Source organism: Gastrolobium bilobum, unplaced genomic scaffold (genome assembly GCF_033153095.1).
Source record: "Gastrolobium bilobum isolate Gb01-03AN ecotype WA unplaced genomic scaffold, APGP_CSIRO_Gbil_v1 utg5503, whole genome shotgun sequence".
In the NCBI taxonomy this organism is placed as follows: domain Eukaryota; kingdom Viridiplantae; phylum Streptophyta; class Magnoliopsida; order Fabales; family Fabaceae; genus Gastrolobium; species Gastrolobium bilobum.
In genome coordinates, this window is record NW_026897634.1 from 1 (window position 1) to 57,673 (window position 57,673).

A 57,673-nucleotide genomic window follows, 5' to 3' on the forward strand; every position below is an offset into this window, starting at 1 on the left:
GGGTTGTTAAGGGATTAGGATTCCAATTGAGATTGAAGGGTTAAATTGCCAAGGGATTGAGATTTAACTAATTATTTTAGATAATAATTTATCTGAGTAATTTTATAAATGAATATTGTAAATCAATCCAAAGTAAGAAGTGGGGATCATAAGGTGAGTGCGCTCTAACTACAATGCTTTTCTCATATTTTCAAAACATCAATTCTTATCTTATTGTTCTTTTTCTCAATATAAAAATTACAAAAATAAGTCTTTAATTTCAGTTCTCAATTTCAAACCGATCAACAATATTTGTCACAACCTTTGAACTCTTCCATTCTTAAAAGGAATAATTAATTGATATTCGACCCAATCCCTGTGGAGACGATACTTTACTTATCATTATATTACTTGTGCGATCGGTACACTTGCCGGTGAGCATCAAGTTTTTGGCGCCGTTGCCGGGGATTGGCGTTTCTTATATCAATTAATTTTGATTTTTAAGATTGGATTTTTATTTTTATTTTTAAATTTTTTGTGATATTTTAACAAGTGCTACTAATCTCTTTTCTAAGTTGTATGCGAGGTAAAGAGCCCGAGTTTCCACTTGATTTGGGGATCACAAAAACAGAGAAGAAAAACAGAAAATTTTCTCGGAAGAAGCTTGTATTCAACGAGTTAGATATTCTGTCAGAAGAAGAATACACCATGGCAGGGAACAATGAAGAGGACAATCCGCTCATGGATACCATTCTGACTCCATTATTCAACAAACCCAATGCGAGCATTGTCCATCCTGAAGTGGGCAAAAATATTTGGGAGTTCAAGTCTGATAATATTCGACTAGTGGAGAGAGCTCAGTTTAGTGGAGAGGTTGATGAAGACCCTCATAGGTTCATAAACAGATTCCTGATGATCTGTGATTCGAGAAAGCATCCTCAAGTGTCCAATGATGCAATCCGGTTAAGGCTGTTCCATTTTGCTCTTAAAGGAAAAGCTTTGAATTGGTTGGAGAGGCAGCCTACGAGAAGTATTCCCTCATGGGAGAATTTATCAAACAAGTTCTTTGCGGAGTTCTTCTCGATGGAAAGATACAATCAAATGGTGAATGATATCACCAATTTCACTCAAGCTGAGGGTGAAACTATGTGTGCAGCCTGGAACCGGTTCAAAGATCTAATGAAGAGGTGTCCTCATTACCCCATGACCAATGGTGATCAGGTCCGGATCTTCTTCAACGATTGTAAACCGAAAATCCGTATGGTTTTGAATGGTGCAGCAGGTGGTAGCATTAAGTCAATGAGAGCAAATGCGACTCTTGAATTGATTGAGAGGATGACTGCTAATGAAAATGAAGTGCTGTCATCCAAGCCTAAAAGAGGAATCCTTCAACTGGAAGGTAATGATGCGGCGCTGGCTGAAAACAATTTGTTATCTCAGCAGATAGCAAATTTGACCTCAAGGCTTGACAAGATGCAGCTTGCTGGTATTCAGACTAAAGCTGCTGCTGTTATTTGTGAATATTGCAAGGAAGGTCATGAATCTAATGAATGTCCTACCTTGCTATCTGATGATCCTCCTCAACAAGTGCATGTTAATGGCGTTTGGTATGATCAGAGACCTCAGCCACAAAACATCCCTAAGAATCAGAATTATCCTTCTGGAGGCAATAATTTTCAGAGGAGAGTACAGGGAACTAGACTTGATTTCAAGTCTAATAATTATCTGCAGCCTCCACCAATTCCAGCTAACGAACCCTCTGATTTGGAGAGGTTAGTTGGGCAAATGGCTCAACACTCTAGTACTTTCATGGAGGAGACAAGGGCCAATACCAAGAACACACAGGCTTCTATCAGAAATTTGGAGACTCAAATTGGCCAACTGGCTAAGCAAATTGCTGCTAGAACTCTCGGCACCTTCCCTAGTAACACAGTCACCAATCCGAGGGAAGATTGTATGGCCATCACAATTAGAAGTGGAAAAATACTTCCATCTCCTGAGGTTAAAGAATAGCTAGACACTGCAGGTGAACCAGAAAAAGAAAAAGAAATTGAAAAACCTGTTGAAGTGGTGAAGCCAGTGGAAAGGAAGAAGCATGAATTGAGTCCCGAATATGTGAGGGCCATGGCACCCTATCCTGAAAGATTCAAGAAGGATGCTCGGAAGCAACATTATGACAGATTTCTTGATATATTCAAGAAATTGCATGTCAACATTCCCTTTGCTGAAGCTCTGGCTTGCATGCCCAATCATACTAAGTTCATGAAGGACTTGTTATCAAGAAAGCATAAGCTGCAAGAGTGCCAAACGGTGACACTCACTGAGGAGTGTAGTGCTATTATTACAAAGAAGTTCCCGCCTAAGCGTAATGATCCAGGGAGCTTCAAAATTCCTATTGAAATTGGGAGTACTAAAATTGGCAGGGCATTATGTGATCTAGGGGCTAGCATTAATTTGATGCCTCTTTCTGTTTGTAATTCCTTGGGAATCACCGAGTTGAAGCCTACTTTAGCATCTCTTCAACTTGCTGATAAGTTTGTGAGGAAGCCTAGTGGTATTATTGAAGATGTTCTTGTGAAGGTGGACAAGTTCATCTTTCCTACTGATTTTGTGGTGCTGGACATGGAAGGGGGAGCTGAGATGCCTCTTTTGCTGGGTAGACCTTTCTTAGCTACATCTCGTGCACTGATTGATGTTGAAAGCGGGAAGCTTGAGCTAAGAATGAATGATGAAATCGTTATTATTCATGTCTTTGATTCTTTAAAACAGTCTTCTCATAAAGACGATTGTTTTAGTCTCTAAGTCTTAAAGGAAGAAAAAAATGTAGCGGTTGAGGTTCCTAAAAAAGCAGATGATTATAAAGAAGATGGAACCTCAAAAGTGGAATTGAAGGATCTTCCTCAAACTCTAAAAGATGATGTCAAAGAGGTGAGGACACCTCAAAGGAGGCGTAATCCTACAAAGAAGAAGGCAATGAGAAAGGAAATGGTGAAACTCTTTGATACAAGTTGGAAGAGACACCAGGAGCTGAAGTTTGACAAGAGACATCGCGACTCTATTTCTCAGAAAAACCAAAGCTTCAAAGAGTTCTTAACATGGCTTCATGGTTTGGAACAAATATGAGAATGGTGGTCTCATACACCAAGGCATCCAATACCACCAGATATTCCATTTGTTGAGTCATCCCACGCTGCTGAGGGGGATGACATGGATGATTGATATCTCCTTGCTGACGGAGATTTTGTATATTAGTTTATTTTTTAGTTTCGTATTTTTAGTTGTTTTGTGTTGGTATATCTCTTTATGATATTTTAATGTGCGCATTATAGTTTATCCTATATGCCACTGTTTGTTCCATTGTGCAGGTTCTTCTTCTTTCTTGTGGTTTAATTATTGCTGAGGACAACAATTCTCTAAATCTGGGAATGGTAGGCTTGCACCTTAGAACTGCAATTCTTCTATCAGGGGAGATATTCTAACTCTTTTAAATTTCTTAGTTATTTTTTTTTAGTATTTTGTGTGTTCTTTATTTTTATTTAAAAAAAATAGTGGTTTGTATTTCAAGCAATTCTCAGGTTTAAATGTGCTTATCTAGTTAATATGCTTGACTGAATTCTTGGAAATATATTGTATGAACTTCTGGCATGATATTGTATGGGCATGAGTAGATTTCATGATTGCTCGTTTGTCTGAATTTTGTGTTTGAATGATTAATGATGCCTGATGTTTCTTTTGGAAGTCTAGGTTGACATCATAGCTGGTGAGGTTTTGTGCTTAAACACTTATTTTATTTTGAGAGACCTCACTGTAATAGCATTTTAGAACTTGATCTGTTTCTCTGTTATGCATGCATTGGTTGATGTGATAAAGGTATTTTGTTCTTGTTAGCTATTGGCCAAAATAACCCACCTGTATGAATTTTTTCATTGCTAGCCCCTTGAGCCTGAACTTAGTTTGTTGATAATGACTTGTGGCCTGATTGATGGCTTAGCCTATTTCCAAGTGACTTGCCTTAATTGAGATTGAATTATCGATGTGTTGAAAATAAAACAAAGAAATTGAGGTAAGCTCCACAGAGGTCAAGTAATTAGGGGAGGTAAAATTTCATCTATACCCTTATAAATTTTTTTTTTGAAAAAGCAAGAAAAAGAAAAAGGGTAAATGCATAAAAGGTGGCTGAAAGGAATTAATTCCCGAAATTCTTTGGGAATGTTAGTGGAGCAAAATCATTGAGTTGAATGTGTTAAAAGCGAAATAATATCGGTTTATCAATCTCATTGTTGTTTGAGCTACTACCCATATATTCCTACCCTTTAACCAGGCCAAGTTACAACCTAAGAAGTCCTTTTGATCAATTGTGCATGTGTTAATGTTCCTCATCTTTAGGAACTTGAGAATATGATCAAGCTTATGGTAATGTTATTGCTGCGATGGATTGAGTGATTATTACTCCCCCAAACACTTGAGTGCTAAGCGTTATATGTTTATCTTGGTGAGGGGTGTTCAAGCTAGATTCTGACATGTTCATGAGAATAGAAGGCATTGTTAGGAGTTCTTTGCATTGATTCAGTCATGCTTAGCATAGTGATCTCTTGATTGTCTGTGTGATGTTGTGTTGGAATAATTGATTGTTTCCTGGATTGAGTCTTGTACATTGCTGGGGACAGCAATGTTTAAATCTGGGAATGGTTTGATGTGCCTCTGGCAAGTGTGATCTTCTGTGTTAAAATTGATAAGAATTGAGTCATACTAGAGCAATTTAAATATATATTTGCTAATTATATTGATTCTTCCTTTTCAATAATATTTCTCACCTTTTGGTTGTGTTTTTACAGGTAAAAGGAGTGAAAATTACAAATTATAAAAAGCCTGTTGACGCGACTCCACACATAGGAAAGTTCCATGTTGCATCATGTCGCATAGGCCAAAGTCCAGAGAAATGGCGCAACTTGGCGCCACAGTGGCGCAACTTAGCGCCATGTTGCATAGTACAAATGCCAGAGAATTGGCGCTAGTTGGCGCGAACTAGCGCCACCATGCTAAGTGGTGCCAAACTCAAGCAAAATGGCGCCATGTTCCATGCCATCTAGCACCAAGGTCATGAAGAAAGCAATGTCACAGTAACTTGGCGCCTAGTGGCGCCAAAATGGCGCCGGTTTGCGGGAAAGAAACACCGCGTTGTCTGAAGGGTATTTTTGGAAGAATAAAAGAGACTTATAAATAGGATCCTCAAGACAGAATTATGACAGACCTATTCTTCTGAAGAGAGATGACGGCGGTGCTCAGAGAGGATTCCTGGGATCAAGTTCTTCTTCTTTCTTTCTCTTTAATTTTATGCTTTCATTGAATATTGGATTTTTAGCCATGATTATGTTTGGCTAATTTACTTTTTATTGTAGTTAAGGTCACAAACCCTATGTGAACCCTTGTTACGCGGATCGATTTATAATTGCTCGATTATATAATTATCTTTATCTTTATCCTGTTCGTATTTTATATTTTCTTTATTAGAATTGATCACTCTAATAGTTGATAATAGTCTGAGGGTTAGAACCCTAGATAGGAATATTTGGGTTTTCATCCTGAAAGGGGGTAGGATAACGGTTCGTATGTATGCTAGGAATAGATGTGTATTGAATTGCGGATGCCTAAATTATTGAGTTCATCGCTTAATATTCATGAGGGGTTGTTAAGGGATTAGGATTCCAATTGAGATTGAAGGGTTAAATTGCCAAGGGATTGAGATTTAACTAATTATTTTAGATAATAATTTATCTGAGTAATTTTATAAATGAATATTGTAAATCAATCCAAAGTAAGAAGTGAGGATCATAAAGTGAGTGCGCTCTAACTACAATGCTTTTCTCATATTTTCAAAACATCAATTCTTATCTTATTGTTCTTTTTCTCAATATAAAAATTACAAAAATAAGTCTTTAATTTCAGTTCTCAATTTCAAACCAATCGACAATATTTGTCACAACCTTTAAACTCTTCCATTCTTAAAAGGAATAATTAATTGATATTCGACCCAATCCCTGTGGAGACGATACTTTACTTATCATTATATTACTTGTGCGATCGGTACACTTGCCGGTGAGCATCAAATATGAGAAGGGACATCCAAGCTTTATATAGGGTACAACTGACTTATCTATTAGATACTTAAGAGAGAGAAGCAAAGAGGATTTACAGATTTTGAGAGAGAGAAACATTGTGTGTTCCTTTCTCTTTGCCATCTATTACAGCGTGGTAGCATTGTTGACGAGCTTCTATAATTTCGAGGAACCCTAATTCTGGGTGCGTGGCTTTTGGCATTGTTACCCTGATAAGAATTTCTGGGGTAGTGTCTGTTTGTTGAAAAGTTTCTTTAACTTTTTTCTTTTTATGTGGTTTCTGAGGATGGATTATGAATTGTTTTCTTCATAATCTGAGTTAGGTAGGGCCGGTCGTGAGATCTTTGCAATGGATTTTCGATTTTTAGCATCCAAGCTTCTTTGTTGACTGAACAGATATGCCTAAAGTAGACAAACAAAGAAGGACAAAGGGTTGTGTGTGCATGTGTGGAGGTTATTTTCGTAAAATTGCTACATATTCCCAGCAATATTTTACAATCAACTAAATAGGGATGTGCAAAAAAACCAAAAAACAGAATCGAACCATGAACTGAACCGAACTGCACTTAAAATAAGCAATTTTTAAAAATCTGTTTATGAACCGAACCAGTTTTTATAGAACCAACTCAAGAACCGAACCGAACCATTTTTGAATCGAATGGAACCATTTTCGAACCGAATCGAACCACTTTATAACTGAACCACTTTTTATTACTTTATTTCTTTATTTTTTAATTTTTTTTAGAAGAGGGTCGACCCGAACCGAACCTAACTAGTTTCCAATCGAACCGAACCGTTTCCAACCGAACCGAACCATTTTCGAACCGAACAAAACCAGTTTTGAACTAAATCTAACTGTGTAAACCATTTTGGTTCGATTTTTAAAAAAATTCAGTTCAATTCGACCCATGCACACCCCTATAACCAAATATAGCATCACGAAAACAAACCCAATATTTCTGAGAATATTTTCAAGAAATCTACTATCCCATCATATTCCTGGGAATTGTGATTTCTGGATAAAAAAAATTTCTCTTCTACCAAATGCTCCATAACTATAATGTTTGAACTTGTTGTGCAATTTCGCAATCAATTATATAAATCACACAAGTACGCAAGTGCACGTGTCACAAGTAATAGAGTGGATCTGTGAGTCCAGAAATCGTTCCACAGAGATTAAGTAAAGCTATAGCTCTAGTGAAGCAATCAAGGTAAAAAAGATGATTTTTTGAGAAACTAAAGACTAATTTAACAATTAAGAAATTAGATAAACTAAGACTAATGATAAACTAGGAAAATGCAGTAACCAAATAAGTTTTCCAAATGTTTCAAGACAGATTGGGATTAATTCCCCATTATTGCAATTTCACCAGAATGCAGTAACCATGCTACAGCAATCATCCATTCAGTAATCAGAACACTAATACATGCAAGGGTTCTCACCAACACTACATGTATACTAAGTCCCACATCTTTATGGCCAACAAAATTATGAATTCATTAAGTTCAAGTTCCATATGATTTTGTGGTGCAAGTGATCACTCTACCCACAATTAACTAATTTTACTTAGTTAAACCACAATGCTTAATAATATTCAGGAATTACCTATATCTCTATAGCATAAATCCTAATTACCTTGCAACTCTCTCTCGATGAATCAACAAGATTAAGGAAAATATAACACTTTATTAAGCAACTGAAAGGAAAATCATTCAACAAAGTTTAGGTAATACTGTTTACATCACAATAAGGGTACTCTATCACCCAATCATAACAAGTTAGCCCATAATTGGGTGGAAAGAAACAACAAAGTAAGAATAAGATTCCATAAAGCTAAAGTAAAGAAAATAGGAACGATGCTGTAGCACTGCTCTCGCAGCAACCATGAGCTCCACCACCATCAACCTAGCCTCAGCCACCGGAATAATGCAGCAAGTTACTGGGTTCAATGATCTCTCAATTGAACCTCAGCTCCCTCCTTTGATTCGCTGGATTTCTCTCAACGAACCCTCAAATTCCTTCCAAATGTTTCCCCTTACTTTCTCTCTCTAAAAATTGCCTCCAATTGGGTGTCTCAAAACATATCAGCCATCATTTTGTGTGTAGGATTAGTTCCTTTATAAGCTTTGATATTCTGGGCTTCAATCAGCTCTTCTTATCCATGCAAAACATCACTCAAATCTGCCTTATGATTGAATGAGATTAGGACTCTGTTTTGTTGTCATGCTGACAGAGTATGCTGTTGCATATCTCATCAGATTATTTCCAGATTTGCAATTCAGATTTGAATCTGATTTGTAATCGTTGATTTGATGAAGATTAACTTGTGATTTCTTGACGTTTCTGAGTGCGTATCCAGATCAGGTCTTTGATTACACGTTCAAAAGCTTCTTCCATCAAATTGGGCTTGGATCCATGGCTTGCTGGTGATGATGTCAACAATATGCACTGCTGACCTCATCTGCATTGCTACAGCACTGCTTCCCGATGCTACAACACTGCTTCCCGATGCTACAACATTGACCTGCAGTAAAATAACAAATGCATTGAAATGTTTCCAATATCTCAATTTATATCCAAATACTCATAATTAACATAATTCTCAATTAAATCATGAAATCATAGAATTCATGCATTAATCATATAAAATCAAGAGAATTATATGTAATCATAGTACCAAAATATCACAATTAAGCCCAAAATAACTCTCTTTTGGAGAGTTATCAGAACTCAAAACTCAATCTTACTAGTGTCAAATTGTTAATTACAAGGTAAAAATAAAATCAACGGTGGTCCATAGTTTTGTCTTCCTTTTTGACATAAATAACTGGCCAAAAGTATTCGTTCTAGTTCGCTAACGAATCTCCACTGAATTATAATTTAACAAAAATCTCGAGCTTTGAGTTGATAAGGTACATTTTAGAGTTGGAATTAAAGTTTTGCTTTTGATACATTAAAGTTCAGAAGAAGTGAGACCTTTTCTTTCTAAAGCCAAACCAAACAACTGTTGGAAATATTCTAGTGTAGTGGTAAAAGTCCCATATCGGTTAGAAATGAACGGAGTCAGGACCATTGGGTTAAAGAATAGAGAAGAGGAAAAGACAAAAACTGTATCAATCTCAAACTGTAAAACACAATTTAAACGAAAGATAGATCAACAAGGTCCCCAATCTCGCCATTTTAACCCCTAATCAAGCTGGGCTTCAGGCTCTACAAATCCAATCTAAAATAAAAGGAAATAAAACAAAAGTCATGGTTCTAGGCCTCATGTACATTGGGCTCATAATTACAAAATCAAGCCTAATTAATCACATAAATTACAGCAATTCGTGTCAGACTTTGGCTTCAATTTGACTATTTTCTTGTCTAAATTTGACTTTCAAGTCTCAACATTTGTAGCACTCTGAATTATATGCAAAATGGGATAAGAATGAGATTAATCAAACACCTAGAACAAAAGTTATGATCAAAATACTGGAATAATGTAAATCTAGAATTTTAGGATAAAAACGAATTAAAGTCAATTAAAAGCCCAATATACAATTCAGTCCAAAAGACTATTACTTACACACTAAACAATCATAAATTATTAATTAAGAGTAACAAATAAGTGTAATAAATTCATTTATCAAATCCCTCCACACTTATCTTTTCTCACTTCTGAGCAAAATTAAAATTGGAAACAAAGTCAAGGAAATGACAAAATAAAATTAAAGACTAAAAGATAAATCAATCCTTTCTAATAATTGCCAAGCTTCAAAAGATCAATCGATCAAGAAAGAAGTTCCTTCATCTCAAATTAAAAAACGTGTAGTTTCATTTGATAATGCTAATCACGCAAAATGGTCTCTCAAGGGATACTCTAAATCAATTTCTCAAGTTTATGGGGTAAGCAGGTGTATCACTCAAATTCCACTCAAGAAAATTGTCGTACCATAGGCTTGCTCAAGTTCTACTTCTTCACCACTTATAACACATGCATCCATAAATCAATAGGGCTTTTTATTCAAGTTTGTAATGGGGAGGGTGAGGGTATGGATGACTATGGGAATGAGAGGCTAAATACCCAAGAAATTTAAAAGAGCACTGATCAAGAACTAAACTAAAGGAACAAAATTAAAACAAAGATAATGACTAGTAAAGAATACAAAATAACTCAAATAGAAACATTTTTTATTTCTTTTCTATTTTTTTTTGTTTTCTTTTGTCAATTTAACAATAAAGAATGGCAGAATATAAAATGCATCCCCCCACACATAAAATGTTGCACGTCTTGGGCAACCCTGATACTTAAACAAACTTCTAAAGTGAAATCAGTACTCAATAAATTTCCAAGGTGTGGAAATATTCAAGTGTGAGTACTGGTGTGAAGTCCCACAATGGTTGGACAAAGACCAAGTGAGAACCATATAAGTGTAAAAGACCCTTAAATCTCCAACCTTAAGGTTTAGGATTGTGTCATGATATCAAATTCACTTGCTACGTTTGATGTAGCCTTAGTCTATTGGTGGTATTCCTTCGCCATGGGCTCCCCCTGTACCAGCCTGACAATAGTATCAGAGCTAACAGTTTGGCTGGGCTGAGCATTTGGACATGCAATTGAAGAGGCCTCCACAGAAGGCTAATGTGACTCTAATACTTAAAGAGAAAAGACTTCCGCAGTAATTGCCCTTAAGGGAGAGAGCATGATATTAAGCCTTATACTTGAGGGGGAGGATGTTGGAAATATTAAATTGTGAGTAGTGATGTGAAGTCCCACAATGACTGGACAAAGACCAAGTGAGGAGCATATAAATATAAAAGACTCATAAACCTACAACCTTAAATCATATCCGCCACGAGCTCGTCTAGGACCAACCTAACAGCAACAACCTCCAATTTCTGGCATAATTGTGGGTTTATAGTTCAATAAAATAGGAGTTATTCAAATTACAGTTTTGTTGTAACATTAAGCCCAGACAAATAAGTCTAGACTCAACTTGGTAGCAGAAGATGCTTATATGCTATTGGAATATCTTGTACACAAGGAAGAATAACCAATCCTATGTAGTCTCCGTCAAGTTTGATGATCTATGATAGAGAGCAGTACTACAGTACCAGAGTACTGTGTTAATGATTCGGTAGTTAAATGAAAAATAGATCATTTTAAGTTCAATTTGCTGCAGCTAAAAAAAAATACCCATAAAAAAGGGCAAGTAAAGTAATATACATCTTAAGTTATAAAATTTATTTAATTCATCGTTACTTCATTTGACTAAACTACTAGAGAATCCTAATTCGCCTTTTGCTATTGCCATCATTCCCAAGTGGCCCTCACTTCGTAAAAAGTTGATTGACTTCACATTTTGCTTTTGGTATAACATGACATAAATATCAGCGCACAAACAAATTAAAGCGCTCTTGGAAGATGCCGTTTACCCAGTCTTAAGTTGTCACTGGTTCAGCTTAGTCTTGGGGCACTGGTCTACGACGTTAGCTAGTATCCAAAACGAACAGAGACAGAAATTGACATAGCATCTATACATGACCCTTAACCAAATTATTCACTCACTCTCTCCTTGTCGTTGGTTCTTTCCTTCATCAAACGCATTCATATTTGGTGGCGTTTATAAACGAGAGCTCCTATGATTGTAGGAGAAGAAGAGAAAGGAGAAGAAGAAGAAAGACATGGCTAATTGTAGTTCGAAGCCACCGATGTCGTCAATGAAAAACCACGGAGAAACTTGGCTCCTTTCACGTGGCCCCACCACATGTTACCAGGTATTCAAGTATGGTCCAAGCGTGCGAATTGGAAGGCTCGGTTGCAGTTGTATTTCAAGGTTAGAGATGAGAAAAAAGACAGAGTTAGCGGGGATAGGGTGTTGGTGTGACCATAGTAGTGGTGTTGAGGAATCAGATGAGGAGTTTGTGAAGGTTCTCCGGGAAGTACAACCATATATGTTTGTGCATAGGAAAAGAGTATTTGTTGTTGTCTTGTCTGCAGAAATTGTTGATAGTCCTTATTTGGATGACACTCTCAAGGTACCACTTCTCTGCCTCTCTTCACACACACACACACAAATCTTTTCATTAGGCATGAGGGTTCAGTAGCTGAAATTGGTTGGTTTTGTATATTTGATTCAACATGTCGAGTTCAGAATCAAAGTCTTATTAAAGTTAAAGCTAGAATATTGGCATCGATTCTACTTGCATGCCGAAGGAACTTTTTGCTACTTGTATAGTGCTAACAAGAAACGTCTTTTGAGTGAGGGATATATTTGAGTGAGGGATATATTTGGAGCCTATTTGGATTCTCTTACTTTTAAGTTAGAAGCTACTTATAAGCTAAAGTTAAAAAAAAAAGAACTTAAAAAAAGAAGCTAAAAGCTGTTTGAAAATTACATAAAAATTTTAGCTTAAACATTACTTAAAAACACATATTTCAAGAAAATTATCTCTCTCTATCTTTATCACTCTTCATTTTTTAAAAAAGCACACAATTAAAAAAAAAAAACAGATAAGAGCTTAAAAAAAAGTTCTCCCATGAGCTTTTAGTTTTTAGCTTTTTTCTTTATTATAAAAAAAAGAGCTTTTCATTATAAGAGTTTTTGTCAAAACCTGTTTGACCTAGCTTATGCTTATAAGTAGCTTCTAGCTTAAAAAAGAGAGGATCCAAACAGGCACTTGGTGCCAGTATCATCTCTTTTTTAGCTTCTCTTCTGTTTAGAAGCAAATAAAAGAAAAATGGGGCTTTGTGACCATGTACAACAAAATGAATAAGTATTCATCGATTTAATTCTTTCCAGGTTTATCAATCTAATAATATTAAAAGAGGTATATTTTGTCCGGGCACGGCGTGTAAGTCGCTTCTATTTCATGTGTGATTTTTATAAAAATTAGTGCCTGCCTGTTATGTGTTGTGTTCAATGAGACGCACATCACTCCTCTCATGCTAGTTCAAGTAGCACACTTCATTTATACACATGCAAGATATGCAATGACATGCGTATGTTGGCTTTTTTGTGCAAGTTGCGCATGTGATGTTGCATATTTTTTTCGCATTACATAGGGAAATTGTTTTTCAAAAGAATTAAACCGGTGAATAGTGACACACTTTGTCTTAGATGGGTCAGAAGGTCGAAAAGGGGATATAATAAAAAAACTTTTTATAAACAATTATTTGTTCTACATTATTTCATTTAATTTTTTTAATTGATATGATTTTTACTAAATATCATATTTTGTATAAGATTACATTAATACAAAATTAATAAATTATATAAGATTTGTAATTTTTAATGAAATATTATTTAAAAAATAAATAAACCAGCTTAAAAATAAAATAATATTTTTTTAAAACCTAAATTGTAATTTACCTGATTAAATAAACTTTTATAAAAATTCAAACATAATTTGTTTATTAAATAAGGGGAAAATGTTTATCCTTTTAAATGACACAACTTATATCCTTTCACTCTCACAAAGAGGTGGGACCCACACCTTTATATTTTTTTGTTCACTCTCTCCTCCTTTATCTGTCTCTTTATTTCACTTAAAATGATACAACTTTACATCCTTTAAAATAATACACACTCTTTCCATTAAATAAATAAACCTACTTAATATTCAGTATCGCTTTTGTTAATGGGTCAGGCTGATATGGAAAAACCCCACCAACGTGATCCAACCCAAGAAACAATAGATCGGGTAGAAAAATTATAAATATTTTTTAAAAACAATTTAATCCAATCAACCCAATAAAATAATAATAAATACAAAAAGGAGCAAAATAGTATACAGAGGAAACTGTTGCAATAATCCTATGGCAACTTTCTCATCGAGCTCTGGCATATCCCTTCGAAATTTTCCTAAGTCTTCTTCTCACAAACAACAAGTAAAGCTAACATGTTGGCCCTCAGAGTCGAATAATCCATTAGCATTAAGGGGAATATCAATCTCAGCCTCAATCACAACCTCAACGTTTAAATGCTGCAAAGTGTTCAGCGAAGAGTTGAATGGGAGCGTGGTGGAAGACGAGAGCCACAGCTACATGGATGACAAGCAATTCGTGCGTTGGTTTCGTGAGACATGGCCTTACTTGTGGGCCCATCGTGGTGCCACCTTCGTTCTCATCATTTCCGGTGAAATTGTCGCTAGTCCTTTCTTGGATCCCATTCTCAAGGCACCTCCACAAATTTTCACTTTCTTTTTTAACCAATCATTCAGAAAATTAAACATAAAATTTGTCAAACATGTTTTTTTTTTTTTCGAAATAAAAATTGTTTTTTTCTTTTTTTTTTCTTCACTGCTCCGTAATAAGCTATGTAATGTGCGTTGCAGGATATAGCTTTCCTTCATCACCTGGGAATCCGGTTTGTTCTTGTTCCGGGGACCCATGTGCAAATTGACAATCTTTTGCGTGAGAGAGGTAAGTCACACTCAACATTCATGAAGAAATCATGGTTTGAATTGGTGCTAGTGGCGTAGTTTTCTTCCCTTAGTGAAAAGGAATGATTTTTCTTTTGTGACCTTATGCTATTGCCAACCCCATAAGAGAAAAATGAAGTATTAGCTAAGTGCATGACCGTTTTGTGACCTTGTTATTGTAGGGAGCCAGCCTAAGTATGTTGGTCCATATAGGATAACGGATGATGAATCTCTAGCAGCTGCAATGGAAGCAGCTGGGAGAATAAGATTGATGATTGAAGCAAAGCTTTCTCCTGGACCCTCCATTTGCAATATTCGTCGACATGGTGACAATAGTCGTTGGCATGATGTTGGTGTCAGTGTTGCCAGTGGTAACTTTCTTGCAGCCAAGGTTTGAATTTTGTTATTCAAACAGTGTGGAGAACTTGGTTTCTTTCAATTCCCTTTTTCTGTTGTTGCTGTAACAATTACATTCTTATATTCTCCCTCTGTCTTTCTGTTTTCTGTTTCTATCACTGTGTTAGAGTAAGTTTTTCAATTTTTGTTTGTTTGTTTGTTTGGCAGAGAAGAGGTGTTGTCAAAGGAATTGATTATGGGTCAACTGGGGAAGTTAAGAAAGTAGATGTTTCTCGCATGCGTGAGAGGCTTGATGGCGGTTGTATAGTTATTTTAAGCAACTTGGGCTATTCTAGCTCTGGAGAAGTATTAAATTGCAAGTATGCTTTAGAGTTTCTGATGACTACTTCTTACAACTTGAAGTTAATTGATTGCTTCCTAATGTATATTCTGTTATAACATTTTTGTAATTTCTGATTTTTCATATCTGGTATGTTTCAGTTTCATGCTCTATTATTTGTGTTTCTTATAGAAAGGCTCAATCTTTTATACCACACATACCTTCAATTAGGGGGTCAGCCATGGCCCACTTGTAAGGTTACCGGGTTAGACTTTATAGTCGCAGGTCAGCCTCTCCTCTCCCAAGAGTAAGGCCGAGTACATTTGACTGTCCCCAAACCCCACAATGGTAGAAGCCTTGTACACTGGGCCACACTTACTATATGGCTTCAATTAGATTTCCTATATCAATATCATGGAGAATATTAATATATATTTTTCAGGGCTAGTTTTTAAGGATTGGAGTCGGGAATAAATCGGTGACAAGAGCTTCATGGAGAATATGTTAGGATAAAAGAATAAAAAGAAGTTGGTTTCTTAGCAAAACAATAAAAAGAGATTATTATAAGGTTTAATGCAGTTCTATAGTACGTAGAATAAGCTGATTGCTAGAACTTGGCTTCTTGGGAAATGCAAAAGAGAAAATACTGAGAAATTAATTTACGAGTTTTTTAGTAATGGTAGAAGTCTTGGAGCAGTAGTAAGGTTGCTCCTATGTGACAAAAAGATCACGGATTCGAGTCTTGGAAACAATTACTTTGCAAAAATGCAAGGGTAAGGCTATGTACAACTGACCCTCACCCTTACCCTCGCAGAGTCAGGGAGCTTTGTGCATCGGTTTTTGCCTTTTTTTTTACCCTTTACTTACCAATGTGATTCCAATTTACACCTGTGCCAATGTGTTCAATTTCTTTAACTCTTGGATGTTGCCAACTAGTACTTGGATGTGATCCAACAGAGAAGAAAAAAATGCTTAAATACTGTATGTTGATGAATATTTGCCTTTTTCCCCTACAGTACCTATGAAGTTGCAACAGCTTGTGCCTTGGCTATAGGAGCAGACAAGCTTATATGCATTATAGATGGTCCGATACTTGACGAAAGTGGACGCCTTATTCGTTTCTTGCCTCTTCAAGAAGCAGACATGCTAATTCGTAAACGGGTTGAGGAAAGTGAAACAGCTGCTAACTATGTGAAAGCTGTTGATGAAGAAGGTTTCAATTCTCTTGGGTATAAAATTTTTAATGGGGCAGTCCATTCTCCACAGAATGGAAAACCATTTTCAGAATGGCATAATGCAACCTTTCATAATGGCATTGGTTTTGACAATGGAAATGGGCTATGGTCTGGTGAGCAAGGTTTTGCCATAGGAGGTCAGGAATGGCTAAGTCGAATGAATGGTTACCTGTCAGAACTGGCGGCTGCAGCCTTCGTTTGCAGAGTGAGTTCATGGTTCAACTTTTCCTTCTAGTCATTGATTATTTTGGTCTATATTGCCTTAGGATTTTGAGCCCACTGAAAGTCCAATTTTTTTTGAAATTACCTTTTTCTGCAAATCAGTCATCCAGACTCCAGTCACTGCATACTTAACCTGAAATTTCATTGAGAATTTGCTGGTTGAACTATGATGGCATTGTTCAAGATTCCAGTTCATACATGTTTCTCAAATATGTTACTAAAGATACCTTCTACCTTCTGCCAGGGTGGTGTTCAAAGAGTTCACTTGTTGGATGGCACTATTAGTGGAGTTCTATTGTTGGAATTGTTTAAGAGAGATGGGATGGGAACAATGGTGGCTAGGTAGGCAAACTTTTCTGTCTATCTCTGGGAATTTTTTTTAATCATGAATTATTTTGTCCAAGGGTTGGTACTTGGTAACTAACTGGTAAGAGTAATATACTAATACACGATAAGTTGTATCCTTTATTTGTCTGTCCGACTGTTTTGTTTCTTAATTGTATTTCAGTTATTAATGTTAATATATCATAATTTAGTTGGCATCATTGTGGATTTCTTGCTGGTGTCATCATATAGGTAATATCAATTAGATTCAAACTTGTTTGTAGTTGCTGATGATGAGCTGGTGATTACATGGCAGTTTGTTTATATTGAAGGGTGTAAGTATATGGGTTGGTCTCAACTTCATTTTTGAGCATTCCCCTTTTTTACCCTTTTATGAATTTATAGATTACAAAATGATAGCGGGTTAGTTTAAATAACTGGCTATCTGAGTGTTAAAGAGCACACATGCTAAATCAATTTCTGGAGAAGGGGGGGGGGGGGGGATTCCAGAGAAAAGACATGGATAAGGAAGAGAGAGGAGAGAATGAGAGATTGATTGGGAGAGAGAAGAGATTGAGAGAATAATTGGAAGGAAGTTGTAATTGCTTAATCAATTTCCATGTGATCATTGGGCTTTCTTATAGCAGAGTACACCTTGTTCAAGCATATCAAGATAAACTAGCTAATTTGGACTCTAACTAGCAGATGAATAATTTGAGATATACTAATTGAGATAGCTAGAAATGTAACTACAGATAATAAGCTAAAAAAATTGAGATAACAGTCTGAATTATATTATTTTGGTTTTGGCCTTGTTGAATCACAATATGTATCGTGTATTGTTCGTCTGTTTTCTGTATCGTGTATCATATCGAATCGCAAGATTCAGAAACATAATAAAAATATTTAAAAATATATCATACCATATAAATTGTATTTTAAGCCTCCAATTTCTCCCCCTTTGTCTGTATTGTAGCTCTTTGAAAACTACTTTAAAGAGAGACTGTTTTCTTGTGCGCAAGTCTCTAATATTTTTCAGATTTGTAACATTTTTTTAGAGACAGGAGAGATTTCCATTAATTTGATAATTAGAATATTTGTTTGATTGTTTTCTTAATTAATAATGACTTTCCAGATTCATTCTTGAATTTGGATCACAAAGTATATCTTTGCTTCCTTTCCATAATTAATAGTGACTTTTCAGATTATTATTTTTTAATTAAAAATATTGGTTTGATTTTTGAATCGTAGATTGTGATACGATACATGATTCGATACTGAATCGTATGATACAACAATTCATTATTCGATACAAGACCAATTCTGATACAAGCAACAGATACGTATCTGATACGAACCTTGGGAGAACCTCACCTCAAAAGCTTGGTCAAAAGCTAGGAGAGCCCAAAGTTCATATAAACCCCACATTAGTCACCTATATAACCAATGTGTGACTCCAAGTCCCATACATTGCAATAGGATCGTAACATTAGATACGATCCGGCCCAAGACGATATATGTACAAGAAGGATTAAAATAAAAGAATGTGGGCCCGACTTTTGCTGACTCAGCAAATCAGTTACAACAGAATGGTTGTGGAGGAAGTGGTTAAGTAGTGTGAGGAATGCTGGGAGGGGTATCTAGAATCTGGAATTGGGATTGGAACCTTGGGAGAGAGTAAAGCCTCTACAATCGCTCCACACTATCTGTTTTCAGTCATTTTCTTTCAGTTTCTATTTCCAATTATTTGTAATTTGCTTTCTTGTATCGTTGAGAAGCTGTTCTTGTTTCATATTTGTAATTCAGAAATTCCAAATGTATTAATATACCAGTATCAATATTCAGTTCACAAGTTCTTTTATGTGTTAATATTTTTGGTTTGGATTGTGTCTTTATCAATTGGTATCAGAGCATTCCACTATGTCTGTCGGCTGCAATCAAGCAGCGCTGGTGGTGACGCTGGCATTGCAGTGTTCACCCAGAGCTAGTAAAAGACTAGCGTAAAGCCAGTCCGTGTGGGCGTCGGGGCTGCGGAGCATGGTGGAATGTTACGATCTTATTGCAAGGTATGAGACTTGGAGTCCCACATTGGTTATATGGGTAACTGTTGTGGGGTTTATATGGACTTTGGGTTCTCCTACCTCTTAAGTTAGCTTTTGGGGTGAGGTTCTCTCAAGGTTCGTATAAGTATTACTCACCTTTTGTATTGTATCGTGTATCGTGCGATACTAACAACTATGGTTTGGGCTTTTTTGCGCCGGAAATAAACTTTCAACCCTTCTGATGTAACAACACACTTATTGATCTCTACCTTGCCACCAAAATATGTCATAACCTTGAAGAAGTTTTCTGCTTTCTTTTCTTTTCAAAACCCATAAATAAATTAGCACAAAAATGATGTTTATGGGTTTTCAAATGCTGCTAGCAATAAACCATATGTGGCAGAATGTTGATGGTGTTACACATGATTAAGCTCTTTTTTTTTCTGACCTCTTTTCGTTTTAGCAATTTTTATCTTGGAAAGCCTTTATTTTCATTTGCTTGCTTTTCAATTAATTTTTGCAGTGACCTTTATGAAGGCACCCGAATGGCTCAAGTAACAGATATTACTGGAATAAAACAAATTATCCAGCCTTTGGAGGAGTCTGGCATATTGGTTAAGCGGACTGATGAAGAGGTTTGCTTAACTTCTTTTGATATCTTCTTCATAGCTATTATAGAGGTAATAGCTCTTATAGCCATTACGGGTAATTTGCTCAAAAAGTCTCTTATGTTTGACCATTTGTGTTTATAGCTTCTTCAATCGTTGGGTTCCTTCATTGTTGTGGAAAGAGAAGGACAAATAATTGCTTGTGCTGCACTTTTTCCTTTCTTTGAGGAGAACTGTGCAGAGGTTGCTGCAATTGCAGTATCTCCTGATTGCCGAGGCCAAGGACAGGGAGACAAGTTGCTTGGTATGTGATACAGATCTCTTCCCATTTAACAACAATTATAAACAAACAAAAATGATTTGTCTGAATAACATCAGTTTTCTTGTTATAAATTGCTCAAAAGGAAATTACAATAGCAACACTCACTCAACTATGGAGTCAAGCTGCACTAATTTGATGGAATTAAACTGAAAGATAATGGCAGAAAACTAAAGATAATGTGCAACAATTATAGAGGTTACACTCTCTCCCAATCCCAATAAGGGCCAATACAAGATTCTCTCCTTTTTCTCCCCCATTGCTTCTCCACGCCTCTGTTTATAACTGCCTCCCATGTATCTCCCCGCTCCCCATTCTGTTACGGGGTATTTGTGGCATTCTCTACTTGACGTGGGAGTTCTGTTGCAATGCTTACTTGATTCCTTTGTTGGGCCATCAGTCTAGGATCTACTTGAGTCCTTTGGGCTTGGGCTTGACTCCACACCTTCCTTTCTTTATCCCTTTTATATTGCTTAATCTGAATTGTATCAATACTTCCCCCCATTTGAAGAACCTTGTCCTCAAGGTTGAACTGTGGAAATTGAAGATTGATGACTTCAAATTCCTCCCAAGAGCTTTCGAATTCAGGTAAGTGTCTCCATCGAATCAGCACTTGAAGAATACCCTGCACCGAACGCCTCACATCCAGCAATGCTTCAGGTTCCATGATGAGTTCCCAATCTGCATTTAAAATGACGGGAAGTGGTTGTACTGTGGAACCGGTCTTTAGAGCTTTTTTAAGGAGGCTTACATGAAACACAGGATGGACTTTACAATCATTGGGTAACATAAGTCTGTAAGCAGTCTCCCCAATCCGTTCCAGCACTTGATAAAGGCCATAAAAACGCGGACTAAGTTTCTCATTGATCTTCCTAGCAATTGTTTTGAGGCGATATGGCTGTAGTTTAAGATAAACCCAATCACCTACCAAAAAAACCAGGTTCCTCCGATGCTGATCTGCATAGTGTTTCATCCTATCTTGGGCCTTGAGAAGATGATGTTGCAAATCATGCAGAATCATGTCTCTCTCTTGGAGGGACTGGGAAACCGCATCTACAGCAGGGATGAAAGTACCACATTTGAAGAGAGTAGGGGGATCCCTGCCATACAAGCCATTGAAAGGAGTCATACTCATCGCATCTTTAAAAGTGGTGTTATACCAAAATTCAGCCCAATGTATCCATGAAGGCCAAAGTTTGGGCTTAGTGCAACAGAAACAACGGAGATAGGCTTCTAAACACCGGTTTACTACCTCCGTTTGACCATTAGTTTGCGGATGGTAAGCGGTACTGTAATGTAACTTGGTACCCGCACTTTTGAACATTTCAGCCCAAAAATTACTGAGAAACACCCGGTCTCTATCAGATGTAATAGTAGTAGGGAACCCATGGAGATGAACTATCTCTCTTATGAACAACTCAGCAACATCCTTGGCTGTATAAGGGTGCTTTAGCGGAAGGAAGTGAGCATATTTTGTTAACCGATCCACTACAACCAAGATTGTGTCCACCCCCATTGCTTTAGGCAAGCCACCAATAAAATCAAGTGAGATATCCTCCCACACTTTGGTAGGAATTGGTAAGGGCTGAAGCAAGCCAGCTGGAGTTAAATTCTGGACCTTACACTGCTGACAAATGTCACACTCAGCCACATAATGCTTAATATCTCTTCTCATCCCTTCCCAATAAACCACCCCCTCCAACCTCTTATAAGTACGGAAAAATCCAGAATGTCCTCCCACTCCGGTATCATGGTATTCTTGCAGAAGTGGAGTAATAAATGTTGAACCCTTGGGTAACACTAATCTGTCATTGTAAAACAACTTCCCTTCCCTCACTATAAATCCATCATAAGCCTCCGGAGCCACCAGGAGATCTTGTAAAATGCCTTTGAGCTTAGGATCCTGCTGAATTTCAGCTTCTAATTCATCAAATTCTGCCCATTGGATTCTGGAAATCACCCCAAAAAACATTTGCCTAGACAAAGCATCTGCAACCAAATTATTCTTCCCTGGCTGGTATTGAATCTCAAAATCAAAGCCCATCAATTTAGAGATCCATTTTTGTTGTCAAAACCAGCTGCTTCGTGAGGAATTTCAGGCTGCGTTGATCCGTCTTAATGACAAAATGCCTCCCCATCAAATAATGCCTCCACTTTTGGACAGCAAAGACTATTGCCATCAATTCTTTTTCATAAATCGATTTAGCTTGGGCCCGACTAGAGAACCCTTGACTCAGGTACGCAATAGGCCTGCCATCTTGCATCAAAACTACCCCAATACCTTTCCCAGAAGCATCAGTGGTAACTGTAAACATTTTGTTGAAATTCGGTAAAGCCAAAACCGGCAGTGAACTCATCATTGTTTTTAAAAGCTGAAAGGAATTTTCTGCCTCCTCATCCCATGTGAAACTATCCTTCTTCAAACCCTCCGTAAGAGGCTTAGCAATTTTCCCATAGTCCTTAACAAATCTTTGGTAGTATCCGGTGAGTCCTAAGAACCCTCTCAACCCCTTAATATTTTTTGGGCTGGGCCATGACATCATGGCAGTGATTTTTTCCGGATCTGCCATAACCCTTTCTGCTGAAACACAGTGTCCCAAATACTCTATATGCCTCCTGCCAAAACTGCACTTTTTTTTGTTTGCCACCAAAATATTTTGTTTCCACACTGTTAGAATAGCCCTTAAATGGACAATGTGCTCTCTCTGTTTGTGGCTGTAAACTAATTGTAGAATATGTAGAATATTCTAGATAGTATTTATTGATGTAGTTGGTAGTTGTATATTTATTGATGTAGTTGGAGGTTGCATATTTATTAAAGTAGTTGAGGTAGTTGGATGTACTCAATATAAAAAGGACCCATTGGGTCTCTCAATGAATCAAGAAAGTATTATTCAGATAAAACACTTCTTCCACTTCTTCTTTTCATTCATGGTATCAGAGCTGGTTATATTCCAGTCTCTTCCCCGTTCTGATTTATTTTTAAGTCATTTTTCTATTCCTTTTTTTTTTCGTTTTAGCCACTACCCAAGCCAGAATCCTTACCTAGACACCTCCAACCACGAAACCAAGGCCACTATTAGGTTCAGAACAAAATTCCGAGCCAGCCCACAGAAGACCCGTGGCAGTACTGTTCATCACTGTAGCAATTACTGTTTCACTGTGGCCAACCCTCTTCTTGTTTTGAGGGTCAAAATCGTATTTGGAGGAACTTTTTTCTGGGTACCTGTTAGAAAGCCATGGATGCTGGAAATTCTGAAATTTCGTCTGGAACCTCGCCCCTTCCCAACTCTTCGTCTTCTGGAGACAACCCAGCAATGCAGATCACCAGTCACCGTTTAAACGGTAGGAACTATGTGCAATGGTGTCAATCTGTTAAGTTGTTTATCCAGGCTAAAAGGAAGATGGGGTATCTCGACGGAAAAAAGGTAAAACTAGCAGAACGTGAACCTGGTTATGATGCTTGGGTGACTGAAAATGCTTTAGTCATGACATGGCTGACTAATTCTATGGAACCAGATATCAGTCAAACTTATTTATTTCTTGATACAGCTCACGAGATTTGGGAAGCTGTTAAAGAATATTACTCTGACCTGGGCAATGCATCTCAGGCTTTTGATCTCAACACCAAGGTGAAAGAATTACGCCAAGAAGGGATGATTGTTACTGAATACTTCCTTGCTCTAAAAATACTATGGCAAGAGTTAGATCTTTATGATAAAGTAGACCTTCAAGGTTTAGAAGCTAATGCAAGGTTCAAAAATTATATAGAGAAAAGGCGTCTCTATGATTTTCTTGTTGGCCTTAATTCTGATCTGGATGATGTTCGTGGAAGAATTTTGGGACAAAACCCATTACCTTCCCTTGCTACTGCTTTTTCTGAAGTACGAAGGGAGGAGCTTCGCCGAAAGGTAATGTTGGGTGATAAGGACTCCAAGTCCTGTGATGGGTCTGCCCTTATAGCAAAGAATACTGTTCGTCTTTCTGGGGACTCAAAACGTTCTGACCGTTGGTGTTCTTATTGCAATAAGGGTGGTCACACCCGTGAAAAATGTTGGGAAATTCATGGAAAACCACCAAACTGGAAACCAAAAGGACAGTACAAGAATCGTGCTAATCAAGTATCTTCCGAAGATAAAGGGGAGGTGTCTCATGTCCCTTCAAACCTTGATGGTGTTTTCCTCTCCAAGGCCCAGTATGAGCAATTTCAGAAACTGATATCTCAACCTGCCGAGGCAACTAGTCATGTGGCTCAAAAAGGTATGGCATTCCATGTTGAACGTAGTAATCGTTGGATCCTTGATTCAGGGGCCTTTGATCACATGACAGGTAATGCAACCTTATTTTTCTCCTATACCCCTTACTATCACCCGTCACGAATAAAAACTGCTGATGGGAATTTTTCCAATATTGCGGGGAAGGAATCCATTAAACTTTCTGAGCATATTATTTTGAATTCAGTCCTTCATGTTCCCTCTCTTACCTGTAACCTCATCTCAATTAGCAAACTTACTGCTGAGTTGCATTGTGTTGCTAAGTTCTCTGCAAATGCTTGTACCTTTCAGGAACAGGACTCGGGGACGATGATTGGCAGTGCTAGAGAGGAAGAAGGGCTCTACTATTTTAAAGAGGATCCTTGTGAAAGGAGGATTTTTTCAAACCACTCTTTATGTTTATCAGATGATTGTAATGATGTTTTGTTATGGCATCGTAGGTTAGGACACCAAAATTTCGTCTATCTTCAGAAGTTATTCTCGAACTTGTTCATCAATAAAAAGCCAAGTTCCCTTCTTTGTGATATTTGTCAGCTTGCAAAGCATTCTCGTGCCACTTATTCCCCTAAAAAATATCATGAATCTTCTCCCTTTACATTGATTCATAGTGATATTTGGGGACCTGCTCGTGAAAAAAATGTCTCGGGTGCTCGTTGGTTTATTACTTTCATTGATGATCATTCTAGGGTATGTTGGGTATACCTCTTGAAAGATAAGTCTGATGCGGCATCCACCTTTAAAAATTTTCATGCTATGATTCAAACTCAATTCCAGACCTCTATCAAAATTCTGCGAACAGACAATGGTACTGAATATTTTAATTCTGTTCTTGGAGATCACCTAAACCAGCAGGAATTATTCATCAAAGTTCTTGTCCTAACACCCCTCAACAAAATGGGGTGGCTGAAAGAAAAAATAGACATCTAATTGAAGTTGCTCGAGCTCTTTTATTCACGATGCATGTCCCTAAATATCTGTGGGGGAAGCCGTCTTGACAGCCTCTTATCTCATTAACCGGATGCCTTCTCGGGTACTAAATTTTCATTCTCCTTTATCTTGTCTTACGAAATTTTTTCCCTCTTTCAGTGCTGTTTCTTCTCTTCCTCCCAGAATATTTGGCTGTGTGGTTTTTGTGCATATTCCTCCACATCACAGGTCCAAACTTGACCCTAAATCTGTTAGATGTGTCTTCATAGGATATTCCCCTAATCAAAAAGGTTATAAGTGTTACTCACCTTCTCTCCGTAAGGTTTTTGTTTCCATGGATGTTATCTTTTATGAGACACAATCCTTTTTTTCCCCGACTTCTCTTCAGGGGGAGTCTATTGGTATTGGTATGGATGAAGATAAGCCTGGAAAACCAAATGATGCTGCTGTCTTACCTTGGCCTTTGGAAACAGGGGGAGTTTTTGAGAAGGAAACAGGGGGAGCAACTATACCTGAATCTAATGATCCTCCTTGTGATCCTCCTGATAAATGGGGAAAATTTTACAGCATGCGCAAAACACATGAAGATACTCTAGACTGCCAGGATCCTGATTCGAGTCCTTGTTCCAGCAACCCACTTGAATGTACTAGTACAGCCAACATTGATATGCCTATTGCTCTTCGGAAAGGTACTAGATCTTGCACTGCTCATCCTATTTCCCATTATATCTCATATGAAAAGTTGTCTCCAGGTTTTCGTGCTTTCAACACTATGTTAGATAGTACCAGGATACCCAAAAATATCCAAGAAGCACTTGATGACCCAAAATGGAGGAATGCTGTATTAGAAGAAATGGATGCACTTACAAAAAATGGAACATGGGAGTTTGTGACATTACCTAAAGGAAAGAAAACTGTTGGTTGCAAGTGGGTGTTCACAATAAAATTCAATGCAGACAATAGCATCAATAGGTATAAGGCCAGATTAGTTGCTAAGGGATTTACTCAGACTCATGGGATAGATTATCAGGAGACATTTGCTCCTGTTGCCAAACTTAACACTATCCGCGTTCTGCTATCTCTTGCCTCCAACCTTGATTGGCCATTGCAACAGTTAGATGTTAAGAATGCCTTCTTGAATGGTGATCTACATGAGGAAGTTTACATGGATCCACCTCCTGGTTTTGAAAAAGGGGATGGTTCTGTGTGCAAGTTGCAGAAGTCTCTCTATGGACTTAAACAATCTCCCAGAGAATGGTTTGGAAAATTTACTCAAGCTGTTAAGGGAAGAGGGTTCACCCAAGCTCAGACTGATCACACCTTATTTTTTAAACACTCCGACAAAGGAAGAATTGCTATTCTGATCGTTTATGTTGATGACATAATTATCACTGGTAATGATAGTGAGGAGATAACCTCTTTAAAAAAAAATGTTTAGCTGACCAGTTTGAACTAAAAGATCTTGGATCTCTCAAATATTTCCTTGGCATGGAAATTGCTCGGAGTAAGGAAGGAATTTCTTTAACTCAGAAAAAATACATTCTAGACCTGTTGCAAGAAACAGGTATGCTTGGGTGCAAGCCGACAGAGACTCCAATTGAAGCTAATATCAAGATGGGTGTTGAGGACGGGGAAGATGTTGATAGGGAGCAGTACCAGAGACTAGTGGGGAAATTAATCTATTTGTCTCACACTCGTCCTGATATTGCTTTTGATGTGAGCATGGTTAGCCAATTCATGCATTCTCCTAAGGAAAAACACCTTAGTGCTGTTTATAGAATTCTCAAATACCTCAAAAATACCCCTGGTCGAGGAATTTTCTTTAAAAAGGGGCACAAAAGGATGATTGAAATCTATACAGATGCAGATTGAGCTGGCTCTGCAATGGACCGAAGATCTACTTCAGGATATTGTACTTATTTCTGGGGAAACCTTGTGACCTGGAGAAGTAAGAAACAAACTATTGTTGCAAGAAGCAGTGCAGAAGCAGAATTTCGGGCTCTAGCCCATGGTATTTGTGAAGGAATTTGGTTAGGAAGGCTTCTGCAGGAGTTGAAGATCTCCTATTCCCTACCTATCAGATTATATTGTGTTAATAAGGCTGCTGTCAGCATTGCTCAAAATCCTGTTCATCATGACAGAACAAAACATGTGGAAGTTGATCGTCACTTTATCAAAGAGAAGTTAGAAGACGGTAGTGTATGCTTGACATATATACCTACCAAGGAACAGACGGCAGATATCCTCACCAAAGGATTACTTAAGCCGACCTTTGAGAATTTGATCAGCAAGTTGGGAATGATCAATATATATCTCCCAACTTGAGGGGGAGTGTAGAATATGTAGAATATTCTAGATAGTATTTATTGATGTAGTTGGTAGTTGTATATTTATTGATGTAGTTGGAGGTTGCATATTTATTAAAGTAGTTGAGGTAGTTGGATGTACTCAATATAAAAAGGACCCATTGGGTCTTTCAATGAATCAAGAAAGTATTATTCAGATAAAACACTTCTTCCACTTCTTCTTTTCATTCACTAATATATCATCAAAAAAAACTAGAGCCAATTTCCTTAGAAACGGCCTTAAAATGTCATTCATTAAGGCTTGGAAGGTAGAGGGAGCATTGGTTAGCTCAAAGGGCATCACTAAATACTCGTAATGCCTTTCATGTGTTCTAAAAGCTGTTTTGGGAATGTCCTCTACCCTCATCCTAATCTAGTGGTAACCAGATTTTAAATCCAGCTTGGAATAAATCTGTGAACCCCCCAATTCATCTAATAATTCATCCACCATGGGCATTGGGAATTTGTCAGGAATTTAATTTTATTCAACGCCCTATAATCAACACAGACACGCCAGCTCCCATCTTTTTTCTTAACTAAAATCTCTGGGCTAGAATAAGGACTAGTACTATGTCTAATCATGCCATTTCCAAATAACTCAGCAACTAATTCTTCTATTTCAGTTTTTTGGTAATGAGGATACCTGTATGGGCGGATGTTTGGTACAGTACTCCCAGCCTGCAAATGAATGGCATGATCAATTGGCCTCTCAGGTGGCAGCCCCTTGGGTTCACCAAAAATTTCTGCAAATTCGGCTAACAACTCCTGCAGCTCCTGCCATTGTTCGGTTTCATCCTCTGCTACAGCTAATGAGGCTTTCACATAAAATCCTTGACCTTGGTCACTAAGTGCTTTACTAATTGACTTATAAGACACCTCAGACCTGACACATGAAGGATCGCCCTTAATCACTGTCTCCTTCCCTTTCTCCCCATACTTCAAGGTTAATTCCTTGAAGTTCGCTTTGACTTCCCCCAATTGGGTCAACCATTCAAGGCCAAGCACTACATCTGCACTTCCAAGTTCGAACAGGTAGAGATCTTGTTGAATCTGAGCACCTTGGATATTAAGTCTCACTCCCTTGCACACACCCGTACACCCAATTTTAGATCCATCTCCAATTTCCACTTTATACACAGGAGTACCACGAACCTCCAACCCCAACTGCTCTGCAATTTTCTTCTTGATAAAATTACTAGATGCCCCACAATCGATCATCACCATCACCTTTTGGTTATGTATCTCTCCCCACACCATCAGAGTTTGGCTTGAAGTGAGCCCTAAAATACTTTGCAAAGAGAGTTGCAGTCCCTTCTCCTGTTCATTAACCTCTGAGGCCGTTGCTGCTACTGCTACTGCATCTTCTTCCTTTGTCTCATCATCAAGTTCGTCTTCGTCGTCCACCAAGAGCATGTGCAGTTGTTTGATTTTGCAGCGATGGGTTGGATGCCAACGTTCCTCGTATTTGAAACACAAACCACGTTCATGTCGGTCACGCCATTCCGATTGGGACAACCTCCGGCCCGGATTCGTGTGATTTTCAGGTGGTTGGCCTCCGGTGGCAGACGTCGAAGCTCGCGCGGTCATCCCTTCCTTAGGGATTTCAGCTACACTTGCTTTTTGGTTGATATGGGTCGTATGAGTTGTGTTGGAAATTTGGGCCTGAATTGTTTGAGGCCCAATTCCTTGTGTCTCCTGAGTTGGACCCTGTTCTCTGGTTGAAGGGCCCCCGGTTTCCCCCCATCGTCCATCCTCTCCCTATGGGACCCAAGCCTTCTTTCCAGGCATCATTTCTTCTCTCAATTTTGACTGCAAATTTCATCATCTCCGTTAGTGATAGCAAGGTGACATCACCAGCTCTGCACGGATGCTGCTACGAACCCCATTCAACCATGCCCCCTTAAGCAAATCTTCGTCTTCGAATCGCAGGGTGCTTATTGTTTTCTCGTATTCCGCTCGAAACTCAGAAACACTTCCATTCTGCTTAGTGTGTATAATGCACGGTACGGGTTGTCCAAAATCTCCGGTTGAAATCGACTAAGTAACTCGCGGCGGAACATCCCCCATTTGGCGTTCTGGTTGCTGATTTCCCACCACTGGAACCAGTGTAGGGCTTCTCCCTCTAGAACCACCAATACTGCCGCTAATTTCTCCGTCTCCTCCACTCCATTAACAATGAAGTATCTCTCCACTTTACCAAGCCAACCGAAAGCATCTTCCCCGTTGAAAATGGGGATTTCCAAACGTCTGTGTGCATGAGGAATCGAACAGGATCTCCTTGCGTTTCTCCCTTCTGGTTGACCAGAAGCGTTGTCCTCTTGATTGTTCTCTCCATCACACGACGGGTTTCGCCTTCTCCCAGCTAACTCATCCAACCTCATAAGGATCTTTGCCATTCCCCTTTCATTAACTACCAATCTCTGGATAACCTCTTGCTGCCTAGCTTCGTTATCATCAAGCCTTATCAACACTTCTTCTTGCCTAGCACTTCCTCTTCATAGGCCCTCCTCTACCAAATCTAATCGGTGTGCCATCAGTCGTGTCCAAACCATCCCACAGAGCTCCTAGATCGGAGCTCTGATACCAATTTGATACAGATCTCTTCCCATTTAACAACAATTATAAACAAACAGAAATGATTTGTCTAAATAACATCAGTTTTCTTGTTATAAATTTCTCAAAAGGAAATTACAATAGCAACACTCACTCAACTATGGAGTCAAGCTGCACTAATTTGATGGAATTAAACTGAAAGATAATGGCAGAAAACTAAAGATAATGTGCAACAATTATAGAGGTTACACTCTCTCCCAATCCCAATAAGGGCCAATACAAGATTCTCTCCTTTTTCTCCCCCATTGCTTCTCCACGCCTCTGTTTATAACTGCCTCCCATGTATCTCCCCGCTCCCCATTCTGTTACGGGGTATTTGTGGCATTCTCTACTTGACGTGGGAGTTCTGTTGCAATGCTTACTTGATTCCTTTGTTGGGCCATCAGTCTAGGATCTACTTGAGTCCTTTGGGCTTGGGCTTGACTCCACACCTTCCTTTCTTTATCCCTTTTATATTGCTTAATCTGAATTGTATCAGTATGCTAATGCTATCTATTGCTTCTATGGATTGACTGTTCTTGTGCTTAATTGATAGTGATTAATAATTTGTGGAGTATAGTGGAATCCCATGGTGATTTTTTCGTTGTTTATGCTGACTAAACTAATTTTGAGTGTTTAAAACTTAAAACAACTTGAAACCATATTTGTTGGGAAAAGCTTTTTATAGAGTAGCATTAGTAGAGGGATTTGAATTATGGCTTCATTTCCCTTTTGCTTCTGCTATGAATTTGTCATTTCCTTTTCGTGTCTGTCAAGTCTTTACCTGCCATTTCAAATTTCCATTCACTAATAGTGGTCCTACAGAAGTTCCCGATCATGGTGTGAATTGTTGGTGATTAATGGACTATTTCAATGTTTTCATGGTCCTTTCTAATACTCAAGAAAGGATCATATTGTTGCATAACACTAGGAGGGACTGATTTGTATATCTACTATTTCAACTACTTTTGTATTCATATTTCAGCACCATGATTTTTAAACTTGGACCGGACCAGCCTGTTGGACCAGGTTATCCGTCTTTCTGGAAAACAGCTACAGACCAGATGAACTGGTACTGAACTGTCCAAACTGTGCACGGTTTAACAGGTTCAACCAGTCCAAGGTTGATATTACTGTGCTGAAACCATAAGATAGGAATGAGGATCTGAACTTCAGACCCTCTGGTAAGCACCTCTCCAACCACCAGGCCAACTGTGGCTTTTACTTAAAATGCACATGTGATATTATATATAGATTTTTAGTTTAAATGTTACAATGAATTGGACTTGGGTTTATACCCATGGAATCAAATTAATAGTTATATATTATAAATATATTGTTATTAATACATTTTCATTTTTATAACAAATTATATATTGCATGGTTAAGTTAAAAATATGTGATATAGCTAAATATTTTTTCTTGATTTTTATACACATCAAATATGAATGTTATATTTTTCTGACATTTTGTTATATATGTATATATATGAAAATCTGGTTTAACCCCAGTTTGACTCTGGTTGAACCTTAAACCTCTCACTTTGCCAGTTAAATGACCAGTCCGGTTTTGAAAACATTGTTCAACATTCAGGACGGTTTGGGGAGTTCATTTGTCAGAGTAGAAAATGTCAAACACATTACATTCATCTTCTTGACCATACCTTAAAAAGGGTATTTAAGAAACTAAAGACATAAAACAACTGATTTTTATTTTATTTTATTTTTTTCCTGTTGGCTTTTAAGAGTAGTGAATCCTACTGGGCTGGTAAGTTTCTTGAAAGTGTTCCTGGCTAGTGCTTTGTGTAGTTTCTACTTGCACCCGAAACTGTTGTCAAATTGTATATCGAACCATGACAAATGATTTAAAGGGAAAATTGTTTACGATTTCATCCATAAACTAGTTTCATGATGTAATGTGTGGTCCATGCAGTGCATGATGAAAACTCATTTTTGAGCAGCTGTTTGATTATAACCTTTGGATACTGTTGCTTCATAATGGTGCTTGTCACATGCTTTTACTATATCTATTTAATTTTATGATCAAATATCACAGATTATATAGAGAAGAAGGCATCATCCGTTGGGTTCAATATGCTTTTCTTGCTTACTACTCGTACAGCAGATTGGTACGTACCTTCACAAATGCATGTGAAGCATATGTCAATATATTTACCTGTAATCAGTGTCATTTTGTTTGCTTTCAGTGGATTGTTACTTACCACATAATCTATCTATTCTTAGATAGTGCGTATGTATTTTAACTTGATGAATGCTTTTCTAAAGACAAGGATTACCAACGTTTTGACAGGTTTGTGAGGCGGGGTTTTTCAGAATGTTCAATTGATTCTATACCTGAGAAGAAAAGGAAAACGATTAATCTGTCCCGAAAATCCAAGTATTATATGAAGAAGCTTCTACCTAATAGGACTGGAATTACTGCTGGTAGGAAATTTACTTCCTGTTAGCGCTTTTCTTTTTCCCTCCTTACCAATGGGGAAGTGTGATTGGATCAAAGGTATTTATTTGGCACTTCTGTAGACTGTTGGTAATAATCTCATAATTATATGGTAGCTGGAAAATCATTTGCTATGACAAGCTCTCTTCCCCATATAGCATTCATTATTTATTGGTAGTATTTTATATCCAGATTTTGAGTTGTATATTTTTTTCCTCTTACCCCTAATCAGTAATGAATATTGATCTGCCAGTGGTTACTAATACAGGGACTAATAGATTTTTATTTTATTTTTGCATTTTCTTAAAATTAAGTGTATTTCATGTGTTTTATATTTTCATGTATCACCATAGAAGAACGTTCAAAATAGTATCCAGGGGTGTCTCATTCGGCTTCATTATCTCCGTTTACTTCGTCCCAGCCTTTCCTATATACTCATGTTGCTGGCACAAATTTGTCTGATTGTCTTAACTCTTAAGAGCTGATCATTTTATTAGCTGAACCATCAAATAGCAATTTCAAGGGTATTTGGGCAATTACACAATAAGAGTTTGGTAAATATTGCTTGATAAAGCCCATTTTGTTAAATTTTGTTTTTGGTTAGAGGAAACGTAAATCGATTATTTATCAAGATTCACGCTATCTGAATGGTAAACCGTGTGTTCGTATAAATAACATTCCTAAAAGATTTGTTATGTCTTTCATTTCACTTGAAGCACGTAAAAATAATTACTCCAAAATGAATTTTCCTCAACTTAGAATTTGAGGGTAAATCCTTGATTTTCAAAGCTTAAATTTTTACCAAATCATCAAATAGAATTCTTACTTTTGCATGTAGTTTTTTTATTAGGCCACACTACTAACAAGAGAGTAAGTAGCATTCCAGTAAAATAGAATTAACTCCATCACATAACTAATCTCTTTTAAAAAAAAAATAGAGAACGATCGCAACAAGCGAACTTTTCAAATTGGTTCCGCTAGAATGTTTGGACTAGGAGTTTTGAAAGGAAAAAACCTTTTGATTAAGAGTTATATAACATTTACAATGATAAATAAAAAAAGAATTAAAAATTTTCATTATAATATATCATTTTAAAAAATTCTTAAATTTAAGAATACTTTCTTAAAATTAAAATTTACCCCTTCCCTTTTTTTCTACCCCAAAGTTACTAGGAACATTAAAATTGAAATAGCGCTAAACATACATACAAAACAATTTTGTGAGGTTCTCCTTAGTTCCACCCACTCTATTGAAACAAGACGTACAGTTTTTTGAACCTCATTCTATTTATTCTGTTTTCAAAACGCATCAAATAAAGATAAAATCTCATGTCCTGCTGTGTCCCATTTTAACAGTCACCTAAACATTACATAAATTATATTAGGACAGACTAATTTCACAGAAATCTTGTGTACTTGGAAAATAACATGCCCATTCAACTAAAATAATACGTCACAGAAATTGAATATGTGCCGTTAGATTGATTTTATCAGGCCATTGAGTGTATTACTCTTAAAAGTATATCAACAAACATTTCTCGTTTCTCAGGAGCACTAGTTGTTGTGGATCAGATTGGTTCCAGGTAACAAGGTAGGGTCTGAATCAATCCAAAATACATGCAAGTGAATAGTCATCTATATCATAGAGGACAACTAGGGCAATGGCAGATCAGTCCCATTTATTTTTAATTAGGAGTTCACATTTAAACTTTCTTTTTCCAAGAAAAGATGCGGAAAAAAACTGCTTCACTTTGAAACTCCTGAAATACATGAACAAGAATACAAACCAACAAATCACTCTTCATCAAATTTCGGTGGGCCCTTCCATTTAAAGTTGTCTGCATATGACCTAACCTACAAACACAAGTAAACGTTGACACTCATCAGAGCAATTACAACTGTGGGCAGAAAGCAAGCACAAATTAAGTGGTGAAAGAAACTAACTCCACCGTCATTCAAATTAATAAAGTCATAATGCAAATGGTTAAAGATGTTCAAACCTGCAGCAATGGTGTGTGGTGCTTCTTGACCTGCAACAAGTTCAGAGCTTTGGTTAATGATAACAATAATAATAATAAAAATTGTTCAAATATGCGAAAAACATCTCATAATATCATGATTGTATCTTAGAATAATTTAGAATATCTTAGATTATTTCCTAAGATTGGTTTCCATATATCTATATATTTCATGATTTGTTTTCTTATTTAATTAGGATTAGAAGTCTTTTGTTAATATTCTACACACACACAAAAAAGAACTCTTCTGTTAATATAAATATAGCTCAGTATTTTGTCTTCTAAATCATATCAGTACATATTGCATTAATTTCATAGAATATTAATGAAAGTCCTACTTCTCTCCTTTTCTTTTGCTCTACCTAAATCTCTATAATTTCAACACAATATCAAAGTTACCATGCTCCGTAACCTTTCTCATCATTAGTCTGCTGATAATTTCCCTAAGATCCGAAGTTCAATTTTATTTCCATGATTATTTCTTCCTTCCTATTAGCTGTTTCTATGCTATGTCGTCTTTCCAGCAACCTCTTCTTCACTGTCACTATTGCCTGCCACCATCTATTGACTTTCTGACAAGTAACACCACCATCTACCTCTCCTCCAGTTCGGCCAATCTCTGGTGGTTTTAAGCCAAACCGACGTCATCTCACCATTCGCTGCACTGCCATTTGACGAACTTTCAGGGAGATTTTTTGTCAGAGACCACACCATAGGGCTCGTCTTGTCCAGATCAGCCCATCCCATGCGTTGTCCTTTCAGCAGTTCTGGCCGCCACTTATTGTGCAGTACTCAGTCTTCTCTCTTCTACCCAAATCTTGCCTCACCTTATCCGACTAGCACAATTCAGACTGGATTGGTGAGAACAGCTGGAAGGTGTCTGGATCTATAGCCTTTGCCCCAAATGCAGTCTGCCACCAATCTTTGTCCAAGATGTGGTCTAGGCCCTGCTGCTCTCATCGTCCCTTCTCCGACCATACCCAGTCAATTTCCAGCACCATTGCCATCTGTGACGTGGCAGATCTGTCTCGGATCTGTTCGGACTTTGGTGAGTCGCAAGGGATTTTGTATTGTGGCTTCTATTATGTGGTTTGAAAAGTTTTTTCTGTAGAATTTTCGTTGTTTGTCTACTGCTTGGCCCTATTCTAGCACTTGCTTCTATTTGATATATTTAGATTTGTTTTGTGACCCAAACCAACCGTTGTTTGTCTTGTTATTCTCTTCCCACCAACAATCACTCCAATGGCTTCTTTCTTACAAGTGAATTAGTGATATATTGGCTATGATTCATATCAGTCTTCCATTGTGAATCATTCTGATAGTGATTTCTCCTATCTCACTCATGAGTCACGCTCACAAAGTCACAATGAATTCTCCATGGATGAGATTCGCACTAGCCTCAGTTTCAATTTCAATTTTTTTGGGTCTCCTAAGTTCTCTTGTGGTTTGAGGCTTCCGAATGTTGTTTCTTGATGAATTTGGAATTTGGATAAGTTTTAGTTCTTGTGTATAAATATATATTTGGCAGGAAATTTTCACACAGGGTCATTCCAACGAAGTCTCTTCTTCCTTGGTTATACAACCTTCTAAGTTCTAACAAACTCTTCAAGATGATGATCATTTTAACCATCTTGTTGAGATGTCTTTCCAACAATGCTCATCCCTTTGATATCTACAACATCCCTGAGTTGTCTTTCCAGCCACATTATGTGGAGCCAAGAATATATTATTTGGTTTTTCCTTTTTAAAGGGTCTTTTATAACAAAGTTTAGTAAGCTTTAGCTTTAGGAAGTGTTAAAATATATGAAAAATACTCCATAATATCTTGATAATATCTTAGAGTTATTTAGAGTATGTTGGGGTTCCATTTGCAAGGTATGGGACTTGAAGTCCCACATTGGTTGTATGGGCAACTAATGTGGGGTTTATAAGGCCTTGGGCACTCCCACCCTTTGAGCTAGCTTTTGGAGTGGTGCATCTCAAGGTCTCATCAAATGGTATCAGAGCATCCATCACTTGGAGTTGTGCGTGGGGGCACGCACTAGGGAAGCGTGGTGGAATGTTGGGGTTCCATTTGCAAGGTATGGGACTTGGAGTCCCACATTGGTTGTATGGACAACTAATGTGGGGTTTATAAGACCTTAGGCACTCCCACCCTATGAGCTAGCTTTTGGGGTGGTGCATCTCAAGGTCTCATCAGAGTATCTTAGATTATCTCATAGGATTGGTTTCCACATATCCATATATTTCATGATTTGTTTTCTTATATAATTAGGATGAATCTTCTATAAGTTTAAATATAGCTTAGTACTTTGTCTCTTATGTTACATCATTATTCACAATATTAATTTCATAGAATACTATTGAAAGTCTCTCTTTTTCTCCTACCCATCCTAAATCCCTATGATTTCAACAACCCTACACATGAGGAAGACCAATGCACAAAAATGGAATGAATAGATTTATCAAGTGGCATTTTCTGTTTAGTTCCTAATGCTTGAAACAAAATCAAATGACTAACAAGCATATTCTAATGATAAACATCTCACAATCATCTGAAAAACTAGATATGTTGATTCTCCTAAGTTAGATTTCTGAGTGCAATATTGATACCCTCATTCTCCACCTTATAATAATTTATTTCAATAAGAACAGGTATGCACCATAACAAGAGGCACCCGACTCAAAAGATACAAAAATCTTCTCAGTGACCCAATATTTGAATAGCAAGACATACCACATATTCCCAACCATGTCTCATTGCAAATTCCTTTGCTGCTTCTTCACTATCAAAACTCAAGGCAGAATCACCAACATGGGAATACGGGTCCCCAGTAGATGTCCAGCCCATCAGTGGATTTTCCCACCTGTAAACACATTATTTAACATTAACGATTTGTTGACTGTTGAGCCATTATTAATGATTACAAATTTACTCATAAGATCAGTAAAATATAAAGTGTAATATTAGAATATTATACTGAATTTACTAGCAACTCTGCAAACTATTGAGGGATGCCCAGAATAATAAGAGAAACGTAATTAGCTTGAAATTAAAACATATGAAAATTACCAAAGTGCAGGAAATTTCAATGAGAGCATATTATGATTGAACAAGTTTCAATCAGAAATTTGTCAGTATATTTGGACAACAGATATCCAATGCAGATGCAGGAATCCCAAGTGCCCCCCTACCAGCTATCAAACTAATCACGGAAGAAAAATAATAATATAGAATCCAAATTGTATAATTCATATACTAATGATTAAACAAGCACTGAGAGAACCGTGAGAAAAAGAGAGAATCTACTTTTGGGTAGACAAGAAGTTGATCTTCCATTTTCCAACCTTCCCAGATCCTTGTTGAGAAGCAGTTCTAGCAGGAGAGTAAATTACAACCTGCATCACATTGTAAGTACATGACAAATGGCTAATTGAGTTTCAACAGTTAGAAAGAAAAAGCAGGGGATCTAGTGATGCATCAATTATTTGTAAACTTTCAACTTATAGATTGGTTTTAATTAAATCTAAACTTGACCATCTATATAAGATTGAATGTTCAAAATTAACTTCTCTTTAACTCTCATGCTCTCATTTGATATGCTTCCTATTGAATATTGATATTCCACTTAAACATCAACATGGTTGCAATTGAATCCATCCAAGCTAAAACTACTATGCTAAGCTTGCTCCATTAGTATCATAAATATGATATGAACTTCTAAACCCTTTTTTTTTTTTTATAAAAGAAGAAACACTTCTACCCATAATTAAACTAATATAAGAAAATTCGCGAATATGTTTTACAAATGAACGAACGCTAGGGTTTTGTAAACCAGTGACTACGCATTGTGGATGATTTAGAGCAGAAGGGAAAAAAAAAAAAAAAAGCGAAGCAATGAATTAAAAAAAATAAAAATAAAATAAGAATGAAAAATAGAGTAAAATACCCTCCTACGAAGGTGTTCTTGAGGAATTCCAGAAACCATTCCGATCTCGCCTGGTTTGGCCTCGACCAATGCATCGGTGGAGAAACGCCGGGCCAGGGTGGCGCGTAGGGCACAACCATGGCTCGCCGCGCGTCGCAGGGTGCTCGCCATCGTCGATGAGAATTCTGATTCTGTGAACGACAAGACCAAGTTAAAATGAAATTACCAAACCTCTCTTATGTTTCATTTATTGTTCCGCTAAATTTATCAGTTTGCCCCTATTAATTCTTCATATTAGAAATGTTGCCTTTAATATTTATGATTTTCTTGTTTAAAAATTAAATTCATTTATTTTTTTATTTTTTGATACAAAGATAGAAATTGAACACATAGCCTAACGGTTATAATTTATTAGAAATTAATAAATGTGACACAATAAATGCTGTTAATTTTCAATAAATTATAACCGTTAGATTGACAGAAATCAACGGTGATTAAATTAATTGTAAGAGTAGTAAACTTTTTTGGTGATAAGTGGATCCGTTCCCAATCTTCAATACTCCCAATCATGAAAGAGGGGATAAATTATCATATCCATCTTAAGAAAACAAACAAACGAAATGACAGTAATCACTGGATAAAATAAAAATTGTAAAAAGCAACGGCAATACCAACAAAAAATAATATTATCACAATATTAGACCATAATTACTTTTTTATTTTTTTATTTTTTTATTTTTTCCAGTTTTTTTGCTCATCCAAAATCTTAATCTAATACATTCCTCTAAATTAATATTTACAACCGGTGTGAAAATGCCCCACATTTGATGAAATGTCCCTAGGAATATATCCTCTCATGTCCAATTGTAGTATAATCATATCATATGATGAAACTGAAAAACTCAATAAGAGATCAATCATCAAAATTTTATTGACAAAATTTATAAAATGAAAAAGAATAAATATTCAAATCAATTGTTGATCGTTGATAATTAATTATTGACGGTTAATCTGTCATTGAATGACTAAGATTCATATAACCCAGTCATGTTGAAATTAAATATGAGAGAATTCATTCCCTGATTCTTTTTTAAATATTTCTCTTTTTCTCTTACATAAAATACAACAATAAACTCTTGACATTGTCTCTAAAGCTTTTTAAGTAGGTCATTTACTTTGTAAATTTTTAAATTTAAATTAAATTTTAAAAAGATTCATATAATTTAAAAAAATTAATAAGATTTTTATGTTTCTAATTCTTTTTATAATTTAACTAAGTCTTTAATTAGTTGTTTACTAATTATTAAATTATAACTAAGTTTTTATAATATATAACAACAACACATTATACCTTCTATAGTTATCAACATCCTTTTACACTTTTAGACATGTTAAAAAGATAAAATATAGTAAAATTATAAATTATTGGAAATTATTTAAAAATTCAACATTACTTGATTTGTTGCAACAAAAAAAAGTTAAGAGGGTTATACAAAGTATTGTTTAACTAATTTTACTGATAAATTGAGCCAGTAAATTTTTCACCTATACAAAAAATTTATCAATAATAAAAATATTCACTTTAAGTATTGATTAATAATAAATATTATTATGCAAAAAAATATTTCTTCTTTTCCTGCAAAAAACAATTCTATATCACACTCACATGAAAGTGTGAGTGGGTCCTATTGTAAAGATAAGAGAGAAAACAAGTTAGTGGAACGATGGGTCCTATTGTAAAGATAAGAGAGAGAAAAAGTTAGTGGAAAGACCCATTCAATTTTATGTGAATGTAGTAAAGAAATTTTTTTTTGCAGCAAAAATAGAAATATTAAACTCTATTATTATTCAAGGATATAATAAGAAGCGAGTACTTTAATAATTTTAATGTAGAATCAATTGCTTAAGAATTATTGCAAAAATAATTAAAATTTTGCTTATATTTTTATTTGTATATTTGTGTATAAATATTATCTCATTAAAAAAATTAATTATGAAAAAAATTATATTTTATGAAATTGTTAAATATTTATTTATTAGAATAATTTTGAATACATTGGACCCAATAACGAAATATTTTTTTTAAAATTGTAGTTTCGGATAGCCTGATAGTTGGCCCTGGTCCGTAGGGCTTTTGCCCCGTGCGGACCTTTATTATTATAGGCTATTTGGCTTTATAGACTTTTTTCCTTACCCCGTATGGGCTAGGGTCTAAATGAGGGCAGACTAATTTTGAAGCATTATCTCAAATCAAATAGTTATGCATTATATGTTGTCTCTCGTCATCTTACTACCCTCAATACACATTTGTCTAAGATAGTTAATATTTCATATCAAAATGCTTCTCCACATCAAGATAGTTAATATTTCATATCAAAATATGATAGATATAACATGTGAAAGCTAAACTAAAACTAGTTTGTATCATTAAAACATGTGGAGTTCAGAACATATTTTCATGCTTTGCACCATATGTACGGCTAAACTCGACAAACTTATGCTTGAGACTTTCTAATGTCATTAACCATAAATAAGCCAAATTAATTGCATGTAATTAGTAAATAAAAAATAGGTTGGTTGGTAAGCCCATTTGGCTCGAGATCCATAAAGGGGTGGATTAGGCTAGTAAATTATCAACCTGTATCAAAAATAGCTTATCCTAATCCAGTTCATAGATGTTTTGGATAGAAGTGGGCTGATAAAAATTGGTTTGGTCAATTTGAAGTGACAATTTCTTTATTGGCATCCTTCGACCACAATTGTCATTAACATCGTTCGACTATCATTATTGCCTAGTGTTATTAAATTCAACTCAATCGAGTTATTGGCTCATTTGGTTACTAATTTAACCAGTGGATGACAATGAATTGAACCATGCACACTGTAACACCTTGTGTGCACCCGGTGTATTAACTCATTACGGTATCAAGCGTAGCAAAATAATTAAGAAATTATTAAGAAAACTTATCTACTTTGTCACTTACTTTGTGACTTAACCATTTATTCTTATATAAAAGTGAGAGTTAGCTTTTTCCTTTCTTAAACATATTATTCAACTCAACTTAACTTAATCATAATCTGTATAATTTATACCTTCACTTATTCAATTCATTTTTCGATAAATTAAAGCTTTATTAACCCTTAAGTGATTGATATACATGTTGGAACTCTAAATCATGGTGGGAGAGGTTTATATAGCTCCCCTAGGGTTCTATGCTCTTAGAGCATTACTTAATAGCATAATAGAGTCTACAAGTTCTTTCACTTGAGAACATTCAAAAGAAATAGACTCTACCGCCATACTAAGCACTGAACATCAAATAATATTTTTAAGATTGGGATTTCATAGTTTTACCATCAATTCTAACATTTTACTGTGTTAAACTAGACGTCTCAAGCTTTCTAACAAGGTATAGCATGAACCATTTGGTTGAGTATAGCCAGAGTTATACAACTCACAAGACAATTGTCATATACTTACCTTTGTAGGAGAGTCATCCCTCTCATGAGGAATTCTTGTAAATTCATAGGTGCTCTAAAATTACTAGATTTTCGATATGATAAAATATACTCTTTAATCTTCCTAGAAACATATTACATGCCTCAATTGGATTGTACATCTCGAGTTATGCACGTCGCAAGCCAATTACTTCAAACTGGAATTTCGGGAACAGGGCAGCAACTTCAAAACAAAACTGGGATTAATCATCCAATCAATAGGTCATAATATTTTACAAAGTTAAATAACTTTAAGTTAGCTTTAAATAGGTTCAAGTCTCACCCAATTTGGAGCTCTTTAGCTCAAGATATGTGCATTTTACTATGCCACCTCCAACACGCACTAAATAACATTGGCTTGCAGTAGAAGGGCGCTTTAGCATCCTCTAGCGTGCTTTAGCACCCCTAACCTGAGGGTTTCGACCCTTAAGCACATTTTTACGCCCCTGTAGGGCGCTGTAGCACCCTCAACAAGTATTTTACTCTGATTTAGTGTATTATAATGCCCTCAACCCGAAGGTTTTGGCCCTTAGTGCGTTTTAGCGCCCAATAGCATGCTTTAGTGCAATAAGTTCGAAATCTAAGGTTCATTTTGGTGCCTTAGACCCCTTTCGAGAGCATGAATACATTTATTTCACCTAATGAACTATACTATCAATTATATAAAGGAACCAATCATCATATACATATTCTAAATGATTCATCGAAGGATTTATCAGCAATTCATTAGGATGATCATTGTGCAAACTAACCTCTTAGATTCCAAATATATTACATCCAAAAGTATCATATCCATGTACTAAAAAAAAAGTATAATATTCAAGTTTTCATCAATCTAATCTAGCATTACAAGTTATCCAAAACATTTACAAGTTTCCCTAAAAGAATTGGTTTTACAAATCTTTATACCCCAAAGTATACAAGTAAAACCCCTCAAAAGATATAACAACATCCAAAATATATAATTAGCCTCGATGGCTAGATGTGCTCCTTTCTCCGAGATGGGGCAGTCATTCCTCCATGATAACCTAAAACATATCCTCAATAGAGGTGAGAAATAAATCTCAATAAGCCATGGGCCCTTGAAAATTACTTTGCCCTTAAGTTCACTTACATGTATGAAAGGTTACAATAACATGGTATAATATAACATGATATATATATCAAAGGCAACCTAGAGTAGATCATCCGTATACCCAGTTCACTGGAACCATTTGTCGCAACCGTATCGCGACGTGACGGCGAAAGATATTGAAATGGTTAAAACAATGGAGTCGCCACCAATGTTTATTTAGGAAAACATTGGAAAAACCTTTTATTTAAGACAAATGGTCTTTGACAGCAGAAATGGGTTCGGGAGTCGATTACGAGTAGGGAAGGTATTAGCATCCTACACCGTCCGTTAAAAAACGGTTACCTTATATCAATTGTGCAAATTATTGATAAGATTTTAAATATTTATTTCACCCTAAAAAATAAAATAAAATAAAATTGACTATTGGAAAAGAAAACTAATTTTGAAAATGTATTTTTGTGCTTGACGGGATGGTCTCGCTCCGACGTATCCTTCGGTACAATAGGGAACTCAAAGCTACGTCGTTCTGTAGAAAATATTTGTGTGTTGATTGATTTTAATTTTGAAAGTAGTTTTAAAAAAATAATTTGAAGGTTTTGGATTTGATGGTTTCGGAATATCAAACTGTCGCAGCTAAAATAATCTGAAATGATAATTGCAGGATTAACAAGCTGTCTCAACTCAGTTAATCCCTTCTTTTAAAAGAATAATAATATTCATATTATTATTTTTTTGTTATTGTACATTTTATGATAAATTTGATTTAATTTTGAATCGCCAAGCCGTCTCGGCAAAAATGAGTTAAAACAAAATGTATGGGGTTAACAAGCCGTCACGGCTCAGCTGACTCCCATTTCAATTGATATCAAAATAATTTTATATTCTTTATGTTTTAAATTGACCCAAAAAAATGACTATTTGTTTGTTTATTTATTATTTCTAAATGGTCTAAAATCATCGGACTGTCACAGTCGAAATGATTCTGTAGAATAAAGGAATTAACAAGCTGTCACAACTTAGCTAATCCTTTTAACATATATTTATTTTATGATAAACTTAAATGAATTTTGAACCATCAAGCCGTCTCGGCCAAAATGATCCAAAACAAAATCTATGGGATTAACAAACCGTCACGGTGAAATTATCCATGTAAATCTAATATGATAATTTTTATTTAGAAATATTGATAAAATCTAAATGGGTTTTACGTCATTATTATAAAGAAATATTTATTGAGAAGTTGCAACAGTATTCCTCATAAAACTAACGTTTACAAATCTATAATATTAGAACATTTCTTTCTTCTTGTTATATTAAGATAAAATAAAACAAACAAAAAGGAAAGAAGAAAGTGTTATGTTACTCTCGTCATTATAATAAGGAAAGGTATAAGTTGAAAGAAAAAGCACCATGACTCATGAATGTGCAAGGTCATGTACGAAAACAAAAAAATGTTTACTAATCTATATATTATTAAAATATTCCAATCGCAAGAATCCAAAAGATGGATAACAACACATCAAAATTAATATTTTAGAATATTGACCAAGTTTACATATATTATGATTAAAACCCAAACTTCTCTGTGACTAAAACATTCAAGCTAACCTCGAGAAGTAAGCGCTCAAAATCATGATGGAAATTTCTGCAACAGAGCTACTATGATAAAGGTTCCGTCAACAGCATGAGTGTTAATGATAAACACGACACAGGTTGATCAAAACGTAGAGTTGCTAGAAATATGCAAGTGGTCTTGTGATTTTTTTGTTCATAACAGTGGATATGACAGATAATGGAGGAATTCAATACATTGGGTATCGGCCTATTTTTGGTTAAAAGAAGGTATTGGAAGGATGAATATATGCTCCCACAAAAATGACCGTCCCCCTGTCTGAGTTATCTCCTCTTGGTATTTATAGAGCAATCCTTGGAGATTTCTTCACATGAGGGTTTCCTGATCTCCTCCTTGATCAAATCATGCACGCTTTTTGATTCCACAGTGCGGCCCCATACTGCAGAGAGTAAACCTCTTTTTTGTACCTTGGGTGAAGGTGCTGATGTATCATTGGTACTTGTGATGTATGGGCAGCAAATTAGTTGCAGCTGGTGAAAACTAATATTACAATTTGCAACCTAACATTTCATAAGTGGTCCAATGAGGAAAATTGCTTCGCATTGAAGAATTGGAAGCCGCATTGTGCATGAGTTACTGGCACTTGCTGTAGGGGGCAAAAGACAATCTCGTGGGGTCCAATAAAAGAGAATTCTTCAGCTTGAAGAATTCAAGCTTTCACCGCCAAAGGATTTTTATTTATGCTAGTTAAACCTTTCTACTCCATAGTCTCTTTTTTGCACCTTTTTTCGTGTATAATCCTAGCTTATATTAGGTGGATCTTGAGCCATTTTTTTATCAAAATAAAACTGAAATCCATTATATATTTTTTTATATTTTTTTCCCATTATTATATATTTTTTATTTTTTTTATGTGTGAGGACAAAATTGAGTGATTACACCACTTAACGAGTTGCTGCTTAACAAGTGTCCACATAAAGCTTCCAAAAGTATAACCTCCCAGGATAATACCCCAAAAGGAAGCCCATATCACATTCTCTTGGCCAATGAACCTACTCAGGCATGAATGCCTTCCGTGTACCTGTTACACCCGGACCACTCAAATAAACCACATATGAAATAAGCGTCTATATGAAACTCCTAAAAGTGAAGCCTCTTCAGATACATCCCTCCAAGGGATAGTCCATACCATATCCTTTTGGCTAATGAACCTCGATCAATCAACTCATGATTCTATGGCCATACGCACAAGCACATCTTATCACATATCCAACCTCTAGGCTTGTTTATTGGATCACACACCAACAAACAATAACTCTATATGAATGCACATTAGACCATAATCTAACAATCCACTCGATCATTAAACAATAATCACTACCCTAAAAAGGGGGTATGGTGGAACAACATGAAGGACTAATCTCAAGGTTCAAAAGTTTACCTTTTCTTAAGTTTGGTTCCCAAGCTTTGTTTTGCTCCAAAGGTCACCAAAAACAATCACTAACAAACAACTTATTCCATGATAATTCAAACCATTCAACAACACATTTAACACATGAATTTATCAAGTTCATGCCTCAACTTATCAATGTATAAGGAAATGGTACTTACCCTTAATTCTTCAAACTCAAGATTGAAACCCTAGCCCAATATGAGTTCTAGTGGTGGTTCCAACTCAAAATCACCATTAGATTCAATATTCCTACATCAAATATGTACAAAAAAAAAACCCGTCAATTTCACCTTAAACACCCACAATCGAAAACACCCAATTTTATAAACCCTAACTCATTGATTTCTTAAGAAAGCTCAAAGGGGTCATGAACCCTTACCTCTTAACACTCTTGGAGGGAAGAACAAGAAAGGGTGTCCAAGCTTCCAACAAGAGAACCTCTCTCTTTCACCCATCAAAGTGACGTCTCCAAGAATAATCAAGAGGAGGATGAGTTTCTACGCCTCCCAAAACTCAAGACATAGAAATGGTGAGTGGGCTCTAGCTTCAAAGTGAAATGGGTGAGGAATATAAAGTGTGTATTGCCATTTTTGCTCTTCCTCTTGGCTTGGTGGAAAATGAGAAAGAGAAAGGGAGAAAAAGATGATGAGACCATGGAGGTAAGAAGGAGATCTAAAAAGGGAAGATAGAGTGTGAGAGTTGTTAGATATATAGAAATGTCTAAGTTGAGAAAATGTCATTTTATCCCTAGTCTCTCTCTTATTAAAATTCAATCTTTTGGGGCTTGATTAAGATTTTTAAGTGAGTTAGGTCCAAGTGACACACTCTTAATTTATTTTAGGGTTTCACTAACTTTTCATAATTGTCCTTTTACCTCAAAACTTTTAATATTTGCACTTTTATTCCGAAAAGTGCATGAACTCAAAATTTGACTTTACATCTAATTAACCCTCTAATTACACATTAACCCTCAATTAATGTTATTTAATTATTTGGGTTATTATACACACACACACATACATACACACAATCATAATGACTAACTATAATACGGTGGCTAGTGTGCTAGGTAGTAATTCTCAACACCAAGTTTGGTTTTCAGGCATAGAACTAAAGTCCTTTGTCCAATATGGCTAGTATATTTCAATTGGCTTTCGAATTATGAGAAAACACAAATGATATTTTATCAAACCCAAAAAAATAAAAATGAATAGAAAGGACACACCAAGATTAATTTGTTCATCGGAACATTGATATTTATCTCTTTTTTAGGAACTATAACTCTTGACACACTAACTTAAAAAGTAGCATTGATTATATTCTAGTTGTTGCTATTAATAAGAGACAGGCAAAATATCATAGTAATACATAGGCACTTCTTCCCCATCCTTGTCATACTTATAACAAAGGTCTTCTTATAGAATATTCTTTATTAATGGTTGTTATTGATTGATGGTGATTTTTATCACTAGTTGATGGTAATTTAAGTTGTATAATAATAGGTTGGGAGTTTATTTTGTATGAAAAACAAATTTTAACCACAAGTTAGTGAAACTTTTGGGCTAATTTCATCTTATTGGACTAATGTAATAGACAACCATTAGTATGGGCCTAAACCATTAGTAGCCAGCATTAGGAGGGCTCGTTAGGATAAACATTAGTCATATATATATACACACAATCCATTCTCCATTGATGAATAAATTATCTTTATCCATTGACGGCTGCAAGAGGAAGATTTATGCAGGTATGCAATCTATCTTACCAATTCATGATAAATATATAGTGTTCTAAATTCATCCAAAGCAATATATTTATTCTTATATATGGTGATGGAGTTATTTTATATGAATGAACGATCATATTGGATGCGTTTCTCATGAGTCATAATTTTAACCCAAGAAATTTAAATCCTCTCTCTCTAATTTTGTATAACTAAAGTTTGATTTGATCTCCGATCTTAGGATTTTGTGGTACTTGTTATACAAATTGATAAAGTATGCATATAATCATGGCGTGTGCAAAGAGAATTTAGTTTCGCAAAAGTTTTAAATATTGTAAGTTTATATATAGAATCTTGATTTAACGGAAGTGAATCTTTCGATGATGATTAACCTTTATTTTTTTGAATTAAATTTTCAGTTTCATTAATTTAATGTTATTTAACATGAATTTGAAGATTTTTATTACCAATCAAATGATTGCAGTTTAAAGATAGATTTATGAACACTTCTCTTATTACAAGGGTGGCAATTTTAACCAGACATGCTAACATTTCTAAAACACAAAATGAAATTCTCATGTTCGTGTCAACTTGATTTGTGTTTATGTTAGGTGTATTTGTGTTAATGTCAACCCGCAATTGAACTTTTTAAATTAAATAGTTATAAAATTACAAATATATACCCTTACCTACTCTATTTTTCTTTATTACTCTTGGGTTATTTATGTAATTTTTTTGAAAATAAATTTGGCAGGTTATTCTTATTATGTAGTGTCAACATGCATAATAGATGGGTCATGTTAGTATTGAGGGTTTTGACATCAATTATCATTAGTGATATGTTGAAGTTGAGTATTCGTGTCCGTATTGACCCAAACACTACCGGCAACTAGAATTATCACCCTACTTATAACTCAAATCTTGAACATTTTTACAAGTAAAAACTTTTTTTAAAAAAAGAAAAAGTCCTTTAAATAGTAAAATAGAATACACTGATTTTGTTGTACTCTTGTTTATTTGTCCGTGTAAGACACTTTATACTTTCTCCATTTGTGTGAGATTTTGTTGTATTCTTTCCTCAATCATGAAAGGCATTCTTTGTTGTTTTTAAAAATTATGTGTGATGTTATTTTATTATTTTTCCCATTATGTAGATGTTGCTTATATTTTTTGAATTATATAGGACATTGCTTTATAATTTTTGCTGTTATAAGTCTTGAGCTTCTTACTTAGAGAAAATTTGAGAAAAAAATCCTGGCCATGAATTTATTAGGCTTTTGATTTAGGATATAATGAGTAGTCTTTTTTTCTTCTCCCAATAAGAATTAAAATAAAATAAAATGATTGAACATACAACTCACCTTATCCATTAAAATGTTTCTCCTTTTAGCAATATCAGTATGCTTAAGAGTGCAATCCATGCAATACTTAGAATGTGTATGACAATCATTATGTTCCTTGACACTATTTTCGAAAAGAAATAATTCTTTTCTATTTCAGTGTTTGGAATAGTTTCTGAGAAAAAAAATGTGTTTGATAACATGTCATATTTTATTCCGAGAATCAGAATTGCGTTTGACAACAAAACAAATAAGAGATTAAAAAATCATTCATATTAAGCATAAAAAGTTTCCGGATCATCACTTTCCTTTTCATATGATGTGGTGGTGGTGATTGTGGCATGATGGTGGTGGTGGCATGGTGATGGTAGTTGTGGTGGTGGTGACGACAGTGGCTGTGGCAATAATGATGGCGATGGTGGGGTTAGTGGCGGTGGTGATGATGGCGGCGATGGTGATGGGGTGGTGGTGGTGAGGAATGATTGAAAGAGACAAGTGTTTCTTATTTTGTGTCCGAAAACAAAAAAGCAGAATTTTTTTTTTATTTTTCTGTTCCCCAACATAGAAATTGAACTGGTTCATTCCCAGGAACAAAAAAATAAATCAGTTTTGCCAAACACTATTTTTATCAATTTCTGTTCCTGGGAACAAAAATTGATTCTGGGAAGGTTGTCATGAAAACCCTAAAGTCTCAATGCTAAATCCTATAGAAATTTAGCAAAAGGATCGGGATTCCTCCCAATCTTATCATACTTGCAATAATATTATCCTCATACATTAGATCTTACAAACTCAATCTTCTTCCATTTTTTCAATTACATAACAACTTTAAACATTTTAAAGGTATCCAAAAGATTAATTTTTTCCCTAACAAGCTCAACCCATCCATATCCAGGGAAATAATCAATAAAGGTAATAAAGAACCTAAAATTAACCACCCATCGTAGTTGGGGTGATTAGTCCACAATGTCTATATAAATGAATTGTAAAGTACTTGTTTTAAACTGACCACACAAGCTTAGTCCATTGAGCCAGCCTTTAAGACCCATTTAAGGGGTCACAATCTTCCATATCTGAAGTGCGACAAATATTATCTCACCACATTAAATCTTCCTTCCGTACACACACACCTTATGAACGAAGTGAGTATGCTTGCCTCACATCTTATAGGACTCATAAGGGCAAAAACAATTATGACTCTTTCACTCATCATTAGAGAATCTTCTCCACTTATAAATAACCTTCATTATCATTAAGGAAACACTTTTTGCATATTCACTTTTCTTGTCACTCTGTTGAAATATACCCACAAAGCCATCATTCTCCTCCTGATTTTCAGCCTACGCCTGAGACCCACTCTCGGTGACTCTCTTATTGAACTTAGGTTTATACCTATGCTTCATTAGATCAATATTACATAGACATACTACCCCCTTTGAGGGAAACCGATCATAATCTACCATACAAACAATTCAACATTCTTGCTTATATCAACCCTTTCTTCTTAGTTCTTGGAGCCATATCTTCTTTTACACAATATAACAATATGTGTCCTAAAATATGAAAAAAATAAACTATGTTGCACACCATCCTTAATCAGCCTTTCCATTCTTTCTTAGAAATATAACCTAATTGTCTATGAAAAAGCATAGAAGAATCCTTATTAACTATATTTCTCTCTTTTTTCCCATTAATACAATTTACACTAAAAGATTTATTATGGAATAATCAATTTCAAGCCATTATAGACTATTACAACTGGTTCTAGATCCAACCTTATGTAAATAAAAACAAATAGTAATTTTTTTATTACCATAAAGAAGAGAGTACTCACATTCATCTAAAGTAGAAACAAAAATCAAGCTTTTCATCATAGAAGAAACATAAATAGTTAATCACAAATTCAAAATATGTCCTGATAAAAGCTTTAAAAAAACAATCCATATGGATTCTACATCTATTAACTTCATTTGAAACAAAAATTGGAATCTTTATATCATTTGGTCTCCTACTCCCACTGAACTCTTGTAAATAATTTCTAACATGAATAGAAGACTCACTATCTAACCACCAAGTTTTAGGAGGTGCATCAACCTTGTTTGGTTGAAAACAAATTGAAACTGAGTGGATACCTTTCTTTTCAAATCAAGATTTAAAAATCCTGCAACCAACTTGCTTGTGCTTGCTTATATTTTTGAAAAAATTTGCAATTTCTTTTGATGAAATTGAAGTTGGCCTTACTGGATTCCGATTTCTGATTCTTTTTCTTTTCTTTGTCCTTGTAGCCCTTGTTGCTCTTATGGTATTTTCGTTGATTATTGTAAACAATTTGCAAAACGAGCATTTCCCTTCTTTAGATTTTCCTTCTCTTGAGAAATAATGGAGATTAATTCATTGATGCTTCTTTCCAGCTTTTGGGCATTATAAGTGGTTTCTCAAGTATCAAATTATAAAGGTAAATATTCCAGTACTCTTTAAACCAAGGTAGTTATCTTCTTAGTCAACTTTCATATGCTTTGTCTTGTTGAAATAGTAGACAAACTTCATAATGTGTTCATGAAGACATACTTAATTTTTTCAATCATCAAAGGTAATAACCCTTTTCAGCTTTGTCAAACTTAACAAATTTCTCACCAACCTTTAAAATTGCATGGCATTAAAAAAACAGAATGTATTGCAAAATGAACTTGTCTATTTACTTTTTTGTTTATTTACTTAGATACAATAAGAGTACTTATAATTATATGTTGAAAATCCAAGTGAGAGTAGTGAAGTCTCACATTGATTAGAAATGTGTTAAGTGAGGATTATATAAATGGAAAAACTCATAAATCTAATATCTTAAGATTTTAGGTTGAGATGTGGTGTTTGAGCCCACTTATTATAGCGAGTTTGTCGGTTAGCCTATTTGATGATAGTTATCCTTCTAACATAGTACTACTCCCCCGATTACTTGCTAGTGGTAAAAGAGCCAATGGTTGATTGACCTGTGTGAACTGGGTATGTTGGTTAGTGTTCAAATTTGATAGGTCAATCAAACCTATGATATGGAGTCAGGGACTTAATGAGTGTGGTCAAGCCTTGATATAAACCCATGCCATGTTAGCTATGGATTAGATAGTATAACTAAGCCTTGATGTAACCCCATGAATTCAAACCTATGATACGGAGTCAGAGACTTAATGAGTGTAGTCAAGCCTTGATATAAACCTATGCCATGTTAGCTATGAACTAGATAGTATAACTAAGCCTTGATGTAACCTCATGAATACTCAAAGAAGTTTCCACTTGAGGGGAACGAATGCAGGCTTGGGACTCACACTTGAGGGGGAGAATCTTGAGCATCCAAATTTGAATAGTGAAGTCTCACATTGGTTAGAAATGTGTCAAGTGAGGATCATATAAGTGGAAGGACTTATAAACCTACTGAGTTTATTGCTTAACCCATTTGACGATAGTGTTCCCCTTACAAGCATATCTTTGGTACTACAAAAGTAGGTACTGGTTTACTAAAAATAGAAAAAAGAGAGACTTAAGTGACAATAACAATAAAATGATGGATAAAATGAGTAAAGTCAATAATGTTACTTTTTTTCAAATTTAATAAAAGATGTACTTAATCTTTACTGAAGATATTTTCTCCCCTTGTCTTAAGCTTCCCTTATTACACAACATTACATAATTTAGGTAAAATAATTTTACATATTCAATCCAAAATTTCAATCAAACTTATCATATATAGGAGTATACAACGTATAAGGTGCATAATCATTTAAGAGTATCATAGAAAAAATCTCATTGCTAAATTCAAAGAGTACAATATATATTTAAGCAAATTAAATTTTGAAAAATTCAAAATAAATGCTTCTGACCATAAAAAAATCAAGAAAAATGACCATTAAACCCAAAATAATAATTTGAGTAGAGGTGCCAAAAAAATTGGTAAAAAACCAACAGCTCTTATATGTTCAAATAACATAAGAAATTAAAATTTATGTCAAAGTCATGAAAACCCTAAGTTGCAGCTTTAAATCCCAAAACAAAAGTTAACCAATGAATAAATAACACAAAATTCAAATAGCATACAATCATAGAACAAATTTACAACCGTGTGATTTTAATTAAAGATTTTGTTTAAAAAGTCAAATGATACAAATCCATGCCTACATAAATTTAGAAATCAATCTAAGCATAAATGTTATTTGATTTAGATTCAAATATTACCTGGAGGAGCATTAGACCTTTCCATGGTAAAGGATAGTTGCTTGTGAAAGGAAATAATCATCAAGCACATGGACATGAGAGAGGTTGTAAGGGCTTTATCTTTTTTGTGGTCCTACCTGACTTGAACTGAAGTAATCGAATAATCAATAATTTAAAAAAAAAAAAAATGAAAGAGAAGAGCACTTCTCTCTTCGTTTGGTAAGAATTGCAAAAGGTGTAACTATGTATGTATAATACCAATGAGACTCTTATACTACTTGACAAGATTAGAGACTAATGATCTCTAGCTTACGAGCCCATATTGTTGTCTAACTCATTATAGATCACACAAATAAGACTCACATAAAAATATTCACAACTAATGATCATAAATAATGTTTAATAATGGTAATTATCAACAAGCTAAATATAACATTATTAACTAATATCAATGAGTTTTTTTAAAGTTATATTAATAATAATATACGCTAGTTCATATGATATTAAATTAACTTTTTTAGATTTTCTCCAAATTTCTTTTTTAACTTTTTTAGATGAACTTTCATTCCTTTTATTTTGGCAATGAAAGAAAGTTTTAATTTTTGAGTTTTCATTATTGGTTCTGCTTCTTAGTTGATGATTTAGACAAATTTTCACCAAATTTCTTCTCAATGTACCTACCTCTCTTTCAAAATTAAATGTGGGTAGGGGTGTAAATGGGCCAGGCTGGCCCAGCCCGGCCTACATTGAGCCCAGCCCAGGCCCAGCCCTTTAGAAAAGTAGAGTAGGCTTAGGCTTATAAAAAAGCTTTTTTAATAAATAGGCCATAGGCTAATTTTGTCAAGCCCGGCCTACAACCTTGTAGGCTGGCCTATTTAATTTATTAAAATAAAATAATAAAATAATATTTATTTTATGTGGCAAAGACACAAAGTACCAAATACCAATATCTCTTACTTTTTGTGCTATTTTATTTTATGAAAGGAAAACTTGTCTAATGTCTCCAAATTTTACATGTTGTTGCAGCTTAATACCATGGAGCAATGGGTACCTTGCTGGATTATGATGTTACTAATGATGATCTTTCAATAATACTCTTCTTTCCCTTGTCTTGATGGTGGTTTAAAGATTTTTAGATGAATGACATTCTCTTGTAGACTTTATTTCAGCATCCAGTAATTGTATTTTTCTTATTTTTCCCATTTCTTTGACTCTATTCCTCTATGATATACATTCTAGAGCTGAGGTATTATGTTGACTCTTTCTTGTTTGTCATTTTTTTCTTATGAGAAGTACTAGTGCATGCATGAATGGAACATTCTTTACTACAATTATTTTTTTTGCTTAGTATATATAGTGGGAGGCCTACAAGGCTTGTAGGCCATGTCAGGCTTTCTTATTTTTGAAAATGGGCCGGGCTTGGCCTACAGATAAAGCCTTTAATAGGCCAGTAGGCCAGATAGGCTGAATTTTTTTTGACGTAGGCTTGGGCCAGGATGGCCAAAGCCCAGCCCAGCCCATTTACACCCCTAAATGTGGGTAGTAAAAAAGTGTAAAACTGATTATAAAAAAGAGAGTGTAAAATTAAAAATAATCCTCAATGTCATGGTACAAGCATTTAAGGGTCGGTTCCAACGTGAAAACCTTCCCGGAATGAGTTTTTTTTTAATTTCTGTTTCCGGGAATGAAAATGAATGAGAAACTTGTTTGGTAAATCCGGTTTATTTTTTTATTCCCCGGATGAACCGGTTTATTTTTTGTGCTGAGAAACAAAAAAAAAAATTAAAAAATTTCTGCTTTTCTCATTCTGGACAAAAAAATAGAATCAGTTTTCCAGGGCTCTCTCACGTACCCCTCACACACCCACACGAAACCATCACCGCCCTCAACATATCAGCAGACTACAACCCTGCTTCATCGCGGACGTTCTTCCGTCTCCTTCCCTCCCTCTCTCTTTCGCGTTCCCACTTGCAAGTCTTTCTCCTTCACGCAAGAACAACAGGTATGCTTCTCATCTCTTCGTCTCGCTGAATCTCGGATTAATGGTAGGAATAAAATCTTATTTTGTTACTTAATTTTTCTTCTTTTCTGACTTGTGATTAGAACTTGAAGGTGCAAATTTTTGGGATTTTTTAAATTGGGGCTAGGGTTCTTGAATTTCCAAATAGGTTCTTTTACGTTGTGGTGGAATTCTTGTGCAATTGAGTTTGTGAGTTTCCAAATAGGTGCTTTTGCTCTTGAATTTTTTAAAAGTCTTAGTTTAAATACAGAAGAGTTTTCGATTTTCATTACAAAAGGGTGTTAGAATCGAAATTCTCTTCTGTATGCAATAACTTAAATCATGGCAAAAAAAGTATATTAGTTTCTTAGGCTATTGAAATTCAGTTCTTGTTATAGCTTTTAACTTATTCACGTGCTCTCAAGGTTCTGTGAAAAGTTTTAGATAAAATTTGGTGCGGAAATAGAAAAAAAGAGAGAGAATGAAATAAGATGAATGGAACAACTTGTTATAGCTTTTAGCTATAACCCTCAACCTCTCAATTGAATCATCTCATCTTTATATCAATTGATGCAGTATGAGCATCACAAAGTTGAATATGTACCACATGCTTGACACCCCGTCTATAATTGTTCATTTTGGAGTTTTTTAAAGGAAAGGTGCTCATAGATTTGCGATTCATTGTATGAGCATAGGAAAGAGTCATCACAAAGTTGCTTTGAAAGGATTTTATGATTAAAAAGCTTTCTTCTTTTGATCATTAAATTCCTGAATTTGCTTATAATAGTGATGTACCACATAAACAGATATGGTATGGTGTTGGTTATGGTGTTAAAGGATTCCTGAATTCATGAAGTTGCTTTGAAAGGATTTTTTTGGTGTTGGTTATGGTGTTACGTTTGTGTTTAAGCAGAGATGGTTGTGCATATTCTTATTGTAAATAACAAATCAGTATAGTATTATTGTATATATGTAATAATCATATAACGAGATATGGTCAGAAATACATGATAGAGTCCAACTATGACAACCGAATCAATTGTTTATTTATATTAGGATACTACATTATCCAGCATGCGCATTAAACTAGTATGAGTTCACTGCCTTGATTGCTTGAAATATTGGCCCCTTTGCTTGGAACTTCAGGGTAGCATAGAGCTTCATGTAAACTCAGAGTTTGGGAAGAGGATGTCTATAGATATTCTTATTAGGCATGTGCAAGTTACAATATGTAATCCTTTTATTGGTAATCTGCAACAACCTCTCTTACTCAAGTATGAAATGAGCAAAGCAAGATTTTATAGGGGCCTGCTTTGTTTTCCTTAAATTGGGAGTATTTAGTTGGAAAGTAGAAAATTTAGCCAGAAGATGCATGATATAGGAAATCAATTTTTTTTAAGGGGGTTTACTTGTCTGGATCATATTATAAGAGACTGCTGATTTGATTGTCCTGATATTTTTCCTTTTGGCTTGTTTTGGTTTGCCTCTCACTCTCATCCTTGTTTGTTTAAGTTTTTATCTTCCTTCCATGTAGCCTTTGCGTACAGAGATTGTTGATTGTTAGGTGTAACAAAGCTAAAGTAAGTAAATCTGAATCCATTGCCACAATATTAACGATCTTGAGCTGCCTGTTAAATTCCTAAACGATCTTGTTGTAAGGTTTCACACAACCATTTGCATCCAAGTTACCCTTCTTGGGTTCATAATATATTTAATCGTATGGCAAGCATCCAATTACACATAAACCTCATAGTTTTACCAGACTATTATTCTCCAGCCTGAGTATGTGCATTTCTAATTTTTGGTGTTATGGTTTATTTTCTGACATGTTATCAGCAAGGAGTATGGCATCCGAAGGTTTCGTAGCAAAATGGACTGATAAAAACACACATCTTTTTGTTAATTTGCTGGTAGAGGAAGTAAAAAAAGGGAATATAACAACCTCTACCTTCAGTAAGAAAGCATGGAAAAGCATTAAAGATGAATTTACAAAACAAACAGCGCTTGATTACACACTAAATCAACTAAAAAACAAGATGAATAAACTTAGACAAGAATATTCAAGTTTCAAGAAATTACTAAGCATATCGGGTTTTGGTTGGAACACTGTTTTGAAAATTGCTACAACCGAGGATGCATCTTTATGGGATGTCCACATTAAGGTAACTTTTAACATAGTGTTCCCTATGATTTTCTGATCCTGTTGAGATGCCCAGTCCTGCACAACATAGACAAGATAGGACGCCAAATGCAAAGCGTAAAAGAGGTAGTAGGAATACAGATATTGCATTGGCATGTCAAGCCATTCAGGATCTGGTTAAGATCAGACAAAACCAATG

The 57,673-nt window shown here is 35.6% G+C and overlaps 2 protein-coding genes and 1 non-coding gene across 4 annotated transcripts; 1 reads left to right on the forward strand and 2 right to left on the reverse strand.

The window, feature by feature from the left end:
* Positions 1-1,078: 1,078 nt before the first annotated feature.
* Positions 1,079-1,184, reverse strand: LOC133308873 (small nucleolar RNA R71). The gene has a single exon (XR_009751231.1). It is a non-coding gene; the product is annotated as a small nucleolar RNA R71 (small nucleolar RNA).
* A 12,894-nt stretch (positions 1,185-14,078) lies between these two features.
* LOC133308862 (probable amino-acid acetyltransferase NAGS1, chloroplastic) lies at positions 14,079-32,895 on the forward strand. Of its 2 annotated transcripts, XM_061509591.1 has the most exons (10): positions 14,079-14,216; positions 14,416-14,503; positions 14,685-14,893; positions 15,067-15,218; positions 16,195-16,618; positions 16,880-16,977; positions 19,525-19,636; positions 19,754-19,913; positions 32,122-32,194; positions 32,377-32,895. In XM_061509591.1, exons 1-10 carry the CDS (start codon positions 14,091-14,093, stop codon positions 32,531-32,533), a joined length of 1,599 nt encoding a protein of 532 aa, XP_061365575.1. In that variant the 5' UTR covers positions 14,079-14,090; the 3' UTR covers positions 32,534-32,895. The 2 variants fall into 2 exon arrangements, with proteins under 2 accessions (XP_061365575.1, XP_061365576.1); XM_061509592.1 differs by lacking the exons at positions 14,079-14,216; positions 14,416-14,503 and having other exon boundaries at positions 14,698-14,873.
* Positions 32,896-33,976: 1,081 nt separating this feature from the next.
* LOC133308864 (NADH dehydrogenase [ubiquinone] iron-sulfur protein 4, mitochondrial) lies at positions 33,977-38,712 on the reverse strand. The gene is made up of 5 exons (XM_061509597.1): positions 38,492-38,712; positions 37,852-37,940; positions 37,279-37,408; positions 34,524-34,553; positions 33,977-34,377 (listed from the first exon to the last, which is right to left on the reverse strand). The coding sequence occupies exons 1-5, from the start codon at positions 38,639-38,641 to the stop codon at positions 34,318-34,320; spliced, it is 459 nt and encodes a 152-aa protein (XP_061365581.1). The 5' UTR covers positions 38,642-38,712; the 3' UTR covers positions 33,977-34,317.
* Positions 38,713-57,673: the final 18,961 nt, after the last annotated feature.

Bases quoted from the DNA above. Each gene is read 5' to 3' on its own strand.
- LOC133308864 (XM_061509597.1), bottom strand. From the start codon at position 38,641: ATGGCGAGCACCCTGCGACGCGCGGCGAGCCATGGTTGTGCCCTACGC. The intron at 34,554-37,278 runs GTATGTCTTGCT...AACTTGTTGCAG, and splicing joins GACATGGTTGGGAATATGTG to GTCAAGAAGCACCACACACC. The intron at 34,378-34,523 runs GTTTGAACATCT...TTGTGTTTGTAG, and splicing joins ACCACACACCATTGCTGCAG to GTTAGGTCATATGCAGACAA.
- LOC133308862 (XM_061509591.1), top strand. From the start codon at position 14,091: ATGGGAGCGTGGTGGAAGACGAGAGCCACAGCTACATGGATGACAAGC. The intron at 14,217-14,415 runs GTGAAATTGTCG...TGTGCGTTGCAG, and splicing joins CTTCGTTCTCATCATTTCCG to GATATAGCTTTCCTTCATCA. The intron at 16,619-16,879 runs GTGAGTTCATGG...ACCTTCTGCCAG, and splicing joins CTGCAGCCTTCGTTTGCAGA to GGTGGTGTTCAAAGAGTTCA.